Source organism: Megachile rotundata, unplaced genomic scaffold (assembly GCF_050947335.1).
Source record: "Megachile rotundata isolate GNS110a unplaced genomic scaffold, iyMegRotu1 scaffold0240, whole genome shotgun sequence".
NCBI classification, from domain to species: Eukaryota; Metazoa; Arthropoda; class Insecta; order Hymenoptera; family Megachilidae; genus Megachile; species Megachile rotundata.
Window position 1 is genome coordinate 78702 of NW_027473537.1, and position 72089 is coordinate 150790.

General features: G+C 39.8%; 6 protein-coding genes and 1 non-coding gene across 7 annotated transcripts; 3 read left to right on the plus strand and 4 right to left on the minus strand.

The window, feature by feature from the left end:
- Positions 1-3618: 3618 nt before the first annotated feature.
- Positions 3619-5779, plus strand: LOC143266330 (uncharacterized). Its single transcript, XM_076541934.1, has 4 exons — positions 3619-3810; positions 3889-3951; positions 4029-4093; positions 4175-5779. Exons 1-4 carry the CDS (start codon positions 3650-3652, stop codon positions 4303-4305), a joined length of 420 nt encoding a protein of 139 aa, XP_076398049.1. The 5' UTR covers positions 3619-3649; the 3' UTR covers positions 4306-5779.
- Positions 4892-7236, plus strand: LOC105664142 (uncharacterized). The gene is made up of 2 exons (XM_076541929.1): positions 4892-6865; positions 6936-7236. The coding sequence occupies exons 1-2, from the start codon at positions 4892-4894 to the stop codon at positions 6999-7001; spliced, it is 2040 nt and encodes a 679-aa protein (XP_076398044.1). The 3' UTR covers positions 7002-7236.
- Positions 7046-8602, plus strand: LOC105664139 (uncharacterized). Its single transcript, XM_012297347.2, has one exon. The coding sequence runs from the start codon at positions 7046-7048 to the stop codon at positions 8600-8602; it is 1557 nt and encodes a 518-aa protein (XP_012152737.2).
- A 3126-nt stretch (positions 8603-11728) lies between these two features.
- Positions 11729-13285, minus strand: LOC143266327 (uncharacterized). Its single transcript, XM_076541930.1, has one exon. The coding sequence runs from the start codon at positions 13283-13285 to the stop codon at positions 11729-11731; it is 1557 nt and encodes a 518-aa protein (XP_076398045.1).
- On the minus strand, positions 13095-16313 carry LOC143266328 (uncharacterized). Its single transcript, XM_076541931.1, has 3 exons — positions 16238-16313; positions 13466-16156; positions 13095-13395 (listed from the first exon to the last, which is right to left on the minus strand). Exons 2-3 carry the CDS (start codon positions 15437-15439, stop codon positions 13330-13332), a joined length of 2040 nt encoding a protein of 679 aa, XP_076398046.1. The 5' UTR covers positions 15440-16156; positions 16238-16313; the 3' UTR covers positions 13095-13329.
- An 8003-nt stretch (positions 16314-24316) lies between these two features.
- Positions 24317-24471, minus strand: LOC143266332 (5.8S ribosomal RNA). The gene has a single exon (XR_013041353.1). It is a non-coding gene; the product is annotated as a 5.8S ribosomal RNA (ribosomal RNA).
- Positions 24472-46120: 21649 nt separating this feature from the next.
- LOC105664033 (uncharacterized) lies at positions 46121-48961 on the minus strand. The gene has a single exon (XM_076541932.1). The coding sequence runs from the start codon at positions 48959-48961 to the stop codon at positions 46121-46123; it is 2841 nt and encodes a 946-aa protein (XP_076398047.1).
- Between the last annotated feature and the right edge of the window lie 23128 nt (positions 48962-72089).

Here is a 72089-nt window from a genome sequence, read left to right on the forward strand (position 1 = left end):
CTCGATAGCGGTATAAAGAATGGTGTCGAAGGCTTTCTCGACATTGGCAACAAAACAAACCCCGCCGATTTGTTTGGCTGCCTCTAATGCTGCATTTAATGCAGTAACATTAGCATAACATCCATTGACCGGGGTGAAGCCCTTCTGACGCGGATGTTCTATAATAGAAGTCCTCAAACGGGTATCCAGTAGCCCGGAAAAAACTCTAGCTAGCATAGAGCTTATAGTTAAGGGACGCCAGTTTTTTATAACACGCTTATCTCTGTCGGGTTTTTGTATAAGTACAGTTCTATTTTTACGCCAATCCTCCGGATAGTAGTCTATTAATATCAATAGATTATAGTACGCGGCTAGTATTTCATTAATACCTGAGATACAAAGGTGTGATTTTTTTTTATTTTGTCTAAGCCAGGTGCCGAAGTGCTTGCTATTTTACTAATTTTTATTTTAACTTCGGTGTCAGTGAAATGTCTGAAGATAGCGCCAACTTCGATGGACGGCACTATCTGACTATTGATATTAACAGCTGGCCCTGGTTGCCCCCATAATTCGGTATAAAACTTTTCCACTTCCGCTTTCGGTGGAGGGAGGGCACGGTCAAATAGCGTGAGGTCATTACTAGCAACAATGTCTGCTAAACGTTTGGGACATTTTTCATAAAGACACTGACATTTTGCATACTGGAATTGACGTTCCCTTACTTTTTTGCTGAGTCTACTATTATTGCCTGCCTTACTGTTAGCATTTTTACGCCTCCTGTTATTACGTGGAACTGATTTAGAGCTATTTTTATCCTTTTTTTCTGTCTTGCATGTAAGAAGCTTGCTAACAATTTCCCTGACGATGCAATCAGCTTTTTCAGTTTGGTTTTCGTGAGCGTCAGCACATAATTTAATTTTGTTTGTAACGAAGGAGGGAATTCCACGCCCACCATGCCTGCAGGCCGCATGAATATAGGCGACCGGAACATCCTTTGGTAGGCGGAGCCACCTCCGTACAGCCGCTCTAACCTGAAGGTCGAGATGTCGGAGAACCTTCATAGTACAGCCAGACAGCACCAGACGGTGGTAGAATCTGGTAATTAAGAAGCAGCGCAAGATCTTAAGGCGCTGCTGAGGTTTCAGGGGTGCTCGCTAAATGCGGTCAAGCTCAGCCTCTAACGTCGGGCTACCCTTCTTCAAGCCCACCGGACTCAAATTGACGCCAAGGTACCGCCACTCATCGACGGGACCAAGCTGACGAACTGGGGCGCCACTCAGTAAGGCAAATTGAGGCTCGGTGATAACCTTCACCTTCTCATCACGCACAGATGGTACGATAGAAACAGCAACGCACTTAGATATATTGAACGCGAGCCCCTGCAACCCCGCTGCCCGCTCGACTGCGACCAATGCTGCCCTCATACCGGTCGCGGAGGATGCAACCAGGCACATGTCGTCCGCGAAAGCAACACCATTAATGAGGTGGTCCTGATCCATTGCGTGTCCCACTGTCCTCGGGATAGCGCGGAGCACCCTGTCGGCGACCAAAGAGAAAATGACAGTGCTTATTGGGTCGCCCTGCCGAACCCCTCTCCTAACAACTATGTTCCCAGACCGTTTACCCCGAACATCCAAGACGGTGGTAGACTTTTGGTAGGTGGTTTTCACATAATCCACCAGGGTTGCGGGCACACCAACCTCGGTCAGGGCCGATGTTATGGCCTCGTGGCTTACCGAGTCAAAGGCCTTAGACACGTTGAGAGACACCACGTGGAGTTCACGACGGTGACCCCGAGCATGACCAATGGCGGCTGCAAGTACGTTGACATTTTCTGCACAGCCATCGTCGAGACATCTCTGTCTCTCATCAATCAACCCGGCAGCTATCATACGCTTCGCCAGGATTTTGTGCAACTGGCGTACAGCAACCGAGGCGATGCTAATCGGTCTAAAGTCAGATGGCAGGGTGGCGTTTGCCGTCTTAGGAACAAAGACAGTCCTACCATTGTGGACGGTGCTCGGAAAAGATCCCATATAAAGGATCATATTATAAAGGAGGGTCCTAACAGTGACAGGGCACTTCCTCCATTCGGCAGGTGTTATGCCGTCTACACCTGCTGCCGAGCCCAAGGGAACATTGATGGAGTTGACCTCCAACACATGGATAGGCTCCGCCAGCTCACGTCGTTGCCGGTCTTCTGGCAAGGTGGGGTGCTGCAACACTGGAACCGACGGGTGGTTTAGAACCGGCTCTCAGTGCTCAACCATTGCTTCGAGGCTGGGTGGTGTGGCCTCAGCAACTCCATCTAAGACTTGGTGCACAGCCCTGCTCATGTTCTTCTTGAACAAGGTCTGCATGCTGGCATATTCCCTGCGCCTGGTCTTCTGGCGACTCGGGCGGGCATCAGCGTTAAAATCGGGAGGGGGGAAAATTTCTTTTCAAAATCTCGAAAAACTTTCAAAACGACCCCAATTTTTTTCTACGGCGTTCGAAAGAGCGGAAAAAATCGTACGAAATCCCCTCCTTCCGGAACCTCCTACGACAACTTCCGGATATACAGGGTCATTCACGAAAGGTGGTCCGCCGGTATAAACTCCGAAACTATTAGCTTTAGAGAAAAATGTTTCGAACAAGAGTTGTAGGGCTTCCGTTGCTGCATACTTTTGCACCGATTTCGTTTCTACAGGGTGTTTCAGAAAAGCGTTTCGTCGCGATATCCACGAAACTGTAGGTCTCACGGCAAAATGTATCCCACACAAGTTGAAGTGCTACCTATACAGAATACGAATCTGCACTCAGAACGTTTTATACAGGGTGACTCAAAAATAGTGGTCCTTGCGAATATCTCCGAAACTATTGACTTTAGAGAAAAATGTTTCAGACAAAAGTTGAAGGGTTTCAAAGACTGCACCAGCCCATATATTCGGCTTTGCTGCAGGATCAACATTTCACGGTATTTCAAGGTCGATTCTCTTTTTTTCAACACGTACACATATTTCCATGTTTCCATGGGGTGCACCACCGAAAACCTTACAACTTTTGTCCCAAACATTTTTCGCACAAATGTATACCTTAGGAGATATTCACAAAATTCTATATTTTTGAAACACCCGATACGCACTTTATCAAAATAGTGAAATATTATAACAAGTACTTACGGCAACATTAATGTATTAACAAAATGCATAATTTACGAAATGTTGAAAAAATTATATATTTTTGAAACATCCTGTATATATTACAGTACAATAATAGAAAATAATAACAACTATTTACGCCAAATGGAAAAAACTAACAACATGCATAATTATACAAATATTTGAAAAAATTTATATTTTTGAAACACCTTATATATATTACACTACAATAATCAAAAACAATAACAACTATTTACGTAAAGTGGGAAAAACTAACAAAATGCATAATTATAAAAAGATTTGAAAAATTTTGTACTTTTTCAAACACCCTATATATATAAAATAATAAATAAATTTTATAAATATTTATTTTATAGTTATTTTATAAATATTTATAAAATAATAAATCTAAAATAATAAAAGGACAAAATGATATCTACGGCAAGTGGAAAAACCTCACACTTTCAATATTCACGATACAATACATTTCCATGCGCCATCTAACCGAACGACTGAACCCTACATAGGCGATGACGCGCATCGTATTGTATTCATTTGCAGTTCTGCGCTCAGCCAGGCAACATCTCCCGTCTCCTGCTCGCAGTATCTACTTTCACCGACTTTCCGATTCGTCGATAACTGTCCTTTTCAGGACAAATACACCTTGCGTTTTACGTTTTCCCTTTACGTTGTAAGTAAACATATCACTCCAAACAATTTATATTTTTTATAAATAATATTTTTAACAATTTACATATATTTTTAACAGTCCAATTACCGCCAGAAAGGTTCTGTTGGGATCGTACATCTTTCCACTTCGCTTACGTTATAAGTACAGTACATCACTTAAAACTACATACATTTTCTACAAATTGTGCTTTTTTCATTAACGAATGTTATTTTTTATAGGACCCTGAGGAATTCACGACCACCAAGGTTTTCTTCAGGTCATCCCATCGTCTTTCCTTTTCAGCGTAAGTATATCTCATCACTTCAAACTATCTACATTTTGTAACAATTCTGTTTCTTTTACTAACTAATACAAATTTTTACAGGACCGTCAGGACTTCACGACCACCGAGGTTTCCTTCAGGTCATCCAACACTCTTTTCTTTTCAGCGTAAATATATCTCATCACTTAAAACTATATACATTTTGTAACAATTCTGTTTCTTTTACTAACTAATACAAATTTTTACAGGACCGTCAGGACTTCACGACCACCGAGGTTTCCTTCAGGTCATCCAACACTCTTTTCTTTTCAGCGTAAATATATCTCATCGCTTCAAACTATATACATTTTGTAACAATTCTGTTTGTTTTACTAACTAATACATATTTTTACAGGACCGTCAGGACTTCACGACCACCGACGTTTCCTTCAGGTCATCCAACTCTCCATCGTTTTCAACGTAAGTATATCTCATCAATTAAAATTACATACATCTTCTGATAATTCTGTTTCTTTCACTAACTAATCCGAATTTTTCCAGGACCGTGAGCAATTCACGATCATACAAATTTCGTTGACGTCAGCCGACTCTGCTTCGTTTTCAACGTGAGTATATCTCACCACTTTCAACTACATATATTTTTTAATAATTCTGTTTCTTTCCCCAACTAATAAACATTTTTACAGGATCGTCAGCAATTACCGCCCTTCTAACTAATCAACTCTGTCTTCCAATTTCATCGTAAGTATCAATTGTATCAATTGCAAATACACAGATTTTGTATTCATTCGCTTTCTTTCAGTGGATCGAATATTAATTATGGCCGATTCAGCACCGAATACCGCTCGCAGTGGTCGTCCAGCCAGAACACGTCGACGGGGTACGATTACTGGCAACAACGAACGCCGCCGTAATACAGACTCCCACTCCGAAAGACGCTCAGTGACAAATTTGTCAACGTCGGATTCCACATCTACCACTCACGTGCGTGATTCCATCGCGCCCTACGCCGTGCCATCGACCAGCACCGCAGCTAATCCACGTTCCGTCGGCCGACCAGCTACTTACGCAAATATAGGTCCAGATGGCGAAGTGCTACCCTATACTGGACGGCGATGTTTCGGTCCACAACGGTTACGACCAACTGAAGAGGACGAACAAGGCAGACGTACGCCCGCAGGTATCGACGAACGCCGGCGTCGATTGCAACGCGAGAAGAAGTATCGCTTGAATGAGCGCAAAGAAGTCGCCCGTCGTACCGGAGAAGCTACGGCCACGAGACTCTCCACGGAGACATGTTATTATAGCATTGGGCCGATGAATGCCATTTGTCCACATTGCATGGCCAAACACTTCCAGTCCGAGCGTACCGAGGCCGGACACTTTTCTTCCTGCTGCTCTAACGGAAAGGTCGCGTTTACCCTTCGGCCGATCCACCCGTATCTCCGTGAGGTCTTCGCTAATCCAGAACACTGCGACTTCAAATATTTCCAGGACAATAGCCGCTACATCAATTCTGCCTTTAGTTTCTGTTCGCTCGGTCTCAAAATTGATAACCCTCCGTCTGGCACATATTATCTGATCGGTAGAGGAGAAATATTCCATCGCATTGGCCCGTTACATCAGGAGGATAGTTCCCGCACTAATGCAAACATGCCGTATGGCTCAGCCTACTTTTGCAACATAGAAACGGCCACAAGACTGCGCTACGAGGCCACGAAATTAAGTCCTCGAATCTTAGATAATATTAGTATGATCATGCGAGAGAACTTGGCCCTTGCTCAGCAATTTCTCCACGCGTACGAGAAGGAGCAAGAGCTCATTCGACAAAATCAACCGCGGCCTACAGTCCACATACAACTTTTGCCTGGCCCTGCTGGCGCCGGTATTCACGTCGGGCGTACCAACCTGCCGACTACACGCGACGATGTAGCGGTATTATACGGTGACCACGGTGGTCTTCCTCGCCAACACCACCAGCTGATCATCCAAAATCGTGCCATGCCGAACACAGAACCTCTACAGATCGTCAAGATTACGAATCCCCTTCTTGATGCCATGTTATATCCTTTGCTGGATCCGTACTCGGTAATTGGATGGCACACCGGTATCCGTCACACTGTGGGAACTGATAACCGGAAATACGTCACCCTTCGCGAGCATGCAGCTCATCAAATGGCCATCCGCGACGACCAAGAGTATTTGCAGGACTGTGGGAAATTATTTCAGCAGTGGTTGGTCGACAAAGCTCTACGAGTTGAAGAAGACAAACTGCAATGGCTGCAACAGAATCAGAGTGTTCTACGTCGTGATTCATTGCAGAATATCGGCGATTTCAATAATCACGATCAAAGGACCAGCGTGACGAACAATCCTGACACCAGTGTTCCAGTATTGCTGCCAGCCTCATTCATCGGCGGTCCACGACATGCAATGAATACCATGCATGACATGCTGGCCATGTCTATGCAGCTTGGTGCTGCGACATTCTTTATCACCTTCACGGCAAATCCTGCTTGGCCCGAGATCGAGGCCAGTATTAATCATGGAAACCGGCGAGACTTAAGGCCAGATATCGGGAATCGCGTTTTCCATTCAAAACAACAGCGGTTCAAAGATTTAATTACCAAAGATGCATTCTTCGGTAAATGCCGGTACTACGGCTATTCCGTAGAAATGCAAAAGCGACAAATACCCCACTCGCACTGGATAGTCGCTGTTGAACCGCCGTATAATTCGAGAGATCCCGAATACATCGATCGCGTTATATGCGCAGAAATTCCGGACCCGGAGGTAGACCCCGAATTATACGATATAGTTTGTACAAATTACCTACATCTGTGTACTGAAATCTGTTCGTCAGACGGCGGGATTACATGCAAGAAGAATTTCCCCAAGGCCTTCCAGCAACATACACAGGTGCAGTTGAACGGATATCCGCTATACCGTCGGCGAGACAACGGCCGGCACGTTATGAAGAAGCGCGGTCAAATAACGGTTCGTTTGGATAATCGGCATGTGGTACCATACAACCCATACCTAGCGAAGATGTTCGGCTGTCACATCAATGTGGAACACCTTTCCGGTGTACGTGTAATTAAATATATCTTTAATTATATTAATAAAGGCCACGACGTAGCGCATATTGCCGAAATTATTACCTCCGAACCGGGTAACGAAATAAGGAGGTACCGTACAATGCGATACCTTGGTTCGTCCGAGGCTCACTGGCGCCTAATGAAGTATAATCTATACGGCCTCTCTCATACCGTAGAGCGCCTAACGGTACACACGAGGAACGACCGTACGGTATACTTCGCGGACGGGCAAGCAGGTCATGCGGCAAACACGGCAGCTAACCGTGACACGCAACTGACGGCGTTCTTTAAATTAAACGCTATAAATCCGGTCGCTCGCGAGTATTTATACCGGGATATCCCCCAGAACTTCGTATGGAGCAGCCAGGCAAAAAAGTGGACCGCCGGAGTTCGACAATCGAACCGAATTGGTAGAATATTCCAAGTCCCACCGAATAACCCGGAATTGGCTGCAACTCGGATTTTGCTCCATCATGTTAAGGGTCCGCGCAACTGGGACGAACTCTTTTCCTACGAAGGTAGAGTGTACGCCTCCGCTCAAGAAGCACGCCACGCACGCGGACTGATCGATAGTGGTACTGCCTTCCAGGAGACCTTAGACGAAGCCGCGCAATGCCAACATCCGCGGGCTTTTCGTGTCCTCTTCGGACAACTACTTGTCCTGACCCGTCCACCCAACGGCGCTTCAATGTGGGAACAGCACAAAGAGGAACTTACGCATGACCTCATCCGTATCTATGGCACCGACGACAGTCTTCGTTTCGCGCATGGTCTACGTGACATAAGATTGATCGCAGAGGCTAATATGGTTGACTGGACCAATTTAAACTTCCCGAAACCACCGGCTACCGCTCTCCGTCAAATTGCTCCATTCGATGAGTATGTCGTGCCTAATGAGGAATATGTTAGTCGGCTAAATACGGGGCACCTCACAGCGTATAATGCTATTTTAGACACTCTAAGTTCGTCGTATACAGGCCCTACCTGTTTCTTTCTGGATGGTCCAGGTGGCACTGGCAAAACGTTTATATACAAGGCCCTCATACAACACTTCAGAAATAATGGACACGTCGTCATCCCATCCGCGTGGACCGGAATAGCGGCCCTTCTATTGCCTGGCGGCCGTACCTCCCATTACTTCTTCAAACTACCGGTTCCCCTCACCGAACATTCTAATTGCAACGTAAGCCGTGCCAGTGCCGCAGGCCAACGTTTGATGGCTGCAAGACTCATTATTATGGACGAGGCGTCCATGTGCGAACGGCGGGCTCTTACGGCGATGGATCGCATACTCAAAGATTTGACAGGAAACTCCGAGAGGCCCTTCGGTGGCAAAATCATTTTGCTGGGCGGTGATTTCAGACAATGCGCTCCCATAATTCCTAATGCTCCTGCTGGCTCGAACATCGCCGAGTCCATACGTAGTAAGTAGTCCTCTATGGCCGCATTTCAAAATTATCCACCTTACGCAGAACATGCGAATTGGACCCGGCCAACAAGATTTCGCCGACTACCTGCTGACTATCGGCAATGGATCAGCAAACGTCCCCGACACAGACATCACGAGTATTCCGGCTGATTTATTATTCCACGGTTCCCCGCAGGATCTCATTCACTGGGTATATGACAATAACCTTGCTCAGCCAAACCCGGACCATGCTTTACTCTGCCCACGTAACGACCACTGCGATTACGTTAATAATCTTATATTAGATTCTCTGGAAGGAGACTAGCGAATTTACTTTTCTGATGATAAATTAATCGATCCATCAGCCGAAGCGATTGTAGATTACCCCATCGAACTGCTCAATCACGTCGAAGTGGCTGGCCTACCTCCACATAAACTTCGCCTCCGAGTCGGCACCATTGTCATTCTGATTCGCAATATGTCTCCGGCCGACGGTTTAGTGAACGGAACTCGCCTACGCGTAACTTCTCTCGGCACTCGCATATTCCGCGCTCAAATAATCACAGGCACTCACATTGGCCAAGATGCTATAATTTCTCGCGTCAAACTGACACCAAGCGACACCACATTGGGCGTCGCTTTCAGCCGCGAACAATTCCCCGTTAAGGTCGCTTTCGCCATGACCGTCAATAAATCGCAAGGCCAAACTCTTCAGCGCGTCGGTATATACTTGAAAGATAGTGTCTTTGATCACGGTCAGCTGTACGTTGCCATGAGTCGCGTCACCTCACGCTCTCAACTGCGTATCCTCATCGGCCACGGAGTATATCCCACACATCCGGACCCATCTCACACGAAAAATATCGTATACAATCAATTGCTACTTGACGAGTAAATCGACAAATAGAACATGGCATTACATTTCCACACATCATTCTTTCAAATTCTGGACCACATCATCTCCGCTGACCGTGACCGAGACGAGCCATCAAATACTTCAGGTTACGAACACAACCATCACAAATACTGTAACACTACTGCTACACCCATTCACGCCACGGCCCTATGTACCAACAGTACTGCAAGTCTTCCATTAAAATATATCAATATCTCCAATTCCACATTAACCAGTGACTCCATGGGCCACTAGTAACTATGACTCTCTTAAGCGTAAATCGTTCCGGGTTTCTCCTCCGGTTCGCCGGGGAAAAACTCTGTCGCTTTCGTGAGTCGTAGTTGCAGGGACGGTGAAGCGTAACACAGACCTCTCGTAAGGTCCACCAGCGTATCCCGTTCAAGTGGCACGACCTACCTCCTTGTGGTATCTGCCGGTAACGTGACTGGTTTGCTGTTTGGGTGACTTCCGTCGCCATCGCAGTCGCGGACGGCCCTGCTCCACGGTGCGTTCGCATGTGGTTGGCTAAACCGCGAGAGTTGTTAAACTCGCGTACTGGCTGGCAAATTGGGCACTGGACACGTGGTGGTATCGTGCCAGGTAACTGCGCGGGGTGGGGACGGCCGCGCACTGACCCCCCAGATGAAACCGGACCGGTCGTCCGAAACCTCGACCGGCGACTGGGGCCTTGCCCCATATTATTTTCTATTTCCATGTCATCGCGTGCCAGTTTCGATACCGACTGCTAGGGTGCAAACCTGACAACCGGGTGGGGCTCTTAACCCCTGTGCCTCCGACTTTAATTGGGGACGCCTAAAAACGCGAAAGCCGGCCGGCCACTTGTGTGGACTGCACACTTTAGGGACCCAGGTCGCCGCACGCTGTTTAGCCGTGACTGGGACTGCGATGGCGACGGAAGTCACCCAAACAGCAAACCAGTCACGTTACCGGCAGATACCACAAGGAGGTAGGTCGTGCCACTTGAACGGGATACGCTGGTGCACCTTACGAGAGGTCTGTGTTACGCTTCACCGTCCCTGCAACTACGACTCACGAAAGCGACAGAGTTTTTCCCCGGCGAACCGGAGGAGAAACCCGGAACGATTTACGCTTAAGAGAGTCATAGTTACTAGTGGCCCATGGAGTCACTGGTTAATGTGGAATTGGAGATATTGATATATTTTAATGGAAGACTTGCAGTACTGTTGGTACATAGGGCCGTGGCGTGAATGGGTGTAGCAGTAGTGTTACAGTATTTGTGATGGTTGTGTTCGTAACCTGAAGTATTTGATGGCTCGTCTCGGTCACGGTCAGCGGAGATGATGTGGTCCAGAATTTGAAAGAATGATGTGTGGAAATGTAATGCCATGTTCTATTTGTCGATTTACTCGTCAAGTAGCAATTGATTGTATACGATATTTTTCGTGTGAGATGGGTCCGGATGTGTGGGATATACTCCGTGGCCGATGAGGATACGCAGTTGAGAGCGTGAGGTGACGCGACTCATGGCAACGTACAGCTGACCGTGATCAAAGACACTATCTTTCAAGTATATACCGACGCGCTGAAGAGTTTGGCCTTGCGATTTATTGACGGTCATGGCGAAAGCGACCTTAACGGGGAATTGTTCGCGGCTGAAAGCGACGCCCAATGTGGTGTCGCTTGGTGTCAGTTTGACGCGAGAAATTATAGCATCTTGGCCAATGTGAGTGCCTGTGATTATTTGAGCGCGGAATATGCGAGTGCCGAGAGAAGTTACGCGTAGGCGAGTTCCGTTCACTAAACCGTCGGCCGGAGACATATTGCGAATCAGAATGACAATGGTGCCGACTCGGAGGCGAAGTTTATGTGGAGGTAGGCCAGCCACTTCGACGTGATTGAGCAGTTCGATGGGGTAATCTACAATCGCTTCGGCTGATGGATCGATTAATTTATCATCAGAAAAGTAAATTCGCTAGTCTCCTTCCAGAGAATCTAATATAAGATTATTAACGTAATCGCAGTGGTCGTTACGTGGGCAGAGTAAAGCATGGTCCGGGTTTGGCTGAGCAAGGTTATTGTCATATACCCAGTGAATGAGATCCTGCGGGGAACCGTGGAATAATAAATCAGCCGGAATACTCGTGATGTCTGTGTCGGGGACGTTTGCTGATCCATTGCCGATAGTCAGCAGGTAGTCGGCGAAATCTTGTTGGCCGGGTCCAATTCGCATGTTCTGCGTAAGGTGGATAATTTTGAAATGCGGCCATAGAGGACTACTTACTACGTATGGACTCGGCGATGTTCGAGCCAGCAGGAGCATTAGGAATTATGGGAGCGCATTGTCTGAAATCACCGCCCAGCAAAATGATTTTGCCACCGAAGGGCCTCTCGGAGTTTCCTGTCAAATCTTTGAGTATGCGATCCATCGCCGTAAGAGCCCGCCGTTCGCACATGGACGCCTCGTCCATAATAATGAGTCTTGCAGCCATCAAACGTTGGCCTGCGGCACTGGCACGGCTTACGTTGCAATTAGAATGTTCGGTGAGGGGAACCGGTAGTTTGAAGAAGTAATGGGAGGTACGGCCGCCAGGCAATAGAAGGGCCGCTATTCCGGTCCACGCGGATGGGATGACGACGTGTCCATTATTTCTGAAGTGTTGTATGAGGGCCTTGTATATAAACGTTTTGCCAGTGCCACCTGGACCATCCAGAAAGAAACAGGTAGGGCCTGTATACGACGAACTTAGAGTGTCTAAAATAGCATTATACGCTGTGAGGTGCCCCGTATTTAGCCGACTAACATATTCCTCATTAGGCACGACATACTCATCGAATGGAGCAATTTGACGGAGAGCGGTAGCCGGTGGTTCCGGGAAGTTTAAATTGGTCCAGTCAACCATATTAGCCTCTGCGATCAATCTTATGTCACGTAGACCATGCGCGAAACGAAGACTGTCGTCGGTGCCATAGATACGGATGAGGTCATGCGTAAGTTCCTCTTTGTGCTGTTCCCACATTGAAGCGCCGTTGGGTGGACGGGTCAGGACAAGTAGTTGTCCGAAGAGGACACGAAAAGCCCGCGGATGTTGGCATTGCGCGGCTTCGTCTAAGGTCTCCTGGAAGGCAGTACCACTATCGATCAGTCCGCGTGCGTGGCGTGCTTCTTGAGCGGAGGCGTACACTCTACCTTCGTAGGAAAAGAGTTCGTCCCAGTTGCGCGGACCCTTAACATGATGGAGCAAAATCCGAGTTGCAGCCAATTCCGGGTTATTCGGTGGGACTTGGAATATTCTACCAATTCGGTTCGATTGTCGAACTCCGGCGGTCCACTTTTTTGCCTGGCTGCTCCATACGAAGTTCTGGGGGATATCCCGGTATAAATACTCGCGAGCGACCGGATTTATAGCGTTTAATTTAAAGAACGCCGTCAGTTGCGTGTCACGGTTAGCTGCCGTGTTTGCCGCATGACCTGCTTGCCCGTCCGCGAAGTATACCGTACGGTCGTTCCTCGTGTGTACCGTTAGGCGCTCTACGGTATGAGAGAGGCCGTATAGATTATACTTCATTAGGCGCCAGTGAGCCTCGGACGAACCAAGGTATCGCATTGTACGGTACCTCCTTATTTCGTTACCCGGTTCGGAGGTAATAATTTCGGCAATATGCGCTACGTCGTGGCCTTTATTAATATAATTAAAGATATATTTAATTACACGTACACCGGAAAGGTGTTCCACATTGATGTGACAGCCGAACATCTTCGCTAGGTATGGGTTGTATGGTACCACATGCCGATTATCCAAACGAACCGTTATTTGACCGCGCTTCTTCATAACGTGCCGGCCGTTGTCTCGCCGACGGTATAGCGGATATCCGTTCAACTGCACCTGTGTATGTTGCTGGAAGGCCTTGGGGAAATTCTTCTTGCATGTAATCCCGCCGTCTGACGAACAGATTTCAGTACACAGATGTAGGTAATTTGTACAAACTATATCGTATAATTCGGGGTCTACCTCCGGGTCCGGAATTTCTGCGCATATAACGCGATCGATGTATTCGGGATCTCTCGAATTATACGGCGGTTCAACAGCGACTATCCAGTGCGAGTGGGGTATTTGTCGCTTTTGCATTTCTACGGAATAGCCGTAGTACCGGCATTTACCGAAGAATGCATCTTTGGTAATTAAATCTTTGAACCGCTGTTGTTTTGAATGGAAAACGCGATTCCCGATATCTGGCCTTAAGTCTCGCCGGTTTCCATGATTAATACTGGCCTCGATCTCGGGCCAAGCAGGATTTGCCGTGAAGGTGATAAAGAATGTCGCAGCACCAAGCTGCATAGACATGGCCAGCATGTCATGCATGGTATTCATTGCATGTCGTGGACCGCCGATGAATGAGGCTGGCAGCAATACTGGAACACTGGTGTCAGGATTGTTCGTCACGCTGGTCCTTTGATCGTGATTATTGAAATCGCCGATATTCTGCAATGAATCACGACGTAGAACACTCTGATTCTGTTGCAGCCATTGCAGTTTGTCTTCTTCAACTCGTAGAGCTTTGTCGACCAACCACTGCTGAAATAATTTCCCACAGTCCTGCAAATACTCTTGGTCGTCGCGGATGGCCATTTGATGAGCTGCATGCTCGCGAAGGGTGACGTATTTCCGGTTATCAGTTCCCACAGTGTGACGGATACCGGTGTGCCATCCAATTACCGAGTACGGATCCAGCAAAGGATATAACATGGCATCAAGAAGGGGATTCGTAATCTTGACGATCTGTAGAGGTTCTGTGTTCGGCATGGCACGATTTTGGATGATCAGCTGGTGGTGTTGGCGAGGAAGACCACCGTGGTCACCGTATAATACCGCTACATCGTCGCGTGTAGTCGGCAGGTTGGTACGCCCGACGTGAATACCGGCGCCAGCAGGGCCAGGCAAAAGTTGTATGTGGACTGTAGGCCGCGGTTGATTTTGTCGAATGAGCTCTTGCTCCTTCTCGTACGCGTGGAGAAATTGCTGAGCAAGGGCCAAGTTCTCTCGCATGATCATACTAATATTATCTAAGATTCGAGGACTTAATTTCGTGGCCTCGTAGCGCAGTCTTGTGGCCGTTTCTATGTTGCAAAAGTAGGCTGAGCCATACGGCATGTTTGCATTAGTGCGGGAACTATCCTCCTGATGTAACGGGCCAATGCGATGGAATATTTCTCCTCTACCGATCAGATAATATGTGCCAGACGGAGGGTTATCAATTTTGAGACCGAGCGAACAGAAACTAAAGGCAGAATTGATGTAGCGGCTATTGTCCTGGAAATATTTGAAGTCGCAGTGTTCTGGATTAGCGAAGACCTCACGGAGATACGGGTGGATCGGCCGAAGGGTAAACGCGACCTTTCCGTTAGAGCAGCAGGAAGAAAAGTGTCCGGCCTCGGTACGCTCGGACTGGAAGTGTTTGGCCATGCAATGTGGACAAATGGCATTCATCGGCCCAATGCTATAATAACATGTCTCCGTGGAGAGTCTCGTGGCCGTAGCTTCTCCGGTACGACGGGCGACTTCTTTGCGCTCATTCAAGCGATACTTCTTCTCGCGTTGCAATCGACGCCGGCGTTCGTCGATACCTGCGGGCGTACGTCTGCCTTGTTCGTCCTCTTCAGTTGGTCGTAACCGTTGTGGACCGAAACATCGCCGTCCAGTATAGGGTAGCACTTCGCCATCTGGACCTATATTTGCGTAAGTAGCTGGTCGGCCGACGGAACGTGGATTAGCTGCGGTGCTGGTCGATGGCACGGCGTAGGGCGCGATGGAATCACGCACGTGAGTGGTAGATGTGGAATCCGACGTTGACAAATTTGTCACTGAGCGTCTTTCGGAGTGGGAGTCTGTATTACGGCGGCGTTCGTTGTTGCCAGTAATCGTACCCCGTCGACGTGTTCTGGCTGGACGACCACTGCGAGCGGTATTCGGTGCTGAATCGGCCATAATTAATATTCGATCCACTGAAAGAAAGCGAATGAATACAAAATCTGTGTATTTGCAATTGATACAATTGATACTTACGATGAAATTGGAAGACAGAGTTGATTAGTTAGAAGGGCGGTAATTGCTGACGATCCTGTAAAAATGTTTATTAGTTGGGGAAAGAAACAGAATTATTAAAAAATATATGTAGTTGAAAGTGGTGAGATATACTCACGTTGAAAACGAAGCAGAGTCGGCTGACGTCAACGAAATTTGTATGATCGTGAATTGCTCACGGTCCTGGAAAAATTCGGATTAGTTAGTGAAAGAAACAGAATTATCAGAAGATGTATGTAATTTTAATTGATGAGATATACTTACGTTGAAAACGATGGAGAGTTGGATGACCTGAAGGAAACGTCGGTGGTCGTGAAGTCCTGACGGTCCTGTAAAAATATGTATTAGTTAGTAAAACAAACAGAATTGTTACAAAATGTATATAGTTTGAAGCGATGAGATATATTTACGCTGAAAAGAAAAGAGTGTTGGATGACCTGAAGGAAACCTCGGTGGTCGTGAAGTCCTGACGGTCCTGTAAAAATTTGTATTAGTTAGTAAAAGAAACAGAATTGTTACAAAATGTATATAGTTTTAAGTGATGAGATATATTTACGCTGAAAAGAAAAGAGTGTTGGATGACCTGAAGGAAACCTCGGTGGTCGTGAAGTCCTGACGGTCCTGTAAAAATTTGTATTAGTTAGTAAAAGAAACAGAATTGTTACAAAATGTAGATAGTTTGAAGTGATGAGATATACTTACGCTGAAAAGGAAAGACGATGGGATGACCTGAAGAAAACCTTGGTGGTCGTGAATTCCTCAGGGTCCTATAAAAAATAACATTCGTTAATGAAAAAAGCACAATTTGTAGAAAATGTATGGTTTTAAGTGATGTACTGTACTTATAACGTAAGCGAAGTGGAAAGATGTACGATCCCAACAGAACCTTTCTGGCGGTAATTGGACTGTTAAAAATATATGTAAATTGTTAAAAATATTATTTATAAAAAATATAAATTGTTTGGAGTGATATGTTTACTTACAACGTAAAGGGAAAACGTAAAACGCAAGGTGTATTTGTCCTGAAAAGGACAGTTATCGACGAATCGGAAAGTCGGTGAAAGTAGATACTGCGAGCAGGAGACGAGAGATGTTGCCTGGCTGAGCGCAGAACTGCAAATGAATACAATACGATGCGCGTCATCGCCTATGTAGGGTTCAGTCGTTCGGTTAGATGGCGCATGGAAATGTATTGTATCGTGAATATTGAAAGTGTGAGGTTTTTCCACTTGCCGTAGATATCATTTTGTCCTTTTATTATTTTAGATTTATTATTTTATAAATATTTATAAAATAACTATAAAATAAATATTTATAAAATTTATTTATTATTTTATATATATAGGGTGTTTGAAAAAGTACAAAATTTTTCAAATCTTTTTATAATTATGCATTTTGTTAGTTTTTCCCACTTTACGTAAATAGTTGTTATTGTTTTTGATTATTGTAGTGTAATATATATAAGGTGTTTCAAAAATATAAATTTTTTCAAATATTTGTATAATTATGCATGTTGTTAGTTTTTTCCATTTGGCGTAAATAGTTGTTATTATTTTCTATTATTGTACTGTAATATATACAGGATGTTTCAAAAATATATAATTTTTTCAACATTTCGTAAATTATGCATTTTGTTAATACATTAATGTTGCCGTAAGTACTTGTTATAATATTTCACTATTTTGATAAAGTGCGTATCGGGTGTTTCAAAAATATAGAATTTTGTGAATATCTCCTAAGGTATACATTTGTGCGAAAAATGTTTGGGACAAAAGTTGTAAGGTTTTCGGTGGTGCACCCCATGGAAACATGGAAATATGTGTACGTGTTGAAAAAAAGAGAATCGACCTTGAAATACCGTGAAATGTTGATCCTGCAGCAAAGCCGAATATATGGGCTGGTGCAGTCTTTGAAACCCTTCAACTTTTGTCTGAAACATTTTTCTCTAAAGTCAATAGTTTCGGAGATATTCGCAAGGACCACTATTTTTGAGTCACCCTGTATAAAACGTTCTGAGTGCAGATTCGTATTCTGTATAGGTAGCACTTCAACTTGTGTGGGATACATTTTGCCGTGAGACCTACAGTTTCGTGGATATCGCGACGAAACGCTTTTCTGAAACACCCTGTAGAAACGAAATCGGTGCAAAAGTATGCAGCAACGGAAGCCCTACAACTCTTGTTCGAAACATTTTTCTCTAAAGCTAATAGTTTCGGAGTTTATACCGGCGGACCACCTTTCGTGAATGACCCTGTATATCCGGAAGTTGTCGTAGGAGGTTCCGGAAGGAGGGGATTTCGTACGATTTTTTCCGCTCTTTCGAACGCCGTAGAAAAAAATTGGGGTCGTTTTGAAAGTTTTTCGAGATTTTGAAAAGAAATTTTCCCCCTCCGGATTTTCAAAAATTTTTTTTTCAAAATTAAAGTACCCGTCGAGACGGTTCCAACGACACAAAGCACGCGTTCGTAAGCCCAGGAATAACGCGGCTATAAGGCGCCAAACATTAAAATGGCTACAGCTGTTTCAAAAAAGATGTCCGGAAAAAATGGCGGACAGGGTTTTAAACGATGTCGAAAATGCCACCTTTTGAAAGGAAAAAAAAAGTTTCCTCCTATAAGGCTCGTAAAGATTTTGAAAAAAATTTTTTACCCCCACCACTTTTTTGAAATTTCGTAATTTTGGGTATATCTACAGGCGGAGACCTATCCAACGGTATATAGCACGTAGCGCCACCTATAGCGATAGCGTGGGAATAGTGGTTACAATAATTTGGTTACCTTAAGCGAGTCATAGTAAACTTAAGCGAGTCATAGTAAACTCCTGCCGTTTACCCGCGCTTAATTGAATTCCTTCACGTTGACATTCAGAGCACTGGGCAGAAATCACATTGCGTCATCACCCTTGAGGGCCATCGCAATGCTTTGTTTTAATTAGACAGTCGGATTCCCCTAGTCCGTGCCAGTTCTGAACTAAGCGTTGAATGGCGGCCGAAGAGGCGAAAAGGACGGCCGAAGCCGTCACAAGAAGCCTCGCAGCAAGGAAGATCCGTTGGCGGCCAAGGCACGGGACCGAGCTCGGATTCCGGGACGCGACACGAAGTCGCCAACCGTTCACCTCGCCCAGGTCCGGCACGTCAGCCTGGCCAACTTCCGGACCAAGCCCGACACGCCTCGCTCCTCAGAGCCAATCCTTATTCCGAAGTTACGGATCCAATTTGCCGACTTCCCTTACCTACACTAATCTATCGACTAGAGGCTCTTCACCTTGGAGACCTGCTGCGGATATTGGTACGAACCGGCGCGATACCTCCACGTGGCCCTCTCCTGGATTTTCAAGGTCCGAGGGGAAGATCCAGACACCGCCGCAACTGCGGTGCTCTTCGCGTTCCAAACACTATCTCCCTGCTAGAGGTTTCCAGGGAACTCGAACGCTTATACAGAAAAGAAAACTCTTCCCAGATCTTCCGACGGCGTCTCCAGGTCATTTTGGGTTACCCCGACGAACACTCTTACGAGGGCTCGACTGGTATGCGGTTCCGCTGCCGGGTTCCGGAATAGGAACCGGATTCCCTTTCGCCCGATTGGTGTGTTTCTCCCCAAATCAAGCAAAATTATATAAACAACGACGCATCTGCGACGCAACGACGACACGACTTGCGTTCGATAGTTTGAAAGATTTAACCAAGCAAAAAATAAAAAAAAATCGCTTTCAGGCGTTCGACAACGTCGCATCACGTTGAACGTGATGTATCCATCGATCCGAACCACGACCATTTTTTTTCGGCGTTCAACGTTTTTGTCAATTTATCAATAAAAATGATCATGTTCGAGCGGTGGATTAGGACACAAACACGAAACGACGGCGACGTAAATTGTTATTTAACTGCAATTTTTTTCTCTTTTTAACATTTTTTGCCTTTTGCGCGCGTACGTGCGTGCGAGCGTACGTATGTTTGTCATTTGCGTTCGAAAAGCGTGAATTTTAGGACACCTCATCAACATTAGATTTCTCTTAGGGCTTAGGATCGACTGACTCGTGTGCAACGGCTGTTCATACGAAACCCTTCTCCACGTCAGTCCTCCAGGTCCTCGCTGGAGTATTTGCTACTACCACCAAGATCTGCACCGACGGCGGCTCGAGGCAGGCTCACGCCCAGACCCTTCTGCGCACATCGCCGCGATCCTCCTACTCGTCAAGGCTTCATGGAGAACGGGAACTGAATCCCGTTCCTACGCACTTGCCGTTGACGGCGGAGTATAGGCCCGACGCTTCAGCGCCATCCATTTTCAGGGCTAGTTGCTTCGGCAGGTGAGTTGTTACACACTCCTTAGCGGATTCCGACTTCCATGGCCACCGTCCTGCTGTCTTAAGCAACCAACGTCTTTCATGGTATCCCATAAGCGTCGACTTAGGCGCCTTAACTCTGCGTTTGGTTCATCCCACAGCGCCAGTTCTGCTTACCAAAATTGGCCCACTTGGCACTCTGATCCAAGAAAAATTTTATCAATTTATATCTCGTGGCTTCATGATAATTCAAGCAAGCCAGAGATCTCACCCATTTAAAGTTTGAGAATAGGTCGAGGTCATTTCGGCCCCAAGGCCTCTAATCATTCGCTTTACCAAATGAGACTCGTTGTGCGTTCGAGTCGAGTGCCAGCTATCCTGAGGGAAACTTCGGAGGGAACCAGCTACTAGATGGTTCGATTAGTCTTTCGCCCCTATACCCAGTTCCGACGATCGATTTGCACGTCAGAATCGCTACGGACCTCCATCAGGGTTTCCCCTGACTTCGTCCTGACCAGGCATAGTTCACCATCTTTCGGGTCCCAACGTGTACGCTCTAGGTGCGTCTCTTCTCGCAATGAGAACGAGACGCCCCGGGAGTGCGAGGCCTAATCGTAACGAGGCCCATCCTCCCTTAGTCGACTTCACGGACGACTTTCACTTTCATTTCGCCTTTAGGTTTATCAAATCCCAATGACTCGCGTACATGTTGGACTCCTTGGTCCGTGTTTCAAGACGGGTCCCGAGAGTACCCAAAGCAATAGCGTCGCCGACCGGTAATTCAAAGTTTGGCCAGTCCAAGGACTCCGCCTGCCAACAGCCCGCCAGGTCCGGTTACGGCGCTAAGTCCGTACATCCGGTATCTAGACTGGAACGAGCTTGCGGCGGTCCTGGACGCAGTGCGTTCGAGAATTTTGCGGCCCGATACCGTCTGAGTACTGTCGCGCAGTCGGCCGGGCATCCAAGGGGCTGTCATCGTACGCTAAAAGCGACGGACAGTCTTCGCCTCGGGCCTTAGACCGACACGCAACGGGTCGTGACGTTCTACTAGGGGATAAGTGCACAACTACAGTAAATATTCGATATGTGCACCATTCTCGGGTCTGAACTGGTGCAGATATCGTACAGTTCCTACGTTGATTGATGTTTTGCCGAACGTAGAAAAGGACAGCGAGCGAAGGATACCGAATGTAAACAAACGGAAACATAGTGAGGGATAATACTAATGCAAGAATAAAACTTCTTTATTTTCCATTTTTTCGTTATCCAACTTTTACTAATAGATTCTTAATATTTTTCTGATTAAAATAAGACTAAACACTAAATAATTTAGACTATTTATAGTACATGTTCGATATGTGCACCATTCTCGGGACCGAACTGGTGCAGATATCGTACAGTTCCTACATTTCGAGCGAAGGAGACTGAACGTAAACAAACAGTCACCTACCAGAAGGACACTCCTAATGCAAGAATAAAACTTTTTTATTTTTTATTTTCTTTTGTGAAATTTTTTCCATTATATTTGTAACATTTTTGTCGTTAAAATGAAACCAAACACGACATACTTCGAGACATATTTACTTGTAATTTCAAGTGTTACGCGTACATCGATGATTTTACTCTAATAAGATATTGCAAGTAAATATAACTCGAATTACGTCGTGTTTGGTCTCATTTTAATCAGGAAAATGTCACGAACATGATAGAGAAAGTTTTATAAAAATTTGATAAAAAATAAAAAAGTTAGCAACGTATTAGGATTGTGAACAATTGAACAGACTTTTGATCTTTGTCGACAGCCACGATCGTAGTGCCTCTTTCTTTTTGACTCGCTATCCTCTTTGACGTGAGAAACTTTTATCGTCAATTAAACTAGTAAATATAGTCCAAATTATGTTATGTTTGGTCTTCTTTTAATCAGAAAAATATAAAGAATCTATTGGTAAAAGTTGGATTTCGAAAAAGTCAAAAATAAAAAAGTTTTATATTTGTATATGTATTGCTTCACGGATATACCCGAACCCGGATCATGTTACATTTCTCGGCGATCGAGCTTCTTGGCGTCTGAAGGGGTCTTCCCCCCAGTGGTGGGGATAACTTTGGTGCACATATCGTACAGATCATTTGTGCACATATCGAATATTTACTGTGCATAGCCGGAACATTCGCCGCGGGTGGTGTGCCCACGCCGATGGGAAACCCGCCGTAACGGGACCATCCGGGGCACTATCGCACCAACACGGGAGCCAGCTTCGTTGACGATGAATATCCCCATTCGATCTTTTGGGTTTCTCGGGTTTACCTCTGAACAGTTTCACGTACTCTTGAACTCTCTCTTCAAAGTTCTTTTCAACTTTCCCTCACGGTACTTTTTCGCTATCGGTCTCGTGGACATACTTAGCCTTAGATGGAGTTTATCACCCACTTAGGGCTGCACTCTCAAGCAACTCGACTCTAAGGAGAGATCCACCCGAGACGCGTACCGGTCGCTACGGGCCTGGCACCCTCTATGGGAAAGTGGCCCCATTCAAGATGGACTTGGACGCGATTCGATGTCTCGGGATAAACGGATCCTCCTGAACACTACATTTCCCAGCGGCGTTAACCGCGGGATTCAGTGCTGGGCTCATTCCTGTTCGCTCGCCGCTACTAAGGAAATCCTTGTTAGTTTCTTTTCCTCCGCTTATTAATATGCTTAAATTCAGCGGGTAATCTCGCCTGCTCTGAGGTCATCAAAATTTTATTATTTCTTTTCGGGGTTTCGACACGTAATACGAAAGGTATATTAATACCAACGCACAGGGATTATGTCGTTCGATTTTTTCCTTGTATCGTTCGATAACCAACTATTTTTTTCTCTTTTCGGATCAACACGATCGTCGACTACTCGAAGGTACGTACGAGCCAAAATGAAAGCTCACAGGAGACAGGAGGGACAACGACAAAAAAAAAAACGACGACGACGACGTCCGGTTGTTCTCGACTCACGTCGGAGTATATATGTATATATATATATATATATATATATATATATATATATATATATATATAATCGGATATATCTTTTTATCTATCCAGGGCGCGTTAAAACAAACGACGAGGAGAGACTACGACAACGAGGAGATAAAGGTCGGACCTTTTCTTCTTTCCCTCGGCGCGCTCTCGCACACGATCGTTTCATGTTTCTTTTGTCCCCTAAAGGATACATATACCGTTACATATTTACGTTCGAATATACACTCGACGGTCGATAAACCGTAAAGACGCATCGTCCGATACGTTTTTTCTTCTTTTGCTGTCGCGTTCCGACGCAAAATGCCAAGAAAAGGGCGAGAATGCCAGAGACAGCCAAGTAAACCATCGGTGACTTATCATGGTCCAGAGAAGAAAGGGTTAGAGGAAAAAAAATCCCATTTTTAACGTGCGTGGTACACCTTCGTCGTGTATATATCGTTCGATGAAACCACGAGCGCACAAAAGGAGGAACAAAAGCGTTTCGAGATCGATCTTCGGGGTAAATGTCATTGTTCATTTGCGTGCGACCGTTGTTCGATAAAAGAAATTTAACACACGAGCAACAATGAAGGGAGACTCTCGCAAGACGATCACCAAATAAGCGTTTATCGTTCGATCGGTCCGGGTTTTTCAACGTCCGTCCGGCACAATTATGCACTTCGAGGACTGGACGACCGGAACCCGTATTGGGATCGCGCGGACTTCCGCTTCTATTCAACGACAACGAAGCGATCTGCGCTTGTAAATGTTAAAAAAACGTGGCGAAGCTACGATCTCGTAATAATTTAACCGTGAAAGAGCTTCCGTCGCACGTTTATTTTTAACTTTTCTCCTCGTTGTATAAACTTTCGCACCGTCGAAAAAAAAATTCGACAATCATTTCAGACAACGTCGGGAGCGCGGAGAAACGCCGTAAACACGCTCTACTCTCGGCTTGCTTCCTTCAATTGGTGTCTAACAATTCTCTCGCAGGGCGAAGAATCATTTTCTCTCTCGTCTAAATATCCTTCTGTTGTTAGGTGTTTTCGACTCGGGAGCGCTCTTTCACGGGCGGTCGTATATGGTCTCTTTTAGGGGTTTAACTAGAAACCACGACTCACGCAAGCCGAGATAAGCGGATTCCGCCGAGAAGATCCTAAAACTAGGAATTGCGAGATATACGAAAATGTTCTTCTGTCGCCTGTGAAAAAAAATGAACACTAGCAAAGAGAGGGCGAGACACGAACGTTCCATTTAACATTCTCCGCGTCAAACGCCGACGAAATGTCCAACCATCGCTCGTACGTTTTCGCCAATTTCGCAAGTTGTTCTCTCTCTCGCGTTCGACCATCGGATCCCGCTCCGAAACGTTCGACTTTTCGGCGTTTAACAGTTTCGTTTTATCTAGTCGAACGATGAGCGGGACCGAAAAAAATTTAACAATGAAGAGAGAACCTTTTGCTGCTAAAGGCAAACGCAAGCAGTCTTTAGTTATATAAACGACTCTCAGCCAGGCGTGGTCCAGGAATTGTATCCGTGGACCGCAATGTGCGTTCGAAATGTCGATGTTCATGTGTCCTGCAGTTCACACGTTGACGCGCAATTAGCTGCGTTCTTCATCGACCCACGAGCCAAGTGATCCACCGTTCAGGGTAATCGTATAAAAATTTTTGTTCAAATTTAACAACTCAGCGTCTGAAAACCAGTATGTACGTGATTTAACCTGGTTTATAAATTCGTTCGATTGTCCATAGAATACTAACTCCAATCCAAGCGCAAGATCGAGTATCGGTATTCGGACGTCGTCCCGTCATAGCTCTGTTCACAGATTTACCCGAGCTGATTGATTAAGACGACACGATAACGTCCATGGACGGATAAAGGACCGTATAAAACTGCAGAACCGCCGATGAAACAACGCTCTGTGGCGCATTTCTCTTCGTGCGGCGAGTTTTCAGTCCGTTCCGGGTGGTAAAGTCATTCAAAAACCGTGGAAAATACGAAATGCACTGTCGCGCGTAACACAGAGTCTCCTGTTCGCTGCTTACATATATATTGGACGTGTTGGCGGTATCGCGAGATTCGATACGGACTCCATGGCCGGCGTCAGATCGGTCTACCAACGAAGGAGACTACGCTATCGTTTTCGCTTCTCAGCCGGTCCGTAAGCGATACGTTACCATATTGTCCGTCGTAAGCAGGCGGACTTGCGTGAAGTTGCGTCTTCGTTCGTCGAAGCGGTTTCGTGGTTCGATTTCCATCGGTTACCCGGATACCCCCCGCGTGAAAGCCTCCGTGTCACACTCTAAATTTCGTTTCTCGTTTAACACGAAATAGAGAGAGGCTAAAAGGGGGTGTTCCCTTTGTCCAAAGACAAAATTTATAGAGAGAAAGAAAATAAAATGAGAGTCTCTCACGATGCGGGCGAAAAAAAAAACAAGAAATTTAACAATTTTTTTTTCGCAAACCCATGCAGTTCGTTACCAAACGTCCCAAAATATTTCTTTATATTCTCTCTCGTGTTTTCACACGGGGTCGAGGGAGTACGCAACACGAATCAAGAATAAAAATTATAGAAAGGAAAGTCCGATAAGAATATTTCGAGATTCTTATAACCTTCACCTCTTCATACTTCTCCGAAATCTCTCGCTTTCCTGGCGCGTATCTATTTAACAATTTCGATTCTCTCCTCCTTTTAACTCAGACGTCGCAACGAACGGGTACACCATGCATACGATCCATTTTACGTAACGAACCTTCTGCCGGTAAAATACGCGACAGATTCATTTGTGTATAGATATATTTTTATATGAGAATGTTCGGATTTTCGTTCGTGTTCAAGTTGAACATTCTTGTTACGACGACATTTTGTATTTATCGAAGGATCGTGCGGTACCCGTTAATAAGAAGTAAACGACGTCCCGGGAGAGTCGAAACCTTTCTTATACGCTACGGAAAGAAGAGCCGAGAAAATAGAGAGGAAACTCTCGATTTTCTTTCGTCGGTAAACTTTCGTTCTTTCTATTTACAGCGTTCGACATGAAACGGCGTTGCTCTCTCATTTTTTTAACTTTATTTAACGTTAGCGCTTGTTCGTACGAAACGCGTCGGCGGATACGAAATACGGACGGGAGTATCGACGATGAGAACCAAAGCGACCTCCTACACGTAACCGTAATATCTCTCCGCATCACGACTGCCGTAACAACGAATTGTCATTTAACATTTTTGGTACCTTTTTTTTTTTCGTTTGTTTGCTACTACCTCCAAATATTTCTTTCCCTTTCTCTCTCAATCACCTATCGTGGCTCGTTTATACGCATTTTTGTTGTGTACGGCCAATATATTATTATTTGTTAAATACGCGAGGAGCTGCACTTTTCATCCTCATTTGTGCGTATCATGTGTTATAGTCATATACTTTTGGCTGCTTTTCACCGTTTTTGCGTGTATTCATATTGAGAGTCAGATTTTGGCACGTACTGTATATATGTTATCATGTGTTTCGTGTCTTGCGTATCATGTGTTTTAATATCAAGAGCTCACGTAGTGATAGAGTTTTCTCTCTTTCAAACTTTGTAAGTTTGTTTAAACTTTCGTTAATGATCCTTCCGCAGGTTCACCTATGGAAACCTTGTTACGACTTTTACTTCCTCTAAGTAATCAAGTTTGGCCATCTTTCCGGTAACATCGGCAATGCCTAGACACTGCCACGCACCAGTCCGAAGACCTCACTAAATCATTCAATCGGTAGTACCGACGGGCGGTGTGTACAAAGGGCAGGGACGTAATCAACGCGAGCTTATGACTCGGGTTTACTGGGAATTCCTCGTTCATGGGGAATAATTTCAAGCCCCAATCCCTAGCGCGAAGGAGGTTCAGCGGGTTACCCGGACCTTTCGGCCAGGGAAAACACGTTGATTCCTTTAGTGTAGCGCGCGTGCGGCCCAGAACATCTAAGGGCATCACAGACCTGTTATTGCTCAATCTCGTGCGACTAGAAGCCGCTTGTCCCTCTAAGAAGATTTGTTTGTACGTTGGTAGTAAAAACCACACCGACCGAAGCCGGGGGCCTTCGAGATACCATAATTTACGTCTATTTAACAGGCTAGAGTCTCGTTCGTTATCGGAATTAACCAGACAAATCGCTCCACCAACTAAGAACGGCCATGCACTACCACCCACCGAATCAAGAAAGAGCTATCAATCTGTCAATCCTTCCGGTGTCCGGGCCTGGTGAGGTTTCCCGTGTTGAGTCAAATTAAGCCGCAGGCTCCACTCCTGGTGGTGCCCTTCCGTCAATTCCTTTAAGTTTCAGCTTTGCAACCATACTTCCCCCGGGACCCAAAAGCTTTGGTTTCCCGGAAGCTGCCCGCCGAGTCATCGGAGGAACTTCGGCGGATCGCTAGCTGGCATCGTTTATGGTTAGAACTAGGGCGGTATCTGATCGCCTTCGAACCTCTAACTTTCGTTCTTGATTAATGAAAACATTTTTGGCAAGTGCTTTCGCTTCTGTCCGTCTTGCGACGATCCAAGAATTTCACCTCTAACGTCGCAATACGAATGCCCCCATCTGTCCCTATTAATCATTACCTCGGGGTTCCGAAAACCAACGATCTAATAAAAGCATTCCTCCCATCTCTGGGTGGAATTCTGGTTTGCATGTATTAGCTCTAGAATTACCACAGTTATCCATGTAAATTGTTGTACGATCTAAGAAACCAAAACCGATTTAATGAGCCATTCGCGGTTTCACTTTAATTCGGTATATACTTAGACACGCATGGCTTAATCTTTGAGATAAGCATATGACTACTGGCAGGATCAACCAGGGAGCTTAAAGAATTATTTCAATTTCTTAGGCCAATTTTATTTAACATGAAATTGGGTCTTTCTAATATCAACCAATATCAGCTTAAACGTTCCTTTTATATTTGGTTCTTCTCTCATGTGTTTCAGTCATATTAAATTTTTGTTCCTCCAAACACTCTCTCTCTCTCTATTCTCCCGTTTCACTGTCTTTGGTATTTTATTTAAGACACACCGATAAAGGTTAGCGCGTACAGTGGCGTGCTGAACGTACCGTGATAGCGCGTACAACGGACATGCTGTTCGAAAAAAACGAATCGGAGCAAGCACGTACACAGAGAATTTTAGCTCGCGCTGGGAACATAGATTCTTACAAATCCACCCAAATTTTTATTTTCTCTCTCTCAAAATTTCGTGTCATAGTTACGATACACCATAATAATATTTTTTGTACGTATAAGCGAAAACTCGATGTAATATCGAAAAATCACCCGTACCGAAAACTCTTCACTTTGGAGGAGGTTTCCATTTCAGAAACCGTTTTTACGAGTCATAGTTACATTTTATTTCGTTTTAATATCTCTGCGCTGTACGTATAGTGAAGCATTTATTTAATATTTTACTTCATCGTACCGAAAAACTCTCCGCGAAGAAGTTTTCTCGCGCATCGAGAAAATATTTAGGCGTTCGAGACGCACAAAACATTAAGGGGACGTAATATCATTTCTGAATTTCGGAATAAATATTCCGTTCCACAATTTTTTAGCCTTCTCAACTGAAGGCGTTGTAATGAACAAGTTCGTTCAACACCACTATCTAATTCATTTTTAATATAATTTTATAAAACATTTTTTGGCCTGTTTAGAACGGTCGGTTTTTTTTATCCCTTTTATCTTTAGTAGCCTGTGTCGCTTGAGTCAGTACAACGTACACACCGAAGTGCATACGAGTCACCAGCCTCATGTTAAAGGTTCGTCGCATATGTGCCATTCGGTCTTAGACGCCGACACGCGACAATGCAGTGTGGAGAAAATCCTGCATCAATACCGAGAACACGAACAGTCGAGGCAACACGTAGTTACGCACGAGGAGCGGTGGACTAGTTCTCAACCGAGGTCATAGAATAGCCACGCGCCCGACTCTGTTCCGTCTGGCACGATCGGACCGAACGTCTCCTTATAGGTACCGAACGGTCGGCCGGATGGTCGGCGACGCCGGCCGCTACGCACGGGCGCTTACGATGCTAACGCGCGATCCGAACGTGCCAATTCGAAAGTGCGGTAAAACTTAGCGCGAAAAAATCGATTTTTCAAAAAGTTGTCAAACACGCTAAAAAGTATACGGACAATGTCTTAACAATAATTTCACGAAATTTAATGACAAAATTAATCGAAAAAAATTTTTTTTCTTTTTTTCGTCAAAATAAATACCAAACGAATTTCTAACGTAATAAATGAGTAACGAACAACAATATACGTCCAAATAGTATACAAGAATCGAGAAAATATTTATATTTTTTCAAAAAATTGAGCAAAAATCTCACCGCATATTCGGTTCGGCGCCGAGTCCCTCTGGCATAGTCGGTTCGGTGAATCGATGGCTAATAACCTATATAAAAAACGATTAAAACCTATAGAATAACGTATTACAAGAATATTTATACCACTTTGGCATGTTCGGATTCATAAATAACAAAATTATCGAAAATTTTTCGTTCCGCATAGTCGGTTCGGTGGACCGCCCGTGTGACGTCAGGCGACCGACGTTAATATTAGGAATAAGACATATTATATTATATTATATTATATATTATTCATAGTTCATAAGGCATATGTAACCCACATTTTATTGTATTTTACTGTATACTCGTTCCTCATGTAATCATAGTTCGTAAGACGTATTTAACCTCATTTATCGACACGCTGTATTATACGCGCAGCGATTAAAGTTAGGTAACATATATGTATTCATTTAGCGCAGGAACTCACTCGACTTTTCTTTCCCATCAATCCATCGATCCTATTCCTCTAACCTTAATCTTACAAACATCCTTTCTCTTAAATATTCTTTAACTCCTTATGTTATAAACATCCTCTCGACATCGATCCATTCTCCGAATCCTAATCTTATAAACATCCGCTTGATAAATTTAGTCACTCTTCTTATCGATACCGTAAACATCCTCTGGAACCAAAACTCCTTTAGAATATCACGTCTTACAAACATCCTTCAGATAACCAATAGTCATAACATCCTCTTGCGCCAGATCAGAACATTCTAGAACAATCTCTCTTTGTCCATTATCAGTATAAAAGCCACCCCATTCCATCCGCCACACACAGTCTGCATACCGGTAACCTCGGAGAAACGTCATCCTGCTCCTCGCCCGTCCATAGTAATACCAAGTCACACCGGTAACCTCGGAGATAGGTAATCCTTCCCGCGGCCCGCCCAACACATATATCCAACAGTGATCATACCGACCTAGTCTCGGGTCTTTATTCCTTCGAGTGGATACAATCCTGAAACACGGGCATTATACAACGGATTATTATACAACGAACATTGTTCGAGAATCCAAACAAAGAGATAGCGCAAACCGTTAGAACCGCGAAAAATACACTTTTTCTAGGCACCGTTTCACAACAGCAGCAAAAGTCGTTGGCGGTGTCTTGTTTTTCTAGCCTAGCTGTTGTCCCGACTCCAACCGTCAAACCGGCGCACGGCAACAGCTAGGCCAATCAGGCGACCCGTGGAACTCAACGCTTTGTTTGGATCCTCGAACTGCCGCAACGGAGAAAAATTGAATGCTCCAATCGCGGAATACCGGCGAGTACATATAAGAGCGTGAGACCCTTGGGCGTTCTACTGATTTACGAAAACTTACCCTAACATTATCGCGAATACAGATCTCTGCGAGATTCGACTCGGTTTAGAGTAACTTAGCTAAGCGCGACTGCGTCGCCAACTAAAGGACACTCAAATTCTAATTTCGCGAAGCCGCCCAAGGCTCGACACAAATTGTTAAAAAGTTAAACAAAGACAATCCATTTCCTTTCGAACTGTATGTATATATTCTTTTATGTGTCGTTTAATGAAGTGTACAGTTAAGTTTTCGTCGTGTAATCGTGAGTGTACAAAGTCATACGTGAATGTAACTTTTAAATAAACTTTGTTAATTGTCCATTTGCACTTTTCTTGCACCCAAAAACCAATCCCACGTTATCTAGCTCAGCGCTGAGCGTTCCGGCAATTCGACGACACAACATCCCCGTCGAAACAAACATTATTATCAAAGAATATACTGATATATAATTATATCTGTCTCACATTCTATACGACGATACCTGCACGACTTGATTTCATTCTAACCATTATCCGAGCGCTTGTGCTAAAGCATAAGGAAAGACAATAATTTGCTGCACGGAGGAAGGATACTGCAACGTCTTATTACGGTTATTCCACGGGACCCAGGGCTTTGACGTACGCTTGAGAGCCACGTTCACCCAAAAAGCTGAGTACAAAAGAGAAGAAGCGGTCAACGACTCGAGCGAAATAAAATATGTTTCGCCGAGAAATCCTGGCCGTAACATCCAAGCGCGACCAAGTCCCTCCTTTTTTTTTGTTTTAGGAAGACAGAAATCCAGTTCCGGACATTTGGGAAGATAACCCAGATAGTATGAGACTCTCGCTTCCGGCGCCCCTAGAAGAGGGGCGGTTTCCACGGCCTACTCACTAAAACTGTCTCCCGCCCCCGCTACGCGGAAGTTGGTGGCAACCCGCCAGACTTCCTTACCAGATGGGGCATAGTGTACCTGGTCTAGGCCATCGCTCACAGTTGTGGAAGAAAGACTACCCCCCACACCTCGCGTGTGTGTTCCATGTATGGGAATGGGATGCTTCCAACCAAAGAAATTTGGCCCGAGAGGCAACGTCAAGAACTAGGGGAGGCTCCCGCGCAGATTGCACAGACCTCCAGCTGAACTTGCACGCCCCCTCAGTACCGCCTCTCGGTGAGCGAAAACATACGGTGAAACCGCGACCTCTCCCCACCATTTCCCACCTAAGTATCACTACTGTAATCTAGTCTTTCCGTTACCTACCTCTTATGTTGTGTTATTCGTCTATCGCTCTCATTTCATTTTCCTAAACCTCCACCCCCCTCCCCCCCGCCACCCGCCACGCCCGCCCCCACCTCCTCTCCCGGCAGTTGATAAGTGTCCCCGTGTTCTATAATCTATCTCTTTCCTATGCTTAGTTAACGCTGATCACTTTCCGTTCTTGCCTCCGTTATGGTCCCGCCGCCCTCCCCCGCACCCGCCCCCGCCCCCCGTCACACACGTTGTTTCCTTTTCCTGTTTCCCTTCCCTACTTATTTATACTTATGTGCTACGCTATTTCCTGTATGCATCGGTTTGCAACTAAATACTGGGCAGTGTGAAATATAGATAAGTAAGTACTAAATAAATAGATAAGGTAAATAAATAAATAGATAATAAATGAAGTATAAAATATAATGTGCTGTGGTATTTCCATTTCATTTCCGCCCCTTACGCATTTATCGCTGGTATTCGCTCGCAATGCTTGTATCTCCGCTCTGCGCCTCGATTAGTTGCATTCAACCTACCCACAAAATTATCACTTCCTGCCCGTTCGCCATTGCTATTCGCTCCACTCCGCGTTCGCCTCGTATTTAAATTTCGCTTGTCTCTTTTCCCCCGGTTTTTTACCCGCTTTCCCCTTTTCCCGCGTTTCCTATTACGTCCCAGCCTTCTTCCACAACGCTACATGAGGCCATTGCTCTCGGTATTTGTTTCTTTTCTCTCTTCAAGCACTTTCCCTCAGTTCCCGATTCGCCCCCTTATGGTGCTGACACCAGGCTGACTTTCGAGTTCTTCGTTCCAGTACTTTCCGATTAAAAAGTCTGTCCGAACCTTCGGGTCGTTCATTGTAGCGTTGCCCGGCATTGTTGTTGCTTTCATTTGTTGCCGCCGTTTAGACGCCGGCCGAAAGTTGCCAGCAACGTTCCATTTCCTTCCGGATCAGAACTTCAACCGCTCGCTACCAGAATTTCACTCCGTGCTCGTAGTTCTCGTCTAGGCTTTGGATTTAACTCCTACACCTCCTCGACTAGTTTTCCTTGCTTTCTCTCGTCAACTCCGCTCTGTTCTCTAGTGCCCCTGTAGCTATGCAACCACCTTGACACTCTAGCTCCTTGGTTCGCCGTCGTTCGATCGCTCGGTCATATTCTCCCTCTCGGATCGTTTCTCCTAGCGTTGCCCGCCATTCTGTTGTTGCTTCGATTTGTTGCCTTGGCCAAAGAGGCAACCGAAAGTTGCCAGCAACGCTCCGTTTCCCTTCGGGTCAGAGCTTAAGCCGCTTCGCTGTTCGAAACTCACTTTGAGCTTGAATTTTCTGTTCGTTTCTCCTCCCTCTCTCCTGCCGGTTTTACTCAGTCGCCGTAATGTCCCCTAATGGTACTGTGACCAGGTGGACATCCGATTTCCTCGCATCGCCGGCATTCGATCGTTCGGAAGTATTCTTTCTCTCGGATCGTTTCTCCCAGCGTTACCCGCCATTTTGTTGCTGCTTCCATTTGTTGCCTCCGCAATAGAGGCAATCGGAAGTTGCCAGCAACGCTCCGTTTCCTTTCGGATTGGAGCTTAAGCCGCTTCGCTGTTCGAAACTCACTTTGAGCTTGAATTTTCTGTTTCCTCCTTCTACTTCTGTCCTGTTGCTTAATTGAGCCACCATATAGTCCATATCGTTTCCCCTCGTCGCTCTGTCCTCGCGCTGGTTGTTGCTCCTGTTGCCGTTGTTCAGGCGATGCTAAAGAAAACATAGCTGAGACTTGCCAATACCGTTGAATCATCCGTTGCGGAGAGAACCGCAAGATCGCGGAAAAACCGCTAACCCGCAGAAGACCGCAAGTTCGCGAGAAAAACCGCGAGATCGCGCTAGACCGCGCGATCGCTTCAGCGTGCAGCGAGTAAAAACATAGCTGGAACTTGTCGGTCCCATAGAATTTCCTCTGCAGGGAGAGCCATGTGTTCGCAACAAAGCCGCTAACCCGCGAAAAACCGCGGGATCGCGACGAACCGGGAGATCACGAGAAACCACGTGATCGCGAGGAACCGCGAGATCGCAGCATCCGCAAGATCGCGATGAACCGCGCAATCGCTTCAGCATGAGATGAAAGAAGAATAGCTGGAGTTTGTCAATACCATAGGAGTCAGCCGTTGCGAGGAGAACCGCATGATTCCAGAAAAAACCGCTGACTCGCGGAAAACCGCGAGATCACGAGAAACCGCGTGACAGCAGCATCCGCGACGTTGCGGTGAACCGCGCGATCGCTTCAACGTAAAATGAGGGAGAACTTAGCTGAGATTTGTCACCATCCTAGAAATCAACCGCTGCGGGAAGATCCTTATGATCGCGGTAAAAAACCGCTGAATCGCGGAATACCGCGAAACCGCGATAACAGCAAGATCGCAGCATCCGCGAGATTGCGGTGAACTGCGCGTTCGCTTCAGCATGAAATGAAACAAGAATAGCTCAAATTTGTTAATACCATAGAAGCCATTCGCTGCGGAGAGAGCCGCATGATCGCGGAAAACCGCTAACTCGTGAGAAAAACCGCGAGATCGCGCTGGACCGCGCGATCGCTTCAGCGTGCAGCGAGTAAAAACATAGCTGGAACTTGTCGGTCCCATAGAATTTCCTCTGCAGGGAGAGCCATGTGTTCGCAACAAAGCCGCTAACCCGCGAAAAACCGCGGGATCGCGACGAACCGGGAGATCACGAGAAACCACGTGATCGCGAGGAACCGCGAGATCGCAGCATCCGCGAGATCGCAGCATCCGCAAGATCGCGATGAACCGCGCAATCGCTTCAGCATGAGATGAAAGAAGAATAGCTGGAGTTTGTCAATACCATAGGAGTCAGCCGTTGCGAGGAGAACCGCATGATTCCAGAAAAAACCGCTGACTCGCGGAAAACCGCGAGATCACGAGAAACCGCGTGACAGCAGCATCCGCGACGTTGCGGTGAACCGCGCGATCGCTTCAACGTAAAATGAGGGAGAACTTAGCTGAGATTTGTCACCATCCTAGAAATCAACCGCTGCGGGAAGATCCTAATGATCGCGGTAAAAAACCGCTGACTCGCGGAATACCGCGAAACCGCGATAACAGCAAGATCGCAGCATCCGCGAGATTGCGGTGAACTGCGCGTTCGCTTCAGCATGAAATGAAACAAGAATAGCTCAAATTTGTTAATACCATAGAAGCCATTCGCTACAGAGAGAGCCGCATGATCGCGGAAAACCGCTAACTCGCGGAAAACCGCGAGCCCGCGAGAAACCGCGAGGTCGCGGTGAACCGCGCGATCGCTCCAATGAAAGAAATAAATAACTGAGCTTTGCCAGTATCCTAGGAATCAGCCGGTGCGGAGAGATCCGCATGATCGCGGAAGGAACCGCTGCCCCGCGAGATCGCGATATCCGCGAAATCGCGAGAAGCCGCGAGATCGCAGCATCCGCGAGATCGTGGTGGACCGCGCGCTCGCTTCAGCGTGAAAGGAGGGGAAACATGGCTGAGGCTTGCCAATACTATAGAGATCATCCGCTGCGGGAGGAACCGTACGGTCGCGGAAACCGCTAACTCGCGGAAAACCGCGAGATCGCTAGAAACCGCGCGATCGCCGCATCCGCTAGATCGCGATGTGCCGCGCGATCGCTTCAGCGTGAAACGAGAGAAAACATAGCTGGGACTTGCCACTACCATAGAAATTTTCCGCTGCTGGGAGAGCCGCATGATCGCGGCAAAAACCGCTAACCCGCGGAAAACCGCTAACTCGCGAGAAACCGCGAACTCGCAGCATCCGCGAGATCGCGGTGGACCGCGCGATCGCGTCAATGAAAAAAGAGCAATGCCCTTATCGATACCTTTATCGATTCCATGAAATGTCCGCCGCGGGAAGAAGCCGCGTGGCCGCCAGAGTTCCGGGGCATTGCGGGAAACCGTCAGATCGCTCGGATCGCGAGATCGCGAGAATCGCGAGGTCGCGGGAAACCGCGAGATCGCAGCATCCGCGAAATCGCGATAACCGCGCGATCGCGTTAATGGCAAAAGTGCACATCTTTATCGATTCCATGAAAACGCCATCTCGATTGCATGAAAACGTCCTCCGCGGGAAAAGGCCGCGTGGCCGCCAGAAATCCGATACATTGCGGAAAACCGCTGGATCGCTCGGATCGCGCGATCGCGAAGAACCGCGAGATCGCGATAAACCGCGCGGTCGCGTTAATGAAGAAAGATCTATACCTTTATCGCCCGCCGCGATAGAAGCCGCGTGGCCGCTAGAAATCCGGCACATTGCGGAAAACCGCGGAATCGCTCGGGTCGCGAGGTCGCGAGAAACCGCGAGGAATCGCGAAATTGCAGCATCCGCGCCATCGCGATAATTCGCGCGATCACTCTATTTGCTATGTTTTGCGTCGTTTTTATTTATTTCGGTTGATATTCCTGTGCCTTGTTCTGTTTCCAACCCTGTTTTCTTTAGTCGTGGCTATGTCCATGTTGTCTTGATTCCTGCTGCCACCGCCTGGTGTCGCTTCCTATTTAGCGCGGCGTTCACGTTGCTTTTGTGTGTTGTCGGTTTCCTTTCTTCTTCTCACCTGCCTGTCACTCCACTTTCCCCTTTGTTTGCCTTTATTTGCTTTCTACCTGCCGCGTTGTGCCAACAGGTCAAACAGCTCTCTTTCATTTCGACAAGTGTGTTGCTGTGTTCTACGCCATTTTGGCTATTCACCCCGATCTCCTACTGGTAAGCGTCCTTTTGTACTTATCTTGTTCTCATTCGCTTTTGCTTGCTTTGTCGTGTTCTAACTTATTTACTTGATTAATTTACTACTTAGTTTGCCTTATTTAATTGTCCGATTTTTCTTCCAGTTCACGCCGGTTTTACTATCCCTGCCTTTCTGCTGTTACATCCGGTATTTATGCCTGCTTTAACTTCTTTTCTTTATCTGGCTTCGTTGCTTGTTCTATTCCCGTTTAACGCTGCGTTTTACTTGTGCTTTAATTGGTTTTCCATCCATCAGTTATCATCTGGCCTAGCTAAGCTTGTTGTGCTGTTGCTGGTTTTTCTGCCACTGCTGATTGTTGCTACATCTATACATGCTTCTGCGGCCTCTTACTGCTTTCTTCTTCTACCGAATCATAGTTGTTCCTGCTGGCTGCTGTCTGGTAAGTTGTCACTGGTAAAACTATAAACCTTAGATATCTTGCTTACTCCTGCCTATTGGTTTGTATTATTTGTGCCCATTAGACTCTGCCCGCTGGGCATTATTATATGCGTGTATATGTGTATATCCCTGCCCTGTTTGTTCTTCCTGTTCCCTTCCTTACTTCCTTACCTAGATTTCTCCTTCTACATTGCTGTTGTTCTTATAGGCATTTCCTCACTGCTTTGTTGCTGTTCCCTCCTATCCTTAGCTTCATTCCACTTACCTTAACTTCTCGTCTGCCTCTACTTGTTCCTCTAGTCCCTCCTATGTTTCTTGTTTGGTTGTTCTCCTCTGTTGTTTATTTGCTGATCTAATTCTGTTTGCTTTTATTTCAGGTTACCTTGCTCTGTTACGGCTTGTTAGCTGTGTTCACCTTTCCTACTACATTTTGCGAGGACTGTTGCCTATTTGATTGCTTCATTCTTTCCTAGTTGGTGTTTTATATTGGCCTATTTGTTCTCATTTCATAGCCCGTTTCGCTTTTCCAGCGTATTGGTAAGTGTTTCATCTGTCATTTTCTTTAACCTAATTTGCTATTAAGTCATGCATTGAATGCATTATTTTGACTGGTTTTTATTGTTTGTTTCCTTCTTTCAGGTGTTCATCGTCTCTGCACCATGCCCTCTCCTGTCTCTGTTCTTCAGTTAAACCTCAATAACTGTCGTCTCGCTCAGGATCTTCTGTGCCAGACAGCGAGCGAGCGTTGCGCGGATTTTGTCTGTGTTTGTGAGCCGTATGAGATCAGGAGCGAGTGGCATGTGAGCTTGGATTCCAAATGCGCAGTGCGGTTTCGTCCTTATTCTTCTTCTGACTTTGGTGTTGTACATTGTTCCAGTCGCGGTGATGGCTTCCTTATCGTGGAAACTCGTGACTTTTGTATAGGATCGTGTTACCTTTCCCCAAATCTTTCATCCTCAGCTCTCAGCCACATTCTGGCCACTTTGTCGTCCTGTGTTCTTCGATCTTCTAAGCCATTCATGCTCTGCGGTGACTTTAATGCTCGTTCTCCTGCGTGGGGCTCCGAATCTCTAGATTCTCTTATGTGTTGATCCCGTTTGTAGTGACGGAGGCCCTTCCTTTCATCGCGGTGCCTATTCTTCTAGGATAGATATTGCTGTTTGTTCTGCAGTCTTATTGTCTCGCTTGGCTCGATCTACCGTGCTTCCTGATTTTACTGGTTCCGACCACTCTTTTTTATGTCATAGCTTTTCTGTTTCCTCCCCTGCTCTTACTCCTTTTGATTCTTCATCTTCCTCATCTGATTTTTCCTGGCTGCCTCGTTCAGGTCCCATCGACCTTGATGCATGGTTTGAGTCTCTCTCATCCTCTCCTTTTTGCTCGCGTGACTTCTCAAGCTCCTCTCAGTTCTTCTCGCGCGCTGAGATTGATGCTGAGCTGGCTTCCCTCCAGTCTCTCTTTGACTCGTCGCGCCCTTCACTCCCTTTGCGCCCTAAAAAGCGTCGCGACGCTCCTTGGTGGTGTGAAGAGCTGTCCATTCTGCGTCGTGAAACCCGTAAGGCCAATGATTTGTATCGCTATACTCTCTCGCGCGATCCTGCCCTCGCTTCCGAACTTGCTCTCCCTGCCTATCTTTTGGCTCGTCGCACTTTCCGTTCTCTGTTGCGCCGCCGAAAAAACGAATGTTTCCAAGAAATGGTTGGCGAGGTTCGGTCTGACGTATGGGGCCGTCCGTACAAATCCATGATGAAAAATCACGCGGTAACCAGCCTCCGGTGTCCCTTAACCGCGAGGAGTTTCGCCTTGCGATGCAGTCTCTCTTTGTCTGTGTGCCCGATTCCGCTCAGATTCTGGGTTCTTCGTCTACCTCTTCTTTTTCCTCCTCCGCTTCTGAGGCCCTCGCCTCACCTGCTATAATCGCCGGACTTCGTCTGGCGGGTCTTTATTTTACAGTCTTCTGCCGTCTCAGCCGGTATGCCGGGTTCGGTCCCGGGGTACGCAAACTTAGTGACTAAACGCGGCTTATAACTAGACGGCGGACGGACACAACCGCGGAAACGCACGGAACGCGATTCGCAGGACGCGGATACGCAAACGCTCTTACTAACTATGGTTAACAATTTCTGCTGGGGAAGGAGGAGAGTCAGGACCAGGAGTTGGACCTTTTGCCTCTGATTCGGGTCCGACGCTACGTTAAGCCCTGCGCCGTCCCCAGACAGGAGACCGTTGGTCCGAGTGCACGTTGCTAGTGACCCTCGGCGGTCGGGATGCCTCCGTCTCGCGGCGTAGCCAGGCGTTGTAAGGCTGGGAATACGGAGTCGGGCGTACGGCCTGAGGACGATCGTATACGTCCTGCCCCAGGTCGCTTTCCGTCGGAGGAGAGTAAAAGGAGGTATACAAAAATCGTGGAGAGAGCCGCACGGTGACGATTCGGTGAGCGGTCGGTGCTCGTACAATCGGTTCGGCGGTTGCTCTCTGCCAAATCGGCGCGCGGCTCGGTCTTATATCTGCCGAGGGTGCCGATTCTACCGCGAGAACCGCGGTCGCGGCTAGACGCCTTCTATCGGTAGCCAGTTGTGGCAGCGTTCACGCCTGATAGTAGGCAACCGCCTACTAACGCGTTATACTGTTTCTGCCCTTGTTACGTCTAATCCTATCTCCGCCGTTGCTCTTTCTTCTCATTTTCCTCCTGCTCCCTCCTTAGGGTCGTCTGTTTCTCTACGCTCCGCATTGCCTCCTTCTTTAGCCCATAATTCCTTTATTAATCCTGATGGATCCGATATTCCTATCTGTCCTCTGACCGTAGCTTACTCTTTGGCTCGTATCGGCCCCAAGAAGGCCCCAGGTCCTGATGGCATGACCGGTGAGGTCATACGAGTCATTGGTAGAGTGGCCCTTAACTGGCTAACTAAGCTTTTTAACTCCTGTTACTCCCAGGGTTATTTTCCTTCCGCCTGGAAGAATGGTCGCTTGGTGTTGATACCCAAGGCCAATAAGCCTTATACCTCTCTTGGTGATTTTCGTCCTCTTTATATGTTACCCCACCTGAGTAAAAGTTTCGAGTATTGCATCCGAGAACGTCTCCTGGAGGCGGTTCGCGTTTCCGGTGGCTTTTCCCCCCGTCAATTCGGTTTTCTGTCAGGTCGTTCTACCATGCAGGCGATGCGCGTGGTTACCTCTGAATGGGATCGCGCTCGCTCCTCCAATTATCACTGCCTTCTTGTGACATTGGACGTAAAAAATGCTTTCAATACTTTGAAATGGGAAAATATACTCCACGCTGCCGTGTCGCGAAGTTTCCCACCTTCCCTCATTCGTATTCCTAGTAGTTACCTTTCGAATCGTCAGGTTGGTACCTTCCTTTTTGATGGCAGCTGGATCGAAGTACCAGTTTCCGCTGGTGTTCCCCAAGGTTCCGTCCTTGGTCCACTTTTATGGATTTTAGCCTACGATGGCGTGTTGGATCTTGTCCTCCCGAGTGGTGCTATTACTGTCGGTTTTGCCGATGACATGGCTTTCGTACTTGTTGCTCGCTCCTTGTCCCGTCTTCGCTCCCTTGCTGAGGAGTGTCTCCGTGTTCTAGATAGCTGGTATAATTCTCAAGGCTTAGTCATAGCCACTCACAAGACCGAAGCCATTCTTCTGACCGGTCGCCGTGTTCCGCAAGAGTGATGCGCATTTGGACGCCGACCGATTGGACGCGTCCCGATTGGACGGTCCCGATTCGACGCGTTCCAATTCAAAGCGGTGCCGATTGGACGCGTTCCAATTCGAAGCAGGGCTTATAGAACATAACCTAACCAAATTTAACAGCTTCGAATTGGGACGCGTCCAATAGGCACCGCTTCGAATTGGAACGCGTCGAATCGGGACCGTCCAATCGGTCGGCGTCCAAGTGGGACACCCCCGTTCCTCAAGGTTTGTCCATGGTTCATGGCTCGAGTGCCCTTCATACCTCCCCTTTCGTGCGTTATCTCGGCGTCCTTTTCGGCAATAGTCGCCTTTATCATCACCACGTCGACAAGGTTTGTACCAAGGCCTTGGCTGTTGTTAAACGCTTATCCTGTCTTCTCCCGAACCTCCGTGGGTGTGGTTACACCGGCCGTATATTGTACTACCGTGTTGTCGAATCAATTGTCCTCTATGCTGCTCCAGTTTGGTTCGAGGCTGTCAGCTTTTGACGCATTCTTTCCCGCCTGCATTCGACCCAACGCGTCGGCCTCCTTCGAGTCTATCGTGCTTATCGTACCGTATCTACCTCTGTCTTGTGTGTCCTATCCGGCTGTACTCCTTGGGAGCTTCTTGTCCATCTCCGTACTGCTTATTTTCATATTGATCCTTTCGCTGATAGCTTGGATGTTTCTCGTGCCATCGATCTTCTCGCTCGACGCGACTGGCAGTCATCTTGGGACACTTGTCCTACTGGCGATTGGACTCGCCGTCTTATTCCCGACCTTAATTTCTGGATCACGTCCGGTGGTCCCCGCTTTTTGTCTTTCCATCTTACTCAGGTTCTGATAGGTCACGGCTGTTACGCCAGTTATCTTTGTCGCATCAATCGTATTTCATCTCCTATCTGCTGGTTTTGTCCAGCTGAGGTTGAAGACGACGCTTATCACACCCTCTTTTCCTGTTCGTGCTGGGAGCCGGAGCGTTCGGCTTTGTATGCTGCTGTAGGTCCTCTTACTCCCCTGAACTTTGTGTCCGTGCTCCTTGGCGAGGAAAGTCATCGCCATGCTATTTTGCATTTTGTTAAATTGGTTATGTTAATGAAGGAGGAAGTACGACGCAACTTGGAAGGTGTTCCTTCCCGCTAGTGCTATTTGCCGCAGCTTTAGTAGGGTTTGTGTTTATTTATGTGTTTTATGGTTTCTGTGCGTGTTTATCTGCCTTTGTGCATGCTGTGCTCGTTGTGTGTGTGTTGACTATACTCTTGGTTGTACTTTGTTCTATCGTGCTTTGCTTGTTTGCCTCCTCTGTTTGCTGTCCTGCTTTTCCTTGCATTTCGAAGCTTCACTTGCCCCTCGGCTTGTTATTCATTGGTGATCTCAAGACATGCTCGCTGTTCTGCCTATGTTCCATGCTCAGCATCTTATGGCCAGATCCATGCTCCGCATCTTATCACCAGGCCAATATGCTCAATGTTGCTGTCTTCTTGCCCTGTTTTCTGCTGTCCTATTCATTCTAATGTGCTAACCTGACTTACCCATTTCAACTTTCCACGTTTGAGCAAGTATCTTGCGTCTTAAGTTAAGTAATCATATTGCACTTGCTTACCTGTTATCTTACTTATTATTGTTTCACGTCTAACCTATTTTAACTCTTGTTTGTTTGTTCCAGCTGTCTTACTTCAGTTTCTTCGGTATTGCTTGCTGCTCAATTCCTACCTCATCGTCTGCATCTTCTTGCCATCATCTGAGGGCTCCGTGCATTCCTCCTTGTTCGCATCAACGTACCTTAAGCGCTTTTTCCACCTCTCGACCGCCGTCGCCTTCGCCTCTCCTGCTATCTTTTCCTGCCCATTTCTTGTAAAAATACGCCTTTACTTCTGTAATTTAAATTGCTTATCAATCTTATTCCGTCTACTTTCCGTTTATCTGCACTAGGTGAAAGGCAATCAGTTCAGTTGTGCTGATATCATGCATCTACCCCGCGTGTAACTAAGCTCTTGTATGTGCTCATGCCAATGTATACCAGTGTATTCTACTCATGCAATAGCTCTTGTTCATGCCATTCCTTCCTTCCCCATGATATCCGAACCCTCCCGTTTCGTGCTCTTCCTTATCTCTACTATTCGTTCCGTCGTTATGTTTAAGTTGAGGCTCACGTTGAGTTTGTTCACCGCGCCTGCTTGAGTTTCAGGTTTTCCTTGCTACGTTGTGCAGATTTTAAATTTAGTTTAATTAAATTAAATTTAGTATCTTGAGTTAATTATTGTCTGAGCGTTAGCGAAGACTATAAGATGAAAAATGTAGGGAAATTACCCACGCTAGGGCCAAAACTACTGGACCAATCTCAACCAAATTTTGAACTTAGCATCCTCATGGCATGGGGCATTGCAGATGAAAATTTGGTTGAGATTGGCCCACTTTAATCCACTTTTTTACCTTGCAATCTTGAAACCATTTACACGAGAGCGACTTGACAATATTCAAAGGAAACCATCCGTTGTTGAAAGGAGAAGATTTATGGCATCAAGAGATTTGTAGTTTTTAAATACATCCTACTTTGAATAGAAGTTGTAAATTATCTTTTCATATTGTTTTCCGCATAAATTGCTTGAATTGATTCCTTAATTTTCACATATCAAAAATTTCATCCACAAAAATAAAAAAATTTTAAAACTTAATACAATTGACATAATTTACATGAAGCATAATCGATAAAATAAACAAACTAAATATTATCAAAGTTATAGAAGTTTTTAACAGCATAAAATGAAAAAAAAACTCGAGGCTAATGCTATTTATATCTTTTCAAATCATAGAATGAACGATTGATTTTTATTGGTGTAGCACAATCAATCTATATGCGCACGCTCAGACTTCACTGTTATCAACAGTAGTCTAGTTTAATTTAGATTTAAGCTTGCTTTAAATTTAATTTTAATTAAATTTAGTATCTTGAGTTAATTTTAATTTAATTTAATTTAGATTCAAGCTAGATCGCTTACTTAGCGTTAAGTTTATTTATTAACCTATTCGTTTATGCCTTCGATTTAAATTACTTTACTTGTTTAAACTTGCTTGACTTAATTTAGTTGATCGTTCACCTAACTTTAACCCTCTTGCGCTAGGGCCTAAGATTCCTTATTTCACTTTAGATACTATAATTATCTTGCGACTACGGTTAATAATTAAGTTTTAATTTTAGTAGTTAAGTTTATCCTTTAGGTCTCTCGACGATTAACGTGTTTTAGTGATTTTGGATGTTAAGGTGTTTTAGTGTTCTGTTTTCTGTTTTGGTGTTTTAGGTGTTTTGTATTGTTGCTCTTTAGTGATTTAGTGGTTTAGTGGTTTAGAAGCTTGTCCCGCTTTGCCATGTTACCCCCATTTTGGTTGCTCCTGCTTGCGCGGTTTACTCTTGTTTAGTTTTGCTTAATTTAATTTAATTTAATTTAATTTATTGGTTAATTGCTAGGTGGATTTTCGCTTGTTTCCTGCCGCCGTCAGAATTGCACTGCCACCTTTGGGTTAAATTAAATTTAAATTAATTTAAAATTTAAAATTTAAAATTTAAAATTTAAAATTTAAAATTTAAAATTTTAAAATTTTTTAAATTTAGGATTACTTCGTTTAAGTTTAAGTTTGTTTGTAGTTTACGTTCAACTACTTTAGTTTGCTGCTTGCTTAATTCTAGTTCCTCTAATTTAGCTATTTTATCTACTTTATCTAATTTATCCAACTTCATCTTAATTTAGCTCGATTCGATTTGTTAGCTCCGTTCAGCTTAGCTTAATTCAGATAATTAAATTGCTAATTCACTTAATTTACTTTACTTTCATTTAACTTATTGAATTTTAATTTATTTAATTTCATTTACTTCGATTTTAATTTAATTTAATGTATTGTATTTAGTTTAGTTTAGCGTGTGTGTTGGTGTTTACAGCTTAGCTTCTGTGCTTTATATTTGGATTGGACTTTGGTTTTAGGATTTCATTTGGTTTGGGTTTTCATTCGGGCTTTTAGTTCTGATCATTATTGCTATTTTAATAAGGTTATCTTTGCTTATTATTTCTACGATATTTACATCAGTACAAAACAGTAGGGTTTGTCTTGCCTTAAATTAAGCCTCTCTCCAATATACCTTATATTAAGTTTATCAACTAGGTTTGTGTTATCTATTAACTGCTAATTCTTACATTGAGTTCTTATTTGCTATGTACAGTCCCGTATTATATATTTCCTACATGTTTCTTATCCCTAGTTTCTGATCACTCATTGTTAATTACATTCTGTTTACACTTATTCTTACGTGGATTAGATACATGCGTTTATACTAGCTTAATTTAATTTATTTAAATATAAATATAAATATGAATTGATATACGGATTGTTATATTGTTGGTTCGCTTTTCACTTCCGTCTACCAGGGGTCCTCACTCGTACCCGGTTTGACTTGCCAATCTGCTCCGGCTTCAATATTGTCCTTTCTCCCTTGATTCCCAACTCGTCTATTCTCCTTTCCTTCCTGTCTTAACTCCTTCTTCGTCCGTCCTCAGTCGCATGAGTTTGATTACTGGCTGCAGCACTTCCACCTGTCTGGTCGTTGCCTTGCCTGATCCGTGGTCCAGCCGTCTATCCTCTACTACTATCGGTGTAGCTCTCCTCTTGCCATTAGTTGCGCGTTCCTTTTCCTTGTTTCTGTCCTCGCTAGCTCTGATTCCCATTTCTAAATCTTTCTCTTCCCCTGGGGTCGGTGTTGAGCTGGTGGTTGGCGGCAGTAGTTCCTGGATTTCCGCCTCTCCCCATTCAAAATCCTCCTCGAGCTCGCACATCGAGGCCTCAGCCTCTTCCACTGCATCCGCTGCTTCCATCAGCGTCTTAGCCAGCTCCTCTTCCTCCTCCTCTTCCCTGATCCTTCGTCCTTTAGCCCGCATCTTGTCTTCCTGTTCGGGGAATTTGTTCGATAGAGAAATCTCGAATTCAAATTGTCTGCCCGAAATGAAAATTTGCCGGTCTGCACAAACGAAGCTACTCGTTATTCGTTTGTAAGGGTTGGAAGACTGAAAGAGTGTATTTTAAAGAGAGATTTAAATGTATTTAAAGAATATAAGATCACAAAAAGACTGTTGACGTTTACTCGCTCGCTTCTATTTACGTACTGGGAATTTCGGGAGCGGTCCTTGACCGTTCCTTGAACATACCGCCCGCCTTCTTCGTAAAGCGAAGAATCGGCTAGAGGAAAAGACAATAGAAAAGAAAACCAAAAAAGAAATACAATGTCGTGATCGCGAACGTACAAAGGGGGTAAATCGCATAAGCATAAGAAAATAAATGAACATAGCAAAACGCAAGAAACAATAAAGAAATTTACCGCGAGTTTAGAGTTAATATATATACATAAATATATACAGAGCGAAAAGGTATATTAAGAGTTGGTGGTAAGGCGTGTCGCTCGCTAATCTTTTTCTCAGAATTCGGCCGAGCCGAAAGATCGGAATGCGAGAACCACCGACTACAGGGGATGGGTGTCAACAAGCCCTACCACCATCTCACGCGAACAGTGTTCACGCGGAATTTTCCGAGCTAAGTGGCGTCCGAAGGAGGCACCGGGAGAGGGCAGATTTTGACGATGGGCCGCGTTACGAGGCCGTTGGCAGTTCGCACAGTAACGACTCGTGTGTGTCCATCAGTCCCCGGGTGTAAGGTTTCGATTCTACCCATTGACCATTTGGCTGGCGGTTGCAGCTCGTCTCGAAGAAGTACAAGTCTGCCAATCTCCAAGTTTTCCTTCTGGTGCCGCCACTTAGGGAGTAGTTGGAGCGTGTGCAGGTATTCGTTTCTCCACCTACGCCAAAATTGAGAACGCATATTAGAAATTAATCGCCATCGCGTAGTGAGTGACATTAGGGGAGCGGATGGATCGGGCTCTGGTGTAACGCATGTCGGTTCCCCTATAAGAAAGTGTCCTGGTGTAAGTGCGGCGAAATCCGATGGATCTTCGGACAGTGCGTAGAGTGGCCTCGAGTTTAGGCAAGCTTCGATTTGGCAAAGCAGCGTCGACATTTCCTCGAAGGTAAGTTTTGACTCGCCGATTATTCTTCGTAGATGATGTTTGACTGATTTTACGCCTGCTTCCCAGAGGTCTCCGAAGTGCGGGGCGTAAGGTGGAATGAAACGCCAAGTAGTGTCGTCCTTTTCTAACGCCAGGGCGGTTTCCTTGTAGAAGGTAGAGTCGGCGTTGAACCTTTGCGTCAGTTCCCTGTCGGCGCCGCGGAAAACGGTGGCATTGTCGCTGTAGACGGTGGCGCAGCGTCCTCGTCGTCCGATAAACCTTTGGAAAGCGGCTAGAAAAGAAGCGAAGGTTAAATCGGACACGACCTCTAGGTGGACGGCTCTCGTGATAAGACAAACAAATAAGCAGATATATCCTTTATACGCCTTATACCCTCGTCCCGACGTCGTGCGTAGCATGATCGGTCCCGCATAATCTACGCCCGAGATGAGGAATGGTCGGTGGGGCGTGATGCGGTCCAGCGGCAATGAACTCATTAATTGAGAAGCAGGACGACCGCTGAATCGAGCGCAGCGGACACAGTCTCGAATAACCGAGCGTACCAAAGCGCCTCCACGCAAAATCCAGAATTTCCGCAAAAGTAAACTTCTTGTTAATTGTGGTCCTCCATGAAGTGTGCGGTGATGGGAATCCAAAATAAGAAGTCTTGTAAGAGGGCAGGATTTTGCCACGATTATGGGGTGTTTTTCATCGTAGGAGAGCATGGCCTTGGCTAACCGCCCTCCGACTCGAAGCAATCCCTCCTTGTCGAGAAATGGTCGGAGCGAAGCCAATGGAGAACTCTTGGGCAGTTCTCGGCCCTGACGGAGTTGTTCGATGTCCTTTTCGAAGTGGTTACGTTGAGATGTTCGTAAAGCGACTCGCAGGGCGTGTGCTCGTTCTAGAGTCCGGATGGGACCCTTTTCGCACGGCTTCCTCTGAGCTAGTCTTGAAAATCTAAAACAATAGGATAGAACTTGTAAAAGAGGTGTTAACGAGGAGAAGCGGGAAAAGAGTTCTTCCTCGGTCCTGTTCGTATGCACGTGAACAGTGACCCTCCTCTTTTCCAGGTCGATGGATCCATCTTCTTCTGGGATACTAGTTGGCCAGAGGTTAGACTTCTGAGCTAACCAGGAAGGTCCGTGCCACCAAAGCTTAGAGTCCAGCAGTTCCGATGGTGAGATACCGCGCGTTGCCAAGTCCGCGGGATTGCTCGACGATTGCACGTGCCTCCACCGATCAGCCGGAATGCGTGTCTGAATGCTGGACACCCGATGAGCCACAAAGGGTTTCCAGAGCGTGGCATGGCCTCGTATCCAGCTCAGGGCCACACTGGAATCGGTCCAAGCGGTCAACGTTGCCGGTAAGTCCAGACCGTCCCTTACTTGGGTCATAAGTTTTGACAGAAGCACAGCGCTGCACAGCTCTAGCCTTGGTATTGTCAAGGCTTTGACTGGGGCCACCCTGGTCTTCGCCACCAAAAGCATGGTTGAAATTTCTCCGTTATGAATTACTCGCAGATAGACGGCCGCAGCGTAGGTCCTTTGAGATGCATCGCAGAACCCGTGCAACTCCACCTTCTCGGTGCGATCTCCTAAGTAGCGAGTCCAGCGCGGAATTGAAAGAGCGTCGAGCTGGCTAAGGGAGGTCCTGAAGGAGCGCCAAGTGGTTTGGATAGCTTCAGGTACGTCTTGGTCCCAATCGATACCGAGTAACCAGAGATCTTGTAATAATATCTTGGCGTAAATTAACACAGGTGCTGTCCAACCCAATGGATCGAAGAAGCTCGCCACCTCCGAAAGGATCGATCTTTTTGAGATTTTATCAGATCGGCTCATTGGACCGGCGACCCGAAGAGAAAAAGTGTCGTCGCGGGGAGACCAGATTACACCCAAGGTGCTAACTCCTGTTTTCTCATGAAAGCGGTGTGATTCAGCACTGTCCTCTTCCTGAAGCTGCGGTAGATTCGAAGCCCACTTACTTAGTTCGAATCCACCAGCTCTAAAGATAGATATAACCTGGCGTTTTAATTCGAATGCATTTTCTAAATCATCCGCTCCGGCTAGAACATCGTTGACATATGTATGTCGTTGTATCGCTCGAGCTCCAAGGGGAAAACGACCTCCTTCATCCTTAGCCAGTTGTGCCAGCACCCTCAATGCCAAAAAGGGGGCACAGGCGGTCCCATAGGTGACTGTGGTTAATTGGTAATCTTGCACTGAAACGCCAGGGTTCGGACGCCATAAAATCCTTTGCCAATCCGCATCTGCCTGGTGTACCTTTATTTGACGAAACATTTTAATAATATCAGTAGTAAAAGCTACACGAAACAGACGCCACCTGGTCAGAATGAGCCATAAGTCAGTTTGCATTTTAGGTCCAATTGCCAAACAATCATTGAGAGAGTATCCTGAAGAGGTCCGACTCTTATTATCAATCTAACTCATATTATTAACCATGTTATGCAGATATGATCGGTAGAACGACAATTAGTATACTTATTACACTCACTATTGTCAATCTAACTCATATTATTAACCATGTTATGCAGATATGATCGATAGAACCACAATTAATATAATTATTACTCTTATTATTATCAATCTAACTCATATTATTAGCCGTATTATGCTTATATGATCGATAGAACGACAATTACTATACTCATTACTCTTATTATTATCAATCTAACTCATATTACTAGCCATATTATGCTTATATGATCGATATAACGACAATTACTATACTTATTACACTCACTATTATCAATCTAACTCATATTATTATCCATATTATAGTTATATGACCGATAGAACGACAATTACTATACTTATTACTCTTATTATTATCAATCTAACTCATATTATTAGGCATATTATGCTTATATGATGGATAGAACGACAATTACTACACTTATTACACTCACTGTTATCAATCCAACTCATATTATTAACCATATTATGCAGATATGATCGATAGAGCGACAATTACTATACTCATTACTCTTATTATTATCAATCTAACTCATATTATTAGCCATATTATGCTTATATGATCGATAGAACGACAATTACTATACTTATTACACTCACTGCTATCAATCTAACTCATATTATTAGCCATATTATGCTTATATGATCGATAGAACGACAATTACTATACTTATTACACTCACTGCTATCAATCTAACTCATATTATTAGCCATATTATGCTTATATGATCGATAGAACGACAATTACTATACTTATTACTCTTATTATTATCAATGGAACTCATATTATTAGCCATGTTATGCAGATATGATCGATAGAACGACAATTACTATACTTATTACTCTTATTATTATCAATCTAACTCATATTATTAGCCATATTATGCTTATATGATCGATAGAACGACAATTACTATACTTACTACACTCACTATTATCAATCTAACTCTAATTATTAACCATGTTATGCAGATAGGATCGGTAGAACGACAATTACTATACTTATTACTCTTATTATTATCAATGGAACTCATATTATTAGCCATGTTATGCTTATATGATCGATAGAACGACAATTACTATACTCATTACTCTTATTATGATCAATCTAACTCATATTATTAGCCATATTATGCTTATATGATCGATAGAACGACAATTACTATACTTATTTCTCTTATTATTATCAATCTAACTCATATTATTAGCCATATTATGATTATATGATCAATAGAACGACAATTACTATACTTATTACACTCACTGCTATCAATCTAACTCATATTATTAGCCATATTATGTTTATATCATCGGTAGAATGATAATTACTATACTTATTATTCTTATTATTATCAATCTAACTCATATTATTAATCATATTATGCAGATATGATCGATAGAACTACAATTACTATACTCATTACTCTTATTTTTATCAATCTAACTCATATTATTCACCATATTATGCATATATGATCGATAGAACGACAATTACTATACTTATTACACTCACTGTTATCAATCTAACTCATATTATTAGCCATATTATGCTTATATGATCGATAGAACGACAATTACTGTACTTATTACTCTTATTATTATCAATGGAACTCATATTATTAGCCATATTGTGCTTATATGATCGATAGAACGACAATTACTATACTTATTACTCTTATTATTATCAATGGAACTCATATTATTAGCCATATTGTGCTTATATGATCGATAGAACGACAATTACTACACTTATTACACTCACTGTTATCAATCCACCTCATATTATTAGCCATATTATGCTTATATGATCGATAGAACGACAATTACTATACTCATTGCTCTTATTATTATCAATCTAACTCCTATTATTAGCCATATTATGCTTATATGATCGATAGAACGACAATCACTATACTTATTTCTCTTATTATTTTCAATCTAACTCATATTATTAGCCATATTATGCTTATATGATCGATAGAACGACAATTACTATACTTATTACACTCACTGTTATCAATCTAACTCATATTATTAGCCATATTATGCTTATATGATCGATAGAACGACAATTACTATACTTATTACTCTTATTATTATCAATGGAGCTCATATTATTAGCCATATTGTGCTTATATGATCGATAGAACGACAATTACTATACTTATTACTCTTATTATTATCAATGGAACTCATATTATTAGCCATATTGTGCTTATATGATCGATAGAACGACAATTACTATACTTATTACACTCACTGTTATCAATCCACCTCATATTATTAACCATATTATGCAGATATGATCGATAGAACGACAATTACTATACTTTTTACTCTTATTATTATCAATCTAACTCATATTATTAGCCATATTATGCTTATATGATCGATAGAACGACAATTTCTATACTCATTACTCTTATTATTATCAATCTAACTCATATTATTAGCCATATTATGCTTATATGATCACTAGAACGACAATTACTATACTTATTACACTCACTGTTATCAATCCAACTCATATTATTAACCATATTATGCAGATATGATCGATAGAACGACAATTACTATACTCAGTACTCTTATTATTATCAATCTAACTCATATTATCAGCCATATTATGCTTATATGATCGATAGAACGACAATTACTATACTTATTACTCTTATTATTATCAATGGAACTCATATTATTAGCCATATTGTGCTTATATGATCGATAGAACGACAATTACTACACTTATTACACTCACTGTTATCAATCCACCTCATATTATTAACCATATTATGCAGATATGATCGAAAGAACGACAATTACTATACTTTTTACTCTTATTATTATCAATCTAACTCATATTGTTAATCATATTATGCAGATATGATCGATAGAACTACAATTACTATACTCATTACTCTTATTTTTATCAATCTACCTCATATTATTCGCCATATTATGCTTATATGATCGATAGAACGACAATTACTATACTTATTACACTCACTGTTATCAATCTAACTCATATTATTAGCCATATTATGCTTATATGATCGATAGAACGACAATTACTATACTCATTACTCTTATTATTATCGATCTAACTCATATTATTAGCCATATTATGCTTATATGATCGATAGAACGACAATTACTATACTCATTACTCTTATTATTATCAATCTAACTCATATTATTAGCCATATTATGCTTATATGATCGATAGAACGACAATTACTATACTTATTACACTCACTGTTATCAATCCAACTCATATTATTAACCATATTATGCAGATATGATCGATAGAACGACAATTACTATACTCATTACTCTTATTATTATCAATCTAACTCATATTATTAGCCATATTATGCTTATATGATCGATAGAACGACAATTACTATACTTATTTCTCTTATTATTATCAATCTACCTCATATTATTCGCCATATTATGCTTATATGATCGATAGAACGACAATTACTATACTTATTACACTCACTGTTATCAATCTAACTCATATTATTAGCCATATTATGCTTATGTGATCGATAGAACGACAATTACTATACTTACTACACTCACTATTATCAATCTAACTCTAATTATTAACCATGTTATGCAGATATGATCGGTAGAACGACAATTACTATACTTATTACTCTTATTATTATCAATGGAACTCATATTATTAGCCATGTTATGCTTATATGATCGATAGAACGACAATTACTATACTCATTACTCTTATTATTATCAATCTAACTCATATTATTAGCCATATTATGCTTATATGATCGATAGAACGACAATTACTATACTTATTTCTCTTATTATTATCAATCTAACTCATATTATTAGCCATATTATGCTTATATGATCAATAGAACGACAATTACTATACTTATTACACTCACTATTATCAATCTAACTCATATTATTAACCATGTTATGCAGGTATGATCGATAGAACGACAATTACTATACTTATTACTCTTATTATTATCAATGGAACTCATATGATTAGCCATGTTATGCAGATATGATCGATAGAACGACAATTACTATACTTATTACTCTTATTATTATCAATCTAACTCATATTATTAGCCATATTGTGCTTATATGATCGATAGAACGACAATTACTATACTTATTACTCTTATTATTATCAATGGAACTCATATTATTAGCCATATTGTGCTTATATGATCGATAGATCGACAATTACTATACTTATTACACTCACTGTTATCAATCAACCTCATATTATTCACCATATTATGCAGATATGATCGATAGAACGACAATTACTATACTTTTTACTCTTATTATTATCAATCTAACTCATATTATTAGCCATATTATGCTTATATGATCGATAGAACGACAATTACTATACTTTTTACTCTTATTATTATCAATCTAACTCATATTATTAGCCATATTATGCTTATATGATCGATAGAACGACAATTTCTATACTCATTACTCTTATTATTATCAATCTAACTCATATTATTAGCCATATTATGCTTATATGATCGATAGAACGACAATTACTATACTTATTACACTAACTGTTATCAATCCAACTCATATTATTAACCATATTATGCAGATATGATCGATAGAACGACAATTACTATACTCATTACTCTTATTATTATCAATCTAACTCATATTATTAGCCATATTATGCTTATATGATCGATAGTACGACAATTGCAATACTTATTACACTCACTATTATCAATCTAACTCATATTATTAATCATGTTATGCAGATATGATCGATAGAACGATAATTACTATACTTATTACACTTATTATTATCAATTTAACTCATATTATTAGCCATATTATGCATATATGATCGATAGAACGACAATTACTATACTTATATCTCTTATTATTATCAATCTAACTCATATTATTAGCCATATTATGCTTATATGAACGATAGAACGACAATTACTATACTCATTACTCTTATTATTATCAATCTAACTCATATTATTAGCCATACTATGCTTATATGATCGATAGAACGACAATTACTATACTTATTTCTCTTATTATTGTCAATCTCACTCATATTATTAGCCATATTATGCTTATATGATCGATAGAACAACAATTACTATACTTGTTACACTCACTGCTATCAATCTAACTCATATTATTAATCATGTTATGCTTATATGATCGATAGAACGACAATTACTATACACATTACTCTTATTATTATCAATCTAACTCATATTATTAGCCATATTATGCTTATATGATCGATAGAACGACAATTACTATACTTATTACACTCACTGTTATCAATCCAACTCATATTATTAACCATATTATGCAGATATGATCGATAGAACGACAATTACTATACTCAGTACTCTTATTATTATCAATCTAACCCATATTATTAGCCATATTATGCTTATATGATCGATAGAACGACAATTACTATACTTATTTCTCTTATTATTATCAATCTAACTCATATTCTTAGCCATATTATGCTTATATGATCGATAGAACGACAATTACTATACTTATTACACTCACTGCTATCAATCTAACTCATATTATTAGCCATATTATGTTTATATGATCGGTAGAATGATAATTACTATACTTATTACTCTTATTATTATCAATCTAACTCATATTGTTAACCATATTATGCAGATATGATCGATAGAACTACAATTACTATACTCATTACTCTTATTTTTATCAATCTACCTCATATTATTCGCCATATTATGCTTATATGATCGATAGAACGACAATTACTATACTTATTACACTCACTGTTATCAATCTAACTCATATTATTAGCCATATTATGCTTATATGATCGATAGAACGACAATTACTATACTTATTACACTCACTATTATCAATCTAACTCATATTATTAACCATGTTATGCAGGTATGATCGATAGAACGACAATTACTATACTTATTACTCTTATTATTATCAATGGAACTCATATTATTAGCCATGTTATGCTTATATGATCGATAGAACGACAATTACTATACTCATTACTCTTATTATTATCGATCTAACTCATATTATTAGCCATATTATGCTTATATGATCGATAGAACGACAATTACTATACTCATTACTCTTATTATTATCAATCTAACTCATATTATTAGCCATATTATGCTTATATGATCGATAGAACGACAATTACTATACTTATTACACTCACTGTTATCAATCCAACTCATATTATTAACCATATTATGCAGATATGATCGATAGAACGACAATTACTATACTCATTACTCTTATTATTATCAATCTAACTCATATTATTAGCCATATTATGCTTATATGATCGATAGAACGACAATTACTATACTTATTTCTCTTATTATTATCAATCTACCTCATATTATTCGCCATATTATGCTTATATGATCGATAGAACGACAATTACTATACTTATTACACTCACTGTTATCAATCTAACTCATATTATTAGCCATATTATGCTTATGTGATCGATAGAACGACAATTACTATACTTACTACACTCACTATTATCAATCTAACTCTAATTATTAACCATGTTATGCAGATATGATCGGTAGAACGACAATTACTATACTTATTACTCTTATTATTATCAATGGAACTCATATTATTAGCCATGTTATGCTTATATGATCGATAGAACGACAATTACTATACTCATTACTCTTATTATTATCAATCTAACTCATATTATTAGCCATATTATGCTTATATGATCGATAGAACGACAATTACTATACTTATTTCTCTTATTATTATCAATCTAACTCATATTATTAGCCATATTATGCTTATATGATCAATAGAACGACAATTACTATACTTATTACACTCACTATTATCAATCTAACTCATATTATTAACCATGTTATGCAGGTATGATCGATAGAACGACAATTACTATACTTATTACTCTTATTATTATCAATGGAACTCATATGATTAGCCATGTTATGCAGATATGATCGATAGAACGACAATTACTATACTTATTACTCTTATTATTATCAATCTAACTCATATTATTAGCCATATTGTGCTTATATGATCGATAGAACGACAATTACTATACTTATTACTCTTATTATTATCAATGGAACTCATATTATTAGCCATATTGTGCTTATATGATCGATAGATCGACAATTACTATACTTATTACACTCACTGTTATCAATCAACCTCATATTATTCACCATATTATGCAGATATGATCGATAGAACGACAATTACTATACTTTTTACTCTTATTATTATCAATCTAACTCATATTATTAGCCATATTATGCTTATATGATCGATAGAACGACAATTACTATACTTTTTACTCTTATTATTATCAATCTAACTCATATTATTAGCCATATTATGCTTATATGATCGATAGAACGACAATTTCTATACTCATTACTCTTATTATTATCAATCTAACTCATATTATTAGCCATATTATGCTTATATGATCGATAGAACGACAATTACTATACTTATTACACTAACTGTTATCAATCCAACTCATATTATTAACCATATTATGCAGATATGATCGATAGAACGACAATTACTATACTCATTACTCTTATTATTATCAATCTAACTCATATTATTAGCCATATTATGCTTATATGATCGATAGTACGACAATTGCAATACTTATTACACTCACTATTATCAATCTAACTCATATTATTAATCATGTTATGCAGATATGATCGATAGAACGATAATTACTATACTTATTACACTTATTATTATCAATTTAACTCATATTATTAGCCATATTATGCATATATGATCGATAGAACGACAATTACTATACTTATATCTCTTATTATTATCAATCTAACTCATATTATTAGCCATATTATGCTTATATGAACGATAGAACGACAATTACTATACTCATTACTCTTATTATTATCAATCTAACTCATATTATTAGCCATACTATGCTTATATGATCGATAGAACGACAATTACTATACTTATTTCTCTTATTATTATCAATCTCACTCATATTATTAGCCATATTATGCTTATATGATCGATAGAACAACAATTACTATACTTGTTACACTCACTGCTATCAATCTAACTCATATTATTAATCATGTTATGCTTATATGATCGATAGAACGACAATTACTATACACATTACTCTTATTATTATCAATCTAACTCATATTATTAGCCATATTATGCTTATATGATCGATAGAACGACAATTACTATACTTATTACACTCACTGTTATCAATCCAACTCATATTATTAACCATATTATGCAGATATGATCGATAGAACGACAATTACTATACTCAGTACTCTTATTATTATCAATCTAACCCATATTATTAGCCATATTATGCTTATATGATCGATAGAACGACAATTACTATACTTATTTCTCTTATTATTATCAATCTAACTCATATTCTTAGCCATATTATGCTTATATGATCGATAGAACGACAATTACTATACTTATTACACTCACTGCTATCAATCTAACTCATATTATTAGCCATATTATGTTTATATGATCGGTAGAATGATAATTACTATACTTATTACTCTTATTATTATCAATCTAACTCATATTGTTAACCATATTATGCAGATATGATCGATAGAACTACAATTACTATACTCATTACTCTTATTTTTATCAATCTACCTCATATTATTCGCCATATTATGCTTATATGATCGATAGAACGACAATTACTATACTTATTACACTCACTGTTATCAATCTAACTCATATTATTAGCCATATTATGCTTATATGATCGATAGAACGACAATTACTATACTCATTACTCTTATTATTATCGATCTAACTCATATTATTAGCCATAATATGCTTATATGATCGATAGAACGACAATTACTATACTTACTACACTCACTATTATCAATCTAACTCTAATTATTAACCATGTTATGCAGATATGATCGGTAGAACGACAATTACTATACTTATTACTCTTATTATTATCAATGGAACTCATATTATTAGCCATGTTATGCAGATATGATCGATAGAACGACAATTACTATACTTATTACTCTTATTATTATCAATCTAACTCATATTATTAGCCATATTGTGCTTATATGATCGATAGAACGACAATTACTATACTTATTACTCTTATTATTATCAATGGAACTCATATTATTAGCCATATTGTGCTTATATGATCGATAGAACGAAAATTACTATACTTATTACACTCACTGCTATCAATCTAACTCATATTATTAGCCATATTATGTTTATATGATCGGTAGAATGATAATTACTATACTTATTACTCTTATTATTATCAATCTAACTCAAATTGTTAATCATATTATGCAGATATGATCGATAGAACTACAATTACTATACTCATTACTCTTATTATTATCGATCTAACTCATATTATTAGCCATATTATGCTTATATGATCGATAGAACGACAATTACTATACTCATCACTCTTATTATTATCAGTCTAACTCATATTATTAGCCATATTATGCTTATATGTTCGATAGAACGACAATTACTATACTTATTACACTCACTGTTATCAATCCAACTCATATTATTAACCATATTATGCAGATATGATCGATAGAACGACAATTACTATACTCATTACTCTTATTATTATCAATCTAACTCATATTATTAACCATGTTATGCAGGTATGATCGATAGAACGACAATTACTATACTTATTACTCTTATTATTATCAATGGAACTCATATTATTAGCCATGTTATGCAGATATGATCGATAGAACGACAATTACTATACTTATTACTCTTATTATTATCAATCTAACTCATATTATTAGCCATATTGTGCTTATATGATCGATAGAACGACAATTACTATACTTATTACTCTTATTATTATCAATGGAACTCATATTATTAGCCATATTGTGCTTATATGATCGATAGAACGAAAATTACTATACTTATTACACTCACTGCTATCAATCTAACTCATATTATTAGCCATATTATGTTTATATGATCGGTAGAATGATAATTACTATACCTATTACTCTTATTATTATCAATCTAACTCAAATTGTTAATCATATTATGCAGATATTATCGATAGAACTACAATTACTATACTCATTACTCTTATTTTTATCAATCTACCTCATATTATTCGCCATATTATGCTTATATGATCGATAGAACGACAATTACTATACTTATTACACTCACTGTTATCAATCTAACTCATATTATTAGCCATATTATGCTTATATGATCGATAGAACGACAATGACTATACTCATTACTCTTATTATTATCGATCTAACTCTAATTATTAACCATGTTATGCAGATAGGATCGGTAGAACGACAATTACTATACTTATTACTCTTATTATTATCAATGGAACTCATATTATTAGCCATGTTATGCTTATATGATCGATAGAACGACAATTACTATACTCATTACTCTTATTATTATCAATCTAACTCATATTATTAGCCATATTATGCTTATATGATCGATAGAACGACAATTACTATACTTATTTCTCTTATTATTATCAATCTAACTCATATTATTAGCCATATTATGATTATATGATCAATAGAACGACAATTACTATACTTATTACACTCACTGCTATCAATCTAACTCATATTATTAGCCATATTATGTTTATATCATCGGTAGAATGATAATTACTATACTTATTATTCTTATTATTATCAATCTAACTCATATTATTAATCATATTATGCAGATATGATCGATAGAACTACAATTACTATACTCATTACTCTTATTTTTATCAATCTAACTCATATTATTCACCATATTATGCATATATGATCGATAGAACGACAATTACTATACTTATTACACTCACTGTTATCAATCTAACTCATATTATTAGCCATATTATGCTTATATGATCGATAGAAGGACAATTACTGTACTTATTACTCTTATTATTATCAATGGAACTCATATTATTAGCCATATTGTGCTTATATGATCGATAGAACGACAATTACTATACTTATTACTCTTATTATTATCAATGGAACTCATATTATTAGCCATATTGTGCTTATATGATCGATAGAACGACAATTACTACACTTATTACACTCACTGTTATCAATCCACCTCATATTATTAGCCATATTATGCTTATATGATCGATAGAACGACAATTACTATACTCATTGCTCTTATTATTATCAATCTAACTCCTATTATTAGCCATATTATGCTTATATGACCGATAGAACGACAATCACTATACTTATTTCTCTTATTATTTTCAATCTAACTCATATTATTAGCCATATTATGCTTATATGATCGATAGAACGACAATTACTATACTTATTACACTCACTGTTATCAATCTAACTCATATTATTAGCCATATTATGCTTATATGATCGATAGAACGACAATTACTATACTTATTACTCTTATTATTATCAATGGAGCTCATATTATTAGCCATATTGTGCTTATATGATCGATAGAACGACAATTACTATACTTATTACTCTTATTATTATCAATGGAACTCATATTATTAGCGATATTGTGCTTATATGATCGATAGAACGACAATTACTATACTTATTACACTCACTGTTATCAATCCACCTCATATTATTAACCATATTATGCAGATATGATCGATAGAACGACAATTACTATACTTTTTACTCTTATTATTATCAATCTAACTCATATTATTAGCCATATTATGCTTATATGATCGATAGAACGACAATTTCTATACTCATTACTCTTATTATTATCAATCTAACTCATATTATTAGCCATATTATGCTTATATGATCACTAGAACGACAATTACTATACTTATTACACTCACTGTTATCAATCCAACTCATATTATTAACCATATTATGCAGATATGATCGATAGAACGACAATTACTATACTCAGTACTCTTATTATTATCAATCTAACTCATATTATCAGCCATATTATGCTTATATGATCGATAGAACGACAATTACTATACTTATTACTCTTATTATTATCAATGGAACTCATATTATTAGCCATATTGTGCTTATATGATCGATAGAACGACAATTACTACACTTATTACACTCACTGTTATCAATCCACCTCATATTATTAACCATATTATGCAGATATGATCGATAGAACGACAATTACTATACTCATTACTCTTATTTTTATCAATCTACCTCATATTATTCGCCATATTATGCTTATATGATCGATAGAACGACAATTACTATACTTATTACACTCACTGTTATCAATCTAACTCATATTATTAGCCATATTATGCTTATATGATCGATAGAACGACAATTACTATACTCATTACTCTTATTATTATCGATCTAACTCATATTATTAGCCATATTATGCTTATATGATCGATAGAACGACAATTACTATACTCATTACTCTTATTATTATCAATCTAACTCATATTATTAGCCATATTATGCTTATATGATCGATAGAACGACAATTACTATACTTATTACACTCACTGTTATCAATCCAACTCGTATTATTAACCATATTATGCAGATATGATCGATAGAACGACAATTACTATACTCATTACTCTTATTATTATCAATCTAACTCATATTATTAGCCATATTATGCTTATATGATCGATAGAACGACAATTGCTATACTTATTTCTCTTATTATTATCAATCTACCTCATATTATTCGCCATATTATGCTTATATGATCGATAGAACGACAATTACTATACTTATTACACTCACTGTTATCAATCTAACTCATATTATTAGCCATATTATGCTTATATGATCGATAGAACGACAATTACTATACTTACTACACTCACTATTATCAATCTAACTCTAATTATTAACCATGTTATGCAGATATGATCGGTAGAACGACAATTACTATACTTATTACTCTTATTATTATCAATGGAACTCATATTATTAGCCATGTTATGCTTATATGATCGATAGAACGACAATTACTATACTCATTACTCTTATTATTATCAATCTAACTCATATTATTAGCCATATTATGCTTATATGATCGATAGAACGACAATTACTATACTTATTTCTCTTATTATTATCAATCTAACTCATATTATTAGCCATATTATGCTTATATGATCAATAGAACGACAATTACTATACTTATTACACTCACTATTATCAATCTAACTCATATTATTAACCATGTTATGCAGGTATGATCGATAGAACGACAATTACTATACTTATTACTCTTATTATTATCAATGGAACTCATATGATTAGCCATGTTATGCAGATATGATCGATAGAACGACAATTACTATACTTATTACTCTTATTATTATCAATCTAACTCATATTATTAGCCATATTGTGCTTATATGATCGATAGAACGACAATTACTATACTTATTACTCTTATTATTATCAATGGAACTCATATTATTAGCCATATTATGCTTATATGATCGATAGAACGACAATTACTATACTCATTGCTCTTATTATTATCAATCTAACTCCTATTATTAGCCATATTATGCTTATATGACCGATAGAACGACAATCACTATACTTATTTCTCTTATTATTTTCAATCTAACTCATATTATTAGCCATATTATGCTTATATGATCGATAGAACGACAATTACTATACTTATTACACTCACTGTTATCAATCTAACTCATATTATTAGCCATATTATGCTTATATGATCGATAGAACGACAATTACTATACTTATTACTCTTATTATTATCAATGGAGCTCATATTATTAGCCATATTGTGCTTATATGATCGATAGAACGACAATTACTATACTTATTACTCTTATTATTATCAATGGAACTCATATTATTAGCGATATTGTGCTTATATGATCGATAGAACGACAATTACTATACTTATTACACTCACTGTTATCAATCCACCTCATATTATTAACCATATTATGCAGATATGATCGATAGAACGACAATTACTATACTTTTTACTCTTATTATTATCAATCTAACTCATATTATTAGCCATATTATGCTTATATGATCGATAGAACGACAATTTCTATACTCATTACTCTTATTATTATCAATCTAACTCATATTATTAGCCATATTATGCTTATATGATCACTAGAACGACAATTACTATACTTATTACACTCACTGTTATCAATCCAACTCATATTATTAACCATATTATGCAGATATGATCGATAGAACGACAATTACTATACTCAGTACTCTTATTATTATCAATCTAACTCATATTATCAGCCATATTATGCTTATATGATCGATAGAACGACAATTACTATACTTATTACTCTTATTATTATCAATGGAACTCATATTATTAGCCATATTGTGCTTATATGATCGATAGAACGACAATTACTACACTTATTACACTCACTGTTATCAATCCACCTCATATTATTAACCATATTATGCAGATATGATCGATAGAACGACAATTACTATACTCATTACTCTTATTTTTATCAATCTACCTCATATTATTCGCCATATTATGCTTATATGATCGATAGAACGACAATTACTATACTTATTACACTCACTGTTATCAATCTAACTCATATTATTAGCCATATTATGCTTATATGATCGATAGAACGACAATTACTATACTCATTACTCTTATTATTATCGATCTAACTCATATTATTAGCCATATTATGCTTATATGATCGATAGAACGACAATTACTATACTCATTACTCTTATTATTATCAATCTAACTCATATTATTAGCCATATTATGCTTATATGATCGATAGAACGACAATTACTATACTTATTACACTCACTGTTATCAATCCAACTCGTATTATTAACCATATTATGCAGATATGATCGATAGAACGACAATTACTATACTCATTACTCTTATTATTATCAATCTAACTCATATTATTAGCCATATTATGCTTATATGATCGATAGAACGACAATTGCTATACTTATTTCTCTTATTATTATCAATCTACCTCATATTATTCGCCATATTATGCTTATATGATCGATAGAACGACAATTACTATACTTATTACACTCACTGTTATCAATCTAACTCATATTATTAGCCATATTATGCTTATATGATCGATAGAACGACAATTACTATACTTACTACACTCACTATTATCAATCTAACTCTAATTATTAACCATGTTATGCAGATATGATCGGTAGAACGACAATTACTATACTTATTACTCTTATTATTATCAATGGAACTCATATTATTAGCCATGTTATGCTTATATGATCGATAGAACGACAATTACTATACTCATTACTCTTATTATTATCAATCTAACTCATATTATTAGCCATATTATGCTTATATGATCGATAGAACGACAATTACTATACTTATTTCTCTTATTATTATCAATCTAACTCATATTATTAGCCATATTATGCTTATATGATCAATAGAACGACAATTACTATACTTATTACACTCACTATTATCAATCTAACTCATATTATTAACCATGTTATGCAGGTATGATCGATAGAACGACAATTACTATACTTATTACTCTTATTATTATCAATGGAACTCATATGATTAGCCATGTTATGCAGATATGATCGATAGAACGACAATTACTATACTTATTACTCTTATTATTATCAATCTAACTCATATTATTAGCCATATTGTGCTTATATGATCGATAGAACGACAATTACTATACTTATTACTCTTATTATTATCAATGGAACTCATATTATTAGCCATATTGTGCTTATATGATCGATAGATCGACAATTACTATACTTATTACACTCACTGTTATCAATCAACCTCATATTATTCACCATATTATGCAGATATGATCGATAGAACGACAATTACTATACTTTTTACTCTTATTATTATCAATCTAACTCATATTATTAGCCATATTATGCTTATATGATCGATAGAACGACAATTACTATACTTTTTACTCTTATTATTATCAATCTAACTCATATTATTAGCCATATTATGCTTATATGATCGATAGAACGACAATTTCTATACTCATTACTCTTATTATTATCAATCTAACTCATATTATTAGCCATATTATGCTTATATGATCGATAGAACGACAATTACTGTACTTATTACACTAACTGTTATCAATCCAACTCATATTATTAACCATATTATGCAGATATGATCGATAGAACGACAATTACTATACTCATTACTCTTATTATTATCAATCTAACTCATATTATTAGCCATATTATGCTTATATGATCGATAGTACGACAATTGCAATACTTATTACACTCACTATTATCAATCTAACTCATATTATTAATCATGTTATGCAGATATGATCGATAGAACGATAATTACTATACTTATTACACTTATTATTATCAATTTAACTCATATTATTAGCCATATTATGCATATATGATCGATAGAACGACAATTACTATACTTATATCTCTTATTATTATCAATCTAACTCATATTATTAGCCATATTATGCTTATATGATCGATAGAACGACAATTACTATACTCATTACTCTTATTATTATCAATCTAACTCATATTATTAGCCATACTATGCTTATATGATCGATAGAACGACAATTACTATACTTATTTCTCTTATTATTATCAATCTCACTCATATTATTAGCCATATTATGCTTATATGATCGATAGAACAACAATTACTATACTTGTTACACTCACTGCTATCAATCTAACTCATATTATTAATCATGTTATGCTTATATGATCGATAGAACGACAATTACTATACACATTACTCTTATTATTATCAATCTAACTCATATTATTAGCCATATTATGCTTATATGATCGATAGAACGACAATTACTATACTTATTACACTCACTGTTATCAATCCAACTCATATTATTAACCATATTATGCAGATATGATCGATAGAACGACAATTACTATACTCAGTACTCTTATTATTATCAATCTAACCCATATTATTAGCCATATTATGCTTATATGATCGATAGAACGACAATTACTATACTTATTTCTCTTATTATTATCAATCTAACTCATATTCTTAGCCATATTATGCTTATATGATCGATAGAACGACAATTACTATACTTATTACACTCACTGCTATCAATCTAACTCATATTATTAGCCATATTATGTTTATATGATCGGTAGAATGATAATTACTATACTTATTACTCTTATTATTATCAATCTAACTCATATTGTTAACCATATTATGCAGATATGATCGATAGAACTACAATTACTATACTCATTACTCTTATTTTTATCAATCTACCTCATATTATTCGCCATATTATGCTTATATGATCGATAGAACGACAATTACTATACTTATTACACTCACTGTTATCAATCTAACTCATATTATTAGCCATATTATGCTTATATGATCGATAGAACGACAATTACTATACTCATTACTCTTATTATTATCGATCTAACTCATATTATTAGCCATATTATGCTTATATGATCGATAGAACGACAATTACTATACTTACTACACTCACTATTATCAATCTAACTCTAATTATTAACCATGTTATGCAGATATGATCGGTAGAACGACAATTACTATACTTATTACTCTTATTATTATCAATGGAACTCATATTATTAGCCATGTTATGCTTATATGATCGATAGAACGACAATTACTATACTCATTACTCTTATTATTATCAATCTAACTCATATTATTAGCCATATTATGCTTATATGTTCGATAGAACGACAATTACTATACTTATTACACTCACTGTTATCAATCCAACTCATACTATTAACCATATTATGCAGATATGATCGATAGAACGACAATTACTATACTCATTACTCTTATTATTATCAATGGAACTCATATTATTAGCCATGTTATGCAGATATGATCGGTAGAATGATAATTACTATACTTATTACTCTTATTATTATCAATCTAACTCATATTGTTAACCATATTATGCAGATATGATCGATAGAACTACAATTACTATACTCATTACTCTTATTTTTATCAATCTACCTCATATTATTCGCCATATTATGCTTATATCATCGATAGAACGACAATTACTATACTTATTACACTCACTGTTATCAATCTAACTCATATTATTAGCCATATTATGCTTATATGATCGATAGAACGACAATTACTATACACATTACTCTTATTATTATCGATCTAACTCATATTATTAGCCATATTATGCTTATATGATCGGTAGAACGACAATTACTATACTTATTACTCTTATTATTATCAATGGAACTCATATTATTAGCCATGTTATGCTTATATGATCGATAGAACGACAATTACTATACTCATTACTCTTATTATTATCAATCTAACTCATATTATTAGCCATATTATGCTTATATGATCGATAGAACGACAATTACTATACTTATTACACTCACTATTATCAATCTAACTCATATTATTAACCATGTTATGCAGGTATGATCGATAGAACGACAATTACTATACTTATTACTCTTATTATTATCAATGGAACTCATATTATTAGCCATGTTATGGAGATATGATCGATAGAACGACAATTACTATACTTATTACTCTTATTATTATCAATCTAACTCATATTATTAGCCATATTGTGCTTATATGATCGATAGAACGACAATTACTATACTTATTACTCTTATTATTATCAATGGAACTCATATTATTAGCCATATTGTGCTTATATGATCGATAGAACGAAAATTACTATACTTATTACACTCACTGCTGTCAATCTAACTCATATTATTAGCCATATTATGTTTATATGATCGGTAGAATGATAATTACTATACTTATTACTCTTATTATTATCAATCTAACTCAAATTGTTAATCATATTATGCAGATATGATCGATAGAACTACAATTACCATACTCATTACTCTTATTTTTATCAATCTACCTCATATTATTCGCCATATTATGCTTATATGATCGATAGAACGACAATTACTATACTTATTACACTCACTGTTATCAATCTAACTCATATTATTAGCCATATTATGCTTATATGATCGATAGAACGACAATGACTATACTCATTACGCTTATTATTATCGATCTAACTCATATTATTAGCCATATTATGCTTATATGATCAATAGAACGACAATTACTATACTTATTACACTCACTGCTATCAATCTAACTCATATTATTAGCCATATTATGTTTATATCATCGGTAGAATGATAATTACTATACTTATTATTCTTATTATTATCAATCTAACTCATATTATTAATCATATTATGCAGATATGATCGATAGAACTACAATTACTATACTCATTACTCTTATTTTTATCAATCTAACTCATATTATTCACCATATTATGCATATATGATCGATAGAACGACAATTACTATACTTATTACACTCACTGTTATCAATCTAACTCATATTATTAGCCATATTATGCTTATATGATCGATAGAACGACAATTACTGTACTTATTACTCTTATTATTATCAATGGAACTCATATTATTAGCCATATTGTGCTTATATGATCGATAGAACGACAATTACTATACTTATTACTCTTATTATTATCAATGAAACTCATATTATTAGCCATATTGTGCTTATATGATCGATAGAACGACAATTACTACACTTATTACACTCACTGTTATCAATCCACCTCATATTATTAACCATATTATGCAGATATGATCGATAGAACGACAATTACTATACTTTTTACTCTTATTATTATCAATCTAACTCATATTATTAGCCATATTATGCTTATATGATCGATAGTACGACAATTACTATACTTATTACACTCACTATTATCAATCTAACTCATATTATTAATCATGTTATGCAGATATGATCGATAGAACGATAATTACTATACTTATTACACTTATTATTATCAATGGAACTCATATTATTAGCCATGTTATGCTTATATGATCGATAGAACGACAATTACTATACTCATTGCTCTTATTATTATCAATCTAACTCATATTATTAGCCATATTATGCTTATATGATCGATAGAACGACAATCACTATACTTATTTCTCTTATTATTTTCAATCTAACTCATATTATTAGCCATATTATGCTTATATGATCGATAGAACGACAATTACTATACTTATTACACTCACTGTTATCAATCTAACTCATATTATTAGCCATATTATGCTTATATGATCGATAGAACGACAATTACTATACTCATTACTCTTATTATTATCGATCTAACTCATATTATTAGCCATATTATGCTTATATGATCGATAGAACGACAATTACTATACTTACTACACTCACTATTATCAATCTAACTCTAATTATTAACCATGTTGTGCAGATATGATCGGTAGAACGACAATTACTATACTTATTACTCTTATTATTATCAATGGAACTCATATTATTAGCCATGTTATGCTTATATGATCGATAGAACGACAATTACTATACTCATTACTCTTATTATTATCAATCTAACTCATATTATTAGCCATATTATGCTTATATGATCGATAGAACGACAATTACTATACTTATTACACTCACTATTATCAATCTAACTCATATTATTAACCATGTTATGCAGGTATGATCGATAGAACGACAATTACTATACTTATTACTCTTATTATTATCAATGGAACTCATATTATTAGCCATGTTATGCAGATATGATCGATAGAACGACAATTACTATACTTATTACTCTTATTATTATCAATCTAACTCATATTATTAATCATGTTATGCTTATATGATCGATAGAACGACAATTACTATACTCATTACTCTTATTATTATCAATCTAACTCATATTATTAGCCATATTATGCTTATATGATCGATAGAACGACAATTACTATACTTATTACACTCACTGTTATCAATCCAACTCATATTATTAACCATATTATGCAGATATGATCGATAGAACGACAATTACTATACTCAGTACTCTTATTATTATCAATCTAACTCATATTATTAGCCATATTATGCTTATATGATCGATAGAACGACAATTACTATACTTATTTCTCTTATTATTATCAATCGAACTCATATTATTAGCCATATTATGCTTATATGATCGATAGAACGACAATTACTACACTTATTACACTCACTGCTATCAATCTAACTCATATTATTAGCCATATTATGTTTATATGATCGGTAGAATGATAATTACTATACTTATTACTCTTATTATTATCAATCTAACTCATATTGTTAACCATATTATGCAGATATGATCGATAGAACTACAATTACTATACTCATTACTCTTATTTTTATCAATCTACCTCATATTATTCGCCATATTATGCTTATATCATCGATAGAACGACAATTACTATACTTATTACACTCACTGTTATCAATCTAACTCATATTATTAGCCATATTATGCTTATATGATCGATAGAACGACAATTACTATACACATTACTCTTATTATTATCGATCTAACTCATATTATTAGCCATATTATGCTTATATGATCGGTAGAACGACAATTACTATACTTATTACTCTTATTATTATCAATGGAACTCATATTATTAGCCATGTTATGCTTATATGATCGATAGAACGACAATTACTATACTCATTACTCTTATTATTATCAATCTAACTCATATTATTAGCCATATTATGCTTATATGATCGATAGAACGACAATTACTATACTTATTACACTCACTATTATCAATCTAACTCATATTATTAACCATGTTATGCAGGTATGATCGATAGAACGACAATTACTATACTTATTACTCTTATTATTATCAATGGAACTCATATTATTAGCCATGTTATGGAGATATGATCGATAGAACGACAATTACTATACTTATTACTCTTATTATTATCAATCTAACTCATATTATTAGCCATATTGTGCTTATATGATCGATAGAACGACAATTACTATACTTATTACTCTTATTATTATCAATGGAACTCATATTATTAGCCATATTGTGCTTATATGATCGATAGAACGAAAATTACTATACTTATTACACTCACTGCTGTCAATCTAACTCATATTATTAGCCATATTATGTTTATATGATCGGTAGAATGATAATTACTATACTTATTACTCTTATTATTATCAATCTAACTCAAATTGTTAATCATATTATGCTTATATGATCGATAGAACGACAATGACTATACTCATTACTCTTATTATTATCGATCTAACTCATATTATTAGCCATATTATGCTTATATGATCAATAGAACGACAATTACTATACTTATTACACTCACTGCTATCAATCTAACTCATATTATTAGCCATATTATGTTTATATCATCGGTAGAATGATAATTACTATACTTATTATTCTTATTATTATCAATCTAACTCATATTATTAATCATATTATGCAGATATGATCGATAGAACTACAATTACTATACTCATTACTCTTATTTTTATCAATCTAACTCATATTATTCACCATATTATGCATATACGATCGATAGAACGACAATTACTATACTTATTACACTCACTGTTATCAATCTAACTCATATTATTAGCCATATTATGCTTATATGATCGATAGAACGACAATTACTGTACTTATTACTCTTATTATTATCAATGGAACTCATATTATTAGCCATATTGTGCTTATATGATCGATAGAACGACAATTACTATACTTATTACTCTTATTATTATCAATGGAACTCATATTATTAGCCATATTGTGCTTATATGATCGATAGAACGACAATTACTACACTTATTACACTC

What these genes read in the sequence shown, in the direction of transcription:
- LOC143266330 (XM_076541934.1), top strand. Translation starts at nt 3,650, where the DNA reads ATGACGCGCATCGTATTGTATTCATTTGCAGTTCTGCGCTCAGCCAGG. An exon ending in CCACTTCGCTTACGTTATAA is followed by an intron (nt 3,952 to 4,028) that starts GTACAGTACATC and finishes TATTTTTTATAG; the next exon opens with GACCCTGAGGAATTCACGAC. An exon ending in CATCGTCTTTCCTTTTCAGC is followed by an intron (nt 4,094 to 4,174) that starts GTAAGTATATCT and finishes AAATTTTTACAG; the next exon opens with GACCGTCAGGACTTCACGAC.
- LOC105664139 (XM_012297347.2), top strand. Translation starts at nt 7,046, where the DNA reads ATGAAGAAGCGCGGTCAAATAACGGTTCGTTTGGATAATCGGCATGTG.
- LOC105664033 (XM_076541932.1), bottom strand. Translation starts at nt 48,961, where the DNA reads ATGCAAACTGACTTATGGCTCATTCTGACCAGGTGGCGTCTGTTTCGT.
- LOC143266328 (XM_076541931.1), bottom strand. Translation starts at nt 15,439, where the DNA reads ATGGCCGATTCAGCACCGAATACCGCTCGCAGTGGTCGTCCAGCCAGA. An exon ending in CAGAAATTCCGGACCCGGAG is followed by an intron (nt 13,396 to 13,465) that starts GTAGACCCCGAA and finishes TCTGTTCGTCAG; the next exon opens with ACGGCGGGATTACATGCAAG.
- LOC143266327 (XM_076541930.1), bottom strand. Translation starts at nt 13,285, where the DNA reads ATGAAGAAGCGCGGTCAAATAACGGTTCGTTTGGATAATCGGCATGTG.
- LOC105664142 (XM_076541929.1), top strand. Translation starts at nt 4,892, where the DNA reads ATGGCCGATTCAGCACCGAATACCGCTCGCAGTGGTCGTCCAGCCAGA. An exon ending in CAGAAATTCCGGACCCGGAG is followed by an intron (nt 6,866 to 6,935) that starts GTAGACCCCGAA and finishes TCTGTTCGTCAG; the next exon opens with ACGGCGGGATTACATGCAAG.